At 34.3% G+C, this 72,089-nt stretch overlaps 7 protein-coding genes and 1 long non-coding RNA gene across 8 annotated transcripts; 3 read left to right on the top strand and 5 right to left on the bottom strand.

Annotated features, from left to right (window-relative positions):
- Nucleotides 1-6,773: 6,773 nt before the first annotated feature.
- LOC148771860 (uncharacterized) lies at nt 6,774-7,382 on the bottom strand. Its single transcript, XR_016030543.1, has 2 exons — nt 7,230-7,382; nt 6,774-7,134 (listed from the first exon to the last, which is right to left on the bottom strand). It is a non-coding gene; the product is annotated as an uncharacterized LOC148771860 (long non-coding RNA).
- A 4,707-nt stretch (nt 7,383-12,089) lies between these two features.
- Nucleotides 12,090-15,214, bottom strand: LOC105971299 (uncharacterized). The gene is made up of 4 exons (XM_012996146.2): nt 14,713-15,214; nt 14,264-14,459; nt 12,559-12,690; nt 12,090-12,346 (listed from the first exon to the last, which is right to left on the bottom strand). Exons 1-4 carry the CDS (start codon nt 15,027-15,029, stop codon nt 12,224-12,226), a joined length of 768 nt encoding a protein of 255 aa, XP_012851600.2. The 5' UTR covers nt 15,030-15,214; the 3' UTR covers nt 12,090-12,223.
- Nucleotides 15,215-20,812: 5,598 nt separating this feature from the next.
- Nucleotides 20,813-23,073, bottom strand: LOC105971224 (cold-regulated protein 27). Its single transcript, XM_088815565.1, has 5 exons — nt 22,745-23,073; nt 21,896-22,018; nt 21,538-21,778; nt 21,196-21,284; nt 20,813-21,073 (listed from the first exon to the last, which is right to left on the bottom strand). The coding sequence occupies exons 1-5, from the start codon at nt 22,793-22,795 to the stop codon at nt 21,017-21,019; spliced, it is 561 nt and encodes a 186-aa protein (XP_088671691.1). The 5' UTR covers nt 22,796-23,073; the 3' UTR covers nt 20,813-21,016.
- Nucleotides 23,074-31,320: 8,247 nt separating this feature from the next.
- On the bottom strand, nt 31,321-36,810 carry LOC105971323 (glutamate receptor 2.9-like). Its single transcript, XM_088815564.1, has 5 exons — nt 36,497-36,810; nt 34,102-35,384; nt 33,495-33,813; nt 32,438-32,835; nt 31,321-31,774 (listed from the first exon to the last, which is right to left on the bottom strand). The coding sequence occupies exons 1-5, from the start codon at nt 36,759-36,761 to the stop codon at nt 31,364-31,366; spliced, it is 2,676 nt and encodes an 891-aa protein (XP_088671690.1). The 5' UTR covers nt 36,762-36,810; the 3' UTR covers nt 31,321-31,363.
- Nucleotides 36,811-38,651: 1,841 nt separating this feature from the next.
- Nucleotides 38,652-40,810, top strand: LOC105971462 (protein DCL, chloroplastic). Its single transcript, XM_088815563.1, has 3 exons — nt 38,652-39,237; nt 39,835-39,949; nt 40,365-40,810. Exons 1-3 carry the CDS (start codon nt 38,876-38,878, stop codon nt 40,545-40,547), a joined length of 660 nt encoding a protein of 219 aa, XP_088671689.1. The 5' UTR covers nt 38,652-38,875; the 3' UTR covers nt 40,548-40,810.
- Nucleotides 40,811-51,015: 10,205 nt separating this feature from the next.
- LOC105971439 (ABSCISIC ACID-INSENSITIVE 5-like protein 5) lies at nt 51,016-52,931 on the top strand. Its single transcript, XM_088815562.1, has 4 exons — nt 51,016-51,962; nt 52,058-52,129; nt 52,244-52,273; nt 52,409-52,931. The coding sequence occupies exons 1-4, from the start codon at nt 51,117-51,119 to the stop codon at nt 52,481-52,483; spliced, it is 1,023 nt and encodes a 340-aa protein (XP_088671688.1). The 5' UTR covers nt 51,016-51,116; the 3' UTR covers nt 52,484-52,931.
- A 3,887-nt stretch (nt 52,932-56,818) lies between these two features.
- On the top strand, nt 56,819-60,381 carry LOC105971430 (uncharacterized). Its single transcript, XM_012996285.2, has 10 exons — nt 56,819-57,264; nt 57,360-57,411; nt 57,518-57,572; nt 57,696-57,781; nt 58,141-58,795; nt 58,878-59,103; nt 59,215-59,350; nt 59,544-59,638; nt 59,750-59,873; nt 60,022-60,381. The coding sequence occupies exons 1-10, from the start codon at nt 57,188-57,190 to the stop codon at nt 60,091-60,093; spliced, it is 1,578 nt and encodes a 525-aa protein (XP_012851739.1). The 5' UTR covers nt 56,819-57,187; the 3' UTR covers nt 60,094-60,381.
- A 5,965-nt stretch (nt 60,382-66,346) lies between these two features.
- On the bottom strand, nt 66,347-67,330 carry LOC105971227 (uncharacterized). The gene has a single exon (XM_012996077.2). The coding sequence runs from the start codon at nt 67,172-67,174 to the stop codon at nt 66,398-66,400; it is 777 nt and encodes a 258-aa protein (XP_012851531.2). The 5' UTR covers nt 67,175-67,330; the 3' UTR covers nt 66,347-66,397.
- Nucleotides 67,331-72,089: the final 4,759 nt, after the last annotated feature.

Raw genomic sequence — 72,089 nt, 5'->3', positions numbered from 1 at the left:
CTCTTAAAATATCTTATCAGACGTACGAGTTTATGAGTTGTTTAAAATAAGCTTAGCCAAACGGGCCCTTAATCTTAGAATGATAATGACATTTTTCTATATATCTCTCAAATACAGTAGAACTCAGATAAATTAATACTCAATAATTTAATAACCTCGTTTAAATAATATTTTTTTCTTGGTTTTAACTCGGTGAAAACGCATTAAATTATTAGTTCAATAACTTAATATTTCACTAAATTAGAATTTTGATAACCCAATTATATTAATTTAAAGAGATTTAACTGTAAATTGAGTTGTATATACATACTCGAAATAGACATTCACAACCAAAGTAATTCCGACTAATTTTGTCTTTCAAAATTTGTTTAGGATAAAGTTTGGCATTTTATTAGTCTCCTTATATTTTCATATATAATATATCATGCACGTAGACTACATATAAATATAATGCATACATAATCAATGTATACATAGCGGATAAACGGTTTGTTTGATACTATATCCGGTGAAATATATCGGATGACTATTAATCGTTGATCAGCATACAATCACACACATCCATATGTATGTACACTTAGTGGAAAGTTATAATTCCACATCGACGGTTAATAATTATCCTATATATTTCACCTTATATAACATCTCAAAGATCGCATATAAACATAGTGACTTGTTCAATTTCAAAGATAAGTTTTTTTTTTTTTTGGTTTCATTATTAATTTGTGATTGTTTTGCATTGTAACTTTTGTTTTTGCGTCTTAAAATAAAGTTTTGCAAGTTACAATTCTCAAAGCATCTCTCGAGTAGGGGTTTTTTTGCTTGACTTCGTTGGACATTTATGTGCTTACTATATAGGGTAAATTACACCAACACCCCTGAGGTATGCTTAAATAATTTAAGGTCCCTATGGTATCGATAATTACACTCACCCCATGAAACGTAGTTAAAAACTCTAACGGGATAATGCTTTGGATACATTATTCCGATAGGGTTCTAATGGACTATTACTTTTAGCTAGTGGTGGAGATAACAAAGAGTTATGGGGAGTTATGAGGTGACATGGCTCCCCCAATATTTCTTAAATCACCCATAGCTCTTTGTTGTCTCCACCAATTCCTGAAACCGATATTCCGTTAGAACTCTGTCGTGATATCGTATCCAATGCATTATCCAATTAGATATTATAACTACATTTAAAGGGGGTGAGTGTAATTATCGATACCACAGAGACCTTAAAGTTATTTAAGCATACCTCAGGGGTGTGGGTGTAATTTACCCTACTATTCATATCTAAATTACAATTATTATCCAAACCATATGGTTCAAATTGTTTCATTATATTCAATACAATTGGAAATTTATATTTCAAATTGCAAATATAATGTGAAGGGCCAAATTACGAATTAAGGAAAAAGAAATTGAAAACATTAATTAGCACTCAAAATTTATTTGAACAAAATTTAAACAATCAAACATAACAATTAAATCTCATTTGATTTTTGAAAACACAAAAAAAAAGGGGTAAATTACAAACACCCCAATGGGGTATGGCCAATTTACGAAAAAATCCCTCTTGTTTGGATAATTACATCTACCCCTCAACTATGATTTTTTCTTACACATCCACCCTTATACCGTCAAAATCAACATAATCATCTAGATTTCGTGGAATGTGCTCTAGTTTGTACTCGTTTTGTGTAAAAATACAGTTTCTGATGCACCACAATCCGATATATACAAGCCAAAAAACACATATTATGATCATCTTGCTTCAAAATGTAGAGTTCCAATGGGATAAAACGGGTACAAAAGTGATAATATTCCATATAATCTCAAAGATTCCACTAAATTTGAGGAGTTGAGGGGGTGTTTGTAATTATCTAAACAAGAGTGGAGTTTTCGTAATTTGACCATACCTTAAGGAGGTGGTTTTAATTTACCCAAATAAATAAATAAATAAATAACAAAAAAGAAATAGAATCCTTCACTAACAAGTAACAACCACAAGAGATGGTTTTGTTGAGTTGTTCTCATGGGCCATTGTACGGAATACTGTGCCATATATCCGTGGAAACTCTCTAGAGTCTCGATCGTGGGCCGGCTTGATTTTTTATTTTAATATCGCTATGCATATATTATTTCCACAATTATATATACATTTATAATTTAACACTATTTTGTGTATTATACAATGCTACACTTTTTTTGGTGAAATATACTGGGTATATCGTTACTATTCATATACGCATAAACACTCGCACATTTACATTGGTGTGTGTATTTTATAGATCAACGGTAAAACTCTGTCCGGTGTAAACTTCATCAGGTATAACATAGAAAATATCGAACAGGTTTATACTATATGCTACACCGGATAGATCTTTACCATTCACACACACGCGCGCACACCAGGGGCGATGCTTGCAAGGGGTATGGGGGGGCCAATGACCCCCCAAGATTTTTTATTTTTTTTAGATATTTGGTATTTTATTTTTTGAATATTACTTTTGCGTCCCCCCACCCCACCCCCACCCCAAAAGTTTTTGTAAATATGTGTCTTAACCCATTATTTTTTTAGTTTCTTCTTCATAATCTTATATAAATTATAGATAAATATATCATATTTAATATAAAATATAAATAAGATGCTTAAAACTTTGTATTATTTTAAATAAATTTATGAATATTTCTTATTTTTGAATTTTTTTAATCAGGCTTTGAGATCGTGCCATGAATCCCCGAAATATTAAGTGCAATTCGTTATTAGAATAATTTGAATTAATTTAGAATTTTCTGTGATGGTTAAAATATGATATAATTATAATATGTATGATCTTTTAATTAAAAATTAGTAATATAAACTTATTTTTTGCAACCTTTTGTGAAGCTAATTTTTTTTCGAGGCGCTGCCCCGAACCCTAAAATTTTAGTTAGCCCCCTACATTTTGATCATGGTTCTGTCCCTGGCACACACACACATGTTTGTGTGTGGAGATCAACGGAAAAAATCCATATGATGTAACCTTCATCAGATCTAGTATAGAAAAAATCGAACGGCAGATCAGAATTGGATGCCAGTGGTATGACACCTGTCCCTATCTCACTGGTCCATCTACTTCCATTTATTTTGGCCCACGACTTTTTTCTTTATTTCCCATTTTTGTGGTAGCAAAATTCAATTTATGTACCAACTCCTTATATTCTAAAGATTTACATAGGATTTTGTGTATGTATGCATTTTTTTTAAGTCTTATTATTATTGAGTGTATATTATGAATCATAAACTTAAGAATCGAAATAATGATGATACATTTATGATGTCATAATTGATGAATATGTTTATGTAAGAATAAGTAATTCAATTTTTTTTTTCTTTCAAGATTGTGACATTAGATCATGCTCAATGCTCAATGGTAATTAACATAGTAAAAGACATTTTTTAAGAGAATCACTGAATTTATTTTTGAAATTTTGATTCATGTCCGTACTAACTGCGGTACTAATAAAAAAAAAGTAAGTGTAACTATATATTATTAATGTTCGAGTTTCGCTAAACGACATGTGATAACATATACATTATCCCAGTTGGCTCACGAGTCTCAGTGAGTCGGTTTCAAAAAAAAATATACACATAATAATAACACCACAACAAACAACAACAATAATAATACTTACAAATTAAGAATTAAATTTATTTAAGTTCAAGCGATGATGGAACATGACTCGAGCTCAAGTCAGCTCAACTCGTTTACATCCATACATAGTTGGATGATAGTTGTCATTTCACATGCATAAAAAGTTCAAATTGCTTTATACACTATAGTGCAATTCATATGCAAAATAAGTTTTGTGTTTGGAAAATATGTGTGCTCAAAATTGGAATTGTGTATGCCCCTTTCAACGCAAGCAATTATTGAGTTATAATATTTAATTTAATAATAAAATAGTCATCGTGGATGGTGCATATTCATTAGTACGTGTCGAACTATGTATGCAGTGTACAACTCACTTGTTTTTTATTTGATTGGCCGACAAATAGGAATACACACGTGGCACTAAATCCTTCCCAGATACAAGGGGTTTAGGACGTGTTTGGTGGGACGGGGTACCTAAATTTTTAAGTACGGATGTTTTTAAACTTAAACAAGTTGTAAAAAACTTATTTAAAAATTGAAGTTATTTTTTTAAGATAAATTGGTTTTAAGTGCTTATTTTTAAAGGTTTGAGGTATTTGTAAATATGTTGGAAAATCAACTTCAATTGAATAAACAGATCCATAAGTACTTTTAGAATTACATCTTATATCAACAGTTTTAAAACAGAAGCAAAAGTTAATTTTGTGAACACCTAAAAGCAGATTATGAGCAAAAAAACTCGTAGTTTATTTTTAGAAGTTTTTGCAAACACCACCATAGGATATTACAACTGCCAAACCAATTCCAAAATATTATAATCAAGAATTTTGCGTTTTTATTAGTTTAACTTATATTTATAACTATTGATCGAGTTTTAAAGTGAAATTGTTAAAAAAGCAACATTAAAAACTAGAATGAGAATATTTTTTTGTCAATTACTCATTTTGTAGCTTTTTTTTTTTTACTTCTATTATTGAAATCATTTTATTATGGTGTATTCTTAGTTGACGTTGAAAATTAAGACAAACTATTCGATATTTGATTTGAAATCGTTCATCAACAACTTATTTGTACTCGATTTGTTAAAATAACGAACCAAATATGAGATTGAGTGAAGGTCATGCATTAGTAGATCGTAAGTGAAATTAAGCCTAAAATTATCTTTCCTATTTTAAAATGCTCGTACTAATTTGTCCAAACTATCTTCTAATTCAATTCGTTTCTATTATGGCTAAATTATTGTTGGTTAAGTACAAAAAATAGCTGATAGTGAAACTCATAACAAAATGAGCCAAAAAAAAACAAAAAATCAGGAGCACCATCTCCGCTACTGCACGTGAGTATATAGGGGTTTATAACTAGATGCTACATCGCGGAAATACATTTGGTGCATTTTATCTATGTATGCATACACACATGTATTTTAAACCATCTAGCATGCATACACGTATATGGGTATGTTTAGATCAGTATATTTTATTGGTATAGCCGTATATTGGTTATGTTTGGTTCAGTTTGAAATTCCTCTCACTCATTTTCCAAAATTAAAATGTGTTTACTAAGCTTGTTAAATCATTTCATAACACGATCGACAGCTCGAATGTAAATTATATCGTCTAAGAAAACAAATAAACATTTTCATTTTCTCAAATTCTCTCTTCCCATTTTGAAATTGAAAATAAGATACTAAAATTGGGCCAAACATAGCCATAATGTTTTAGTAATCATGAGAAATTGACTGATTTGTATTTTGTATGGTTGAGATTTTATATATATATAAATAAAATCTTGTCGTTTGAATATGGATACAAGATTTTGAGGTGATTACTTCCGCCAAGACAATCATTACTACACGCATGCTGACGCGACACTCCATCGTGAAATCCTAGACCAAACCGAATCTATTACAATAATGCCTAGATATGATCTAGGGCCGAGTTGACTCAACGGTTCAATTATTTTAATTCATAAAATCGTTGATTAATTGTCTCCGTATATCGTGCTAGTTAATCTTAAGCTTGTAACCGTTTTTGAATTCAACCTTTTTTATTAGACTATTACACAAATAAATTGATGACTTAACAATGAGTTAATCATAACCGCCGCAAACCCTAGCCTCCTTAAATCGGTCTCAATTCGACATTAATTCAGTACATCCACAAGTCGGTTAAGAGTTGGATTTTTTGACCACCCAATCGACAGTGTCAAATCAACAATTAGTTAAACCGATGATTCATTAATTACAAATCAATTAAAATTGATCCGGATTCAATGGCGGCCCCGGTCCTTGCGTACGTGTACAACTGCATACCCTTGACTTAAAAAAAAAAATCTCTAATTTCTTTTTCTATTAAAAAATATGTACATATTTTTTTTTTCTTCCTAATGTAAGATCTCTTCTGATCCTCATAAATTATTGTATCGAATATGCTAAGAATCTGAGATGTAATAATAAAAGGGGTCTTTAGCAATAAACCCCTTGGATGAATAATAAATGGTGATATATCCAACCCTCAAATCTTTCTTTGTGATAACCCCCTATAAATATTAATTCCAATACTACCCTTCTAAAATTATACAATCTCCTACACAATAATTGCACGGTTCTTGTTTCCTTAAATAATGCCTAAATAATAGTGATTTTTTTCCAACACTTAATATTCGAATTCCTTAAATTCTGCCAATTAATTAAAGAAGAAAATAAAAAAAAAAATCAGCACAATATCACATCTCCTTAAAATCAGCCAACAAATTAAAAAGAATAAAAATATGCTTGATCACGTACAAATCAAAACCCACTAATTAAAAGCTTTGCAGAGTACAATTTTTATTTTTTATTTTTTATTTTTTATTTTTGTATTATTTTTTTTAATATTTTCTTACAAAAATGTTAAATAAAAAATTGAATTTTTCCCCAGACAAGTTTATTACGTTGAATATGACTATAGTTGAATATGACTATAATCTAATATGACTGTATGTGACTATATCAATTGTAGTCATATTCTTTCTTTATTTTGTCGGTTTTTGCATTTTCAACTTTAAATACCTGATTATATAGTGTATTACAGTCATGTTTACCAAATTAAAAAAACTTTAGTCTGTTTTTCGACAATTAATTCGAGAAAAAAAATATGAATTAACCATGACTGTAGTCATATTAAGTATGTATTTATTCAATAACAGTGAGTCCAATGTGACTCCAACGTGACTACAATGTGACTACAATGTGACTACAATGTGACTACACTCCTAATTGCGCTACGGGTTCCTCAAATCTCGTTGGCGTTGTTTTATTTGCATCAATTTGGTATGGGTTAGTTGTAAGGTGGCGGAGGCAAGAGTGTTTGGGGTATTTATGGGGTTGGGAGGAGGAAACGCGTAACCCTAAATGGCGGCTCTGGCCAGTGGCTTGCATCTAGAACAAATAAAATGCAATTAAGAAGAACAATGAATTACATTTGGCAATATTGTCGGGCTCTCTTGAGTACTTCACCTGAGAAACATAAACAAAGTATGAATCTTAAATCATGAGAATACATATTAAAACCAAAGGCATCAAACAAGAAATTAAAACGACGAACAACTTACAGTTAGCGCATTTGAAGAATTTTATCAAAGGTTCTCAAATTACATGCCGCTGTTGTAACTGAATCAAAGACTAACAATTCTTCCAACAATCTTCAAAGATTCAAGAGAACACATACAATTACAAAAGAATTTTAAATTACAGAGATGAATTGTGTTTATATATATATATATATATATATATATATATATATATATATATATATATATATATATATAGATAGAGAGAGAGAGAGAGAGAGAGAGAGAGAGAGAGAGAGAGAGGAAGGAGCGTGAAAAAAAAATTGTGAGAGAATAAGATGAGAGAACGAAAATTTTGTGAGAGAACGAGAGGAGAGAGATAACGAAAGAGAGAAATATGGAGATTTAAAGAGAGAATTAATGTAATCCTATAATCACGTGAGAGGTTATGGAAAATAAATATTGCAATTATTTAAAAAAAAACCTACCTATAAGGGTAGTTTCGGCTTATCACATTTGTTGAGGGGGTTTCACTAATTAAGATTGGATTTTGGGTTTGTGCAAAAGTCTTAAAAGTCAAATGGGTTTTACTCATAATATTTTCCATTTGAGGGGGGTATTGCATATTTCCCCATAATAAAAATATTTCACTCTAGCATCTAGCTTCTAGACTATAGGTTTACTTCACCCTCTAATTTTCTCATCTTAATATTATATTAAAATAGATTATTAAAGAATCACACTAACTAATTAATATGTTAAGGCCTCCTTCGATTTGGGAGATTAGTCATGATTAATTAAATAATTGAATTTTGTTTAATGTTTGGTATCTCCAATAATTTATCGGGTCGACCCGCAAATGTTATGTTATCATAGCTTATCTTTTTTTTAAGCATGTTTTTTGTTGGACTTTCCAAGGTCCAATAAAACAAGATTTCATTAAATTATTTAATTTTAGGGTAAATTACACCCACACCCCTGAGGTATGCTTAAATAACTGTAAGGTCCCTATGGTATCGATAATTACACTCACCCCCTGAAACATAGTTATAAACTCTAATGGGATAATGCATTGGATACGTTATTACGATAGAGTTCTAACAGACTATTGATTTCAGGAAGTGGTGGAGACGACAAAGAGTTATGGGTGATTTAAGTAATATTTCGGGAGCCATGTCACCTCATTACTCCCCATAACTCTATGTTATCTCCACCACTAGCTAAAAGTAATAGTCCATTAGAACCCTATCGGAATAAACTATCCAATGCATTATCCCGTTAGAGTTTCTAACTACGTTTCAGGGGGGTGATTGTAATTATCGATACCATAGGGACCTTACAGTTATTTAAGCATACCTCAGGGGTGTTGGTGTAATTTACCCTTAATTTTATCTTAGCTAATCTTATATTAGTCTAAGAAATTTAATTAATACTAAAAGATTATGAATAAATTAGCTTTGAAAACTCTTCTAGATACACACACAAATATAGAGGATAATATCCAATCTTCAATCCCAATGAAGATGCAGATTTGGTTTTTGGATATTGAATCAATCTTGATAATTTCAAAGGTTTCCAGATTTGGAATTATTATATGTATTAATAATTTATTATATTCAAAGTTGTTCGTAATTTATTAGTTTTTTTTTTAATATGTGTTGAAATCTTAGAAATTTAATTTAAAACCCATGGAGTAATATATATATATATATATATATATATATATATATATATATATATATATATATATATATATATATATATATATATATAACAAAATAGTCCTTCCATTCCCACACTAATTACAAGATGGAAAACTAGTAATTAGTTCATATTGGAATTCTAAAGTTGACGAAAAACATAATGATAGTTAATTTAAAGCGGAAGAAGTATTATTTTACGTACCAATTATTCATCAAAATTACATCAATTTTCAAAATATTATTTCAATTTTCCAAACAAATTTGGAATTATTTTGAAAATACTAATAATAATACGACAATAATAGACTCTAGTTCGATTAGAATTCTCCGAGTTTGGCTATTTATATCACATAATCACTACTATTTGTAATCATCTTATTTTTATATCATACATTCGATAGAAAGTTTGTTTTTCTTTCGATTTTTTTAGACTCGATTTATAAATGGCAACAATCGTCGGAAGTCGAACCACAACATGTAATTCCCAATTCAATGGTTGAGGTGAATGCACGCATCTCATATTGGTAAATAACAAAATTGCACCTCAATAATTTCTACTTTATCCTCTTATCAATTGTTATCTTTGCAAAAAAAAAAAAAAAAATTGATGGGAAAGATGCTTTAATGTGAAAATTATTACATTGATTTTGATTGCAATATTTATTTGTGAAAAAATATGAAAAGGATCAAAATAAAATATTTTTGTGGCAGATGGAATTTTTATGATTCAAAGATCAATTCATAAAATAAAATAAAAATTATAGTAACCAATGAAAATGTGGATTTAGATTTTAATGGTTACCCCCACACACTTTAAAAAATATGGTCAATAATTTTTTCCAGCTGGAGGGATCTTCTAAAGTGAATGAATTATTGGATAAAGTTTTGAGAGAAAATCTAAAGTTTGAATGCGATTTGGGCTGCAAAGGGTCACACTATAATTTTGAATAAATGGATCACTTACATTAATTATCTTCCTACCCATTTTTGTGGATTCTATTTAGTTTATTTTTTTTACTGAATAAATGTTTATACTATGCTACACCGGATAAAATACACTGGATATATATTTATCATTCATAAACACATAAACATATATAGATCTAGATTGATGTGTGTAGATCAACAGTAAAAATTCATTCGGTGTAACATTCAACAGGTATAGCATAAAACAAAGCTGAAAACCATGATAAAAGTTGTAATTTTTTTTTTATTTAATGAAAATTGGATGTTGCTCGTGTGAGAAAATATGCATCATTGCGGACCCTATCCTACTATTCTTTTTTTTTTAAGGAAAAATATAAATCCGATCTCACATTTAAGACTAGGAATAAGTTGGTTTCATCGCTAGTCGATTCATTATCAGTGTGCATTCACTTAACAAAACGTCTTCTTTTTTGAATAGTAAAGACGGAAAGAAGAAAAAAAAATGCCCCGTCTTGCTCAAAATATATAAAGTAAAGATAGTAACAACCCATTCCCCTTAATTGAATCGAAAAATTCGGAAGAAATTTAGGTTGGAATAATCTAAATCCCTTTCTTTTCGAAATACAAATACAGGAATCGTTGAAAGACACAATATGGTTCATATCATAGACTACATTATATTACTCCATAGGACTCCAATGGGATTCGAAATCGGTAGATTTTTATTCGAAGCAGATTTTGATTTGAAATAGTTCAAAATGCGCTGCATAAACTACCTATAAAACAATTGATACGGTTTGCTTCTTGAACTCAAGTAGTCGTACTTTAGAGTCCGCTTCCCCACACTACGAGTGAAACGGAAAATGTAAAGACTACCAATAAAGCAACCCAAGCGAGAAGAACTCATCTTATTTCTTTTTTGATTACCTTCCTCGCGTATGCATAAGACCAAATCAGTTCTCGATTTCTAAAAACAATTACTAATCCTTAACTTTTCGAGGAATAACCAGTGGTTGTGAATGAGTTATTTTCAATCTTTTCGACGTTGGTTCCGTAGGAGCAAGTCAGAAAGATTGAGATATATAACCATATGATTTAATTCATTCTTAGCATCTACATCGAGAATTTAAGTATTGTATACATCATTAGTCCGATCATTTGTAGTAGGAACTACCCGCAATAACAAACTTGCAAAATTGATATGTTTATCATAAAGAGATTCGTCGTTCCTAACCTGCTCAACCTTAATTGTTATTTGAACAAGGTAAAAATTATGTCTTGGTCCAAGTGGGGATAGCATTTCTCTTCTTCATGTCCATGAAGTTTTTGAAAAATCCAAACATCTTAGAGATAGAGAGAAATTTTCAACAACCTACTTTTAAAAAAATAGTTTTTATTTTAAATTACAATTAACACAATTAGTCTATAAATTTCATAAAACTTATGTTAAACTTAACGATTTTCTTTTTGTAAATAATACATAATATTTTGATTATCTTATTAATCAATTAGGATTTCTTTCTGTAAATAATTCGAACGAAAATAATAATTGGTCCATAATCAACCGATCCAACAAGAAGTCTCACATCTATGACAATAACTAAATAAATAAATAACAACCAGAAAAAAACACCAAATCTCATATTTAAATTGGCAATTCTAGTTCACTTTTTGTGCTCCAAGTTATATGGTAGAAATTTCACATAGTTGCGTGTGGTACATAATTCAAAGTCTTAATCTTACCACATATGTATTATCATATACCCACCCCAATAATTAAGTTATTATTTTTTCATCATACAAAAAATAAAAATGGCTTTAGTAGGCCGAGGCTTTTCGACATTACACGACGGCCCAACCGATAAATAGAGGTTAATATAAGAACACACCAACTACGAAGGCCCAACCAATATAAGCCCATGATATAAACATAATAGAGAGTAGGGACACAATTTTTTATTTTTTCTTGAGTAAATTGAGGCCATCCCGGAGGTAAGGTCAAATTACGAAAAAACCCCTTAGGTAATTACAACCACCCCACATCTATGTATTGTCTTACAAAAAAAACCCTTCTTTCAGTAGGTAAATTTTGACATCGTAAGAAAATTTGACACCGTAAGAGTAGACATGTAAGACAATACATGGTCCAGGAGGATGGTTGTAATTACCCAAAAAGGAGGGGGGTTTTCGTAATTTAACGTTACATCAGGGGTTGCCGTAATTTACCCCTTTTTTTAAGGGAATAGAGACACAATCTATCATAGGCAGCAAATAACCAGGTGCAAGTGAATAATATAACCCAGAAAAAACAGGTATTTAAATAGTATCTGGTATTTTGTCAAAAATTCAGAGTTTTGAACGACAACGTTTACGGCGACCAATGACAAATGCATATGTTGTATGCATTTATGTTCTCTGATCATAAGTATTTTCAAGAACTGGCACACCTGGCCCATATATCAGCCGACATCTGTCATTGAACGAACCCACAAGCCGAGAAACCACCTCCTTGAAGAACATATTCGCAATCTGCAATCCAAAATTATTTAACCAATTGATTTTTATTCCGACACTTTATAGTAGGTCAACGTACGAAGATCAAATGGGGCTTAGAAGCCAATCTGAGAGTCGATTCACATGTATGAATATTAGAGTATATATCCACTTGTTGCCAGGTTTTCACACATGCTATTGATTGTCAATACGAAGGATTAAATTTAAAATAAATTTAAGAAACTCACCTGTCGATAAAATTGTGATTGGAATTTGAAGTCCACCAAGAAATATAGGCTGCAGGTTCCTGGAACAGGTCCAGGGCTAAATTCCCAGACATTGATCAAATGATCGAAAAGGCTACTCTGTGTTGAAGTTGTCTGCAATAAAACATAAATAAACGATATGATAAATGTTACCACGGCTACAATCAACGAAGTGTTTGCGTGCAGTATAATATGCCGACAATTCCTTTGTGAAATAGTAATTGATCGTACTTGCTAAACCTTTTAGACAATTATTAAGAGTTGGGTTCTAACCCTCGACAGTTATTACCTCCAACATTATCAAAACAAATATATATTTTCAATCAACAAAAAATATCAGATACAAATGCATGAATGTTGTAGCATTCTCACTTTTCAGACTGCTGACCATGACTGAAAGGAGAAATTCGAAATAAACCGTATTTTCAGACAATCCCTTTCACTACACTCGCTCTACCATGGCTTTAATGTAGTTACAATTTCACTCTCTATTATGCGTGTATGAAACTTCCATTCATGTTAAGGCAAAATACATGAAAGAGAATTTAAACCACAGATTGAATGACGCAGAGCCTACATTCTGTGAAGAAGCTCAATAGCCAAAAATACACTTCATCAAGAATCAATTATCTTAAATCAAGAATCCATATTGGATCTACCAATCGAACAAAAAAAGAAACACAGTTCTACTAGTAGCAAAGCAAAGTCGCCTCTCCAGTAAAAACTCCCAATACAAATACATTACTGAATACAAAAAAAGATTATTCTTCCATTTTCCTTAAGTTCCATGAGTATAATGGGTACATGAATAGATGCATAATACATTAACTATGGAGCTGAAACTACATGTATTACTTAGTACATTAAAATACAGACACAGTTAAAAGATTTCTTCAAGTTCATGCCAAACTACATATTTAACATTTCTATGTTAACGAATACATGCATGATAACATCCCAAATCCATAAAGAAAACACACACACACACACACACACACACACACATATATATACATAGACAGAAAGAGAAGTCTATGATTCTTCCCTAATTTTTTATAGGAAATATAAGCACAGTATATTAGACACAAGTGAGTGACTTTATAAATATTGATAACAGTAACTATAATTACAAACTGTTTCTCACAATGTTTAAAAATCTATACATTAAGGCCTCGTTTGGCTGTCAAGATAAGATTAGCCAAGATAAGATTAAATAATCTAATGAAAACCCAATTATTTTATCGGACCCCATGACATCCAACAAAAGAGCTCCCTCAAAGGCAAGATAAGCCATGATAACATAATATTTGCGGGTCGCCCCGGCAAGTTATTGGGGATACCAAACATCAAAAAAATTCCAATTATTTAGTTAATCATGTCTACTCTCCCCAACCAAACGAGGCCTAAGCCAATAAACAACAATACAGCTATAGCTAAATTCATCATTGACCAGATAATAAATGTTATGTGATCAATCAGTTTCTATACCACACAACCCTGTCTAGATATCCTAAACCTCCAACCTGAAACATAGCAGCTCAATTAAGGAAAAACTTTTCGGAGAAGCAATGTTGGCATAAATAACAAAGATAGTGAAAATAAAAATGAAAGGAAGGTCACTTAATATTCAGTGAACAGAGCAAGGCACGGAAAAAAGAACTAGGCGAATAAAACTCAAATCTTTTACCTTAACGAATTTCGGTTTGCTTAGCTCCACATTAGAGATATAACTTTCAACCAAAAATTTAAAGCCAATTTCTAGCTCAGCGTCAAAAGTACCATCGGGATTGCGGCGAAGTATTTCGGATCGTTGACACCATGGAAGAAAATCTTGATACATGTCAACAGCAGCAACGACATCGAACAATTGTTCAGGCGAATACCTAATAATCAGAAGATTAATGAATGATTCCCATAAAATTGTGGCTCTTCAGACTTATCAACCAAAATTTGAAGTTCAAGACAAATATTCAAGTTTCAACAATTACTTAATTCACATGCATTACCACCAAAAATACACCAATTCTTCACGGAAAAAAAAAATTGCACAATGAATTATATTTAGGGGCAAAAAAAAAAAAAAAAAAAAAAAGCAATTTAACGATAAAATAGGTAAGTAATGGAGAAAGAAATTACCCTAAAACACGTCGTTCTTCGTAAACTTTTGATAGCATATTCCCTTCTTGGTCGTCATTGCATCCCAAAAACCCCCTTTTCTGGAAAGTAATATTGCTAATATTCCTGGGATTTTCACAGTCTCGAAAATTGTATTTCGTGTATGCTCCGCCGCTAACTGTTCTATCCGCCGCGGAAAATATTTGCGGCGCCCTCGCAATGCTAGTCGAACACCGGATCAGATCGTGATTGGAGTAATTTGATACGCGCCCCCGGAATGGATTCCGGCGGTAAACGTGACGCGCCACCGCCCTAGATACGGGATTAAATGGAGGCATTGGAGGAGGGAGATAATTGGGATTTTTTGTGTGCAATTGGAACCCTAAAAAAAATTGGGATGGAGGATTCGAACTGAATTTGGGGAAAGTTTGATTATGGCAACCCCTTTCAGACTAGAATGATTTTATAGTATACTATTGTTTACAAGGTTTACATACTTTATTATCTATCTATTGGTGGTTTAACAATCATCTAACTAATATATTATTAATATATATTAATCTAATAAAAAAATTAATAATTTGAATGATACTAAACTAGTTAATTATGTCTAAGAAAATATATATATATATATATATCAAGTCAAAATATGTTTTATAATGTTCAATTTCAAAATTTACTAAGAATACTTTCTAAAAAATATCGCCTAAGAAAATAAAGTTAAAATAATAAAGGAGAAAAAAAAAATATATTTAATGATGTGATAATTCTTTAAATTGCTTTATTAGAGCTGAAAATCAAAGCAAATTAAATTTTATAACTCAATATGAAATTGACCACTGCAAGCTTGTTTGATCTCAATTCGTTAATATAATAAAACCGATCTTGAATTTTTCGTTCACTAAGTTATGAATTTCAACTTGAGTAGAACAAGATGGTACAATATGTATAAAAAAATCAAGGTGCTCGAACTTCATCCGTGTTCGACTCGATCCAAATTGTTCGAGCGTGACTCGATTAATTATTGAACTGAAATGTTACGTGTGGTTTGCATTTAACTAATATCGTTTTGACTTATAATGAGATTTTGACCATTTTCTAGTCCGATTTTAGCAAAATACAAAATGCGAAATTGTAGCTATGTGCTAGCTTTCTAATTCAACAAGAGTTAGCTAATTTAGGTGTCGGATGACAAAGTTATGCATGAATGAGTTACATTTTGAATTTTAAATAACTCAAATTATCAAATTTGTGTAAAGTGTTCCTTGATTCATGAATACCTTTCTCATATTGATGTGTGTAATTGGACTTAGGCCCAAGGTGCCCAAATCGGTCCATCTAGAGGGAAAATTCAATTATCATTCTTAATTACATTCAACTTGTCCGACATTGGTTTTTAACAAGAAAACCACATCAAACTCCACCTATAAATATGTGTTATCATTCACATAACAAGGTACGCACTGTTTAGGCAATTAATTAATATTAGTTGTTTATATTGTGATAGTTTTCTGACTTGAGCGTCGGAGGACAATTGTCGGGCCACGCCCGGCGTGTCACCTAGTGTTTTCAACTGTTTTGTAGGTTAACGAGTGGAGCGATCCCTTCGACTACCTTGGACGCGTGGCAGTGACTCTCGTCATTCTCTACCCTTGTGGGCTCAAAGACTTTTGGGTTGCCCAATAGACATTTGAACAGCATAATTTTGACGTCGTCTGTGGGAATGCAAACTAGATCGCGTGTCACGAACGGAGGTGGTCAAGGCGATGTCAACCAGCCGCCTCGAGATAGCGGCGGAGTCCCAGAGCCGCCTCGAAGTAAAAGAACTACGGGAGCAGCTAACAAAGGTGGTCAAGGCGATTCCAACCAACCGTCTCAAGGTAGCGGTGGAGTCCCAGAGCCGTCTCGAAGGAAAAGGATTACAGGAGCGGCCCACCCAACGAGGTCTTCAGAGCCGGTCGTTCAGATGTCGGCGGAGGAGTTGCAAGACATGATGGATGAAACAGCGGCCAACGCAGCAACTTGGGCAGCACAGAGGCGGTGGCGCAGTACGTTACTACTCGAGGCGGAGCCAACTTCCAAGAGCCAATTCCGACGGAAAACGATCTTTCGAATTCCATCCATATCCAATCCATCACGCCGATCGCGGAACTTTACGACTCTGAGGAGAAAGTGACACTCAGCGACCGGAGCTTCTCCTCCGAACGAGCCCCTCGAGGATACGCTCACCGCCGATCGACTCAGCGCGACCCATCATCGGACCGCCCCCCTCGAAAGGAAGCACATCCTAGATCAACACGCCCTCTGAGGCTAAGGGCTCCTTCAAGGGAGAGAGCAGCGCATAACCGTCGAAAGAGAAGTGGTTCTTGGCCGGGCGATCCACGCCACGAGTCTCGAGACAAAAAGTACCGCAGACGTTCCTTTCACCGTGGAAACTCCCTTCGAAATGAACCTGGATATAGATATTCCCGACTTGAAGAAACGAGAAGGCGTCGCGAGGGCTTCGATGACCGTAACTCAAGAAGCCTTCGACGAGAAGTTTCGAGGTCAATGGCCGCTCGCTTTGAAGCATTCCCCACCCGAATTAGCCCATTTATTCCGGCTACTATGGAAGAAGTGTTGCCTCTCGGACTTTGGATCCCCAATCTGCCCCAATTCGATGGAACCGGGGATCCCCAAGATCACTTAAATAATTTTTACGCCAAGATTGACCTCTACGGCCTTAGTAACGCAGTTTACTGCAAGATTTTTTAGACCACGCTAACTAATCAGGCACAAATTTAGTTCAACAGATTGCCCGGAGGGTCCATAGACAATCTGGACAAACTAGCGGCGCGTTTCCTTAACCAATACTTTATAAATAAAAAATACGCCAAAACTGGATCGTATCTCTTCAAGGTCATACAACGGGACGGAGAGTCGCTGAGAGATTACTTGCAACGATTTGTCAAAGCAGTACATGAAGTGCCCCACCTTAATCACGAAATGTTAGCCGGCATACTGCAACACAATTTGAAGCATGCTCGTTTTCAAGAATCCATCGCAGGCCGACCCCCTATGACCTTAGAGGAGCTTTTGAACCGCGCTGAGAAGTACGTTCGGATTGAGGATACCGCGGGGATGAGGGTACCCCTTAAACGAAAGCGCGACGAGGGAAGCCACAATTATAATAGAGAAGAAGAGAGGAGTCTCGCCAAAAATCGCACATTCGAGAAGTTCTCACCTCTCAAGGATAAGCTTGTTATCATGATGATCATCGCAGAACAGAAGGGTATTCTACAACCCCCGAGAAGGATGAAAGAGAATCCAGAACGACAAAATTCGGATCATTACTGTGAATAACATAGAGATCGGGGTCATACTACTGAGGAGTGCTTCCAGCTTAATCGAGCACTCGGAAGACTTATCCAAAACGACACTTGAGAGAATTTCTAGAACAATTACAATCCTGAAAAAATACTTTACTTGATATATGTTATTGCCCCATATGGGCCCCGTGTAATTTCGTTTCAGCAATAAGTCGGTGGCATACCGCCCCGCACAATATTTGGGGGCATACCGCCAGCCGCATGATTCTTAATAAACTATTTTAGTCGGGGGTACAACGCCCGCCGCAATTTCTACATCAACAACTTATCTCCTCTACGCATTTTTGTTCAATGCCTCTAAAAAATCGATAGATTCAAAGAAATAGCTAAAGGGGAAGATACCAAGGATCCAAAGGGTTTGGCCAACCCGAACCTTGTTTTCTCACTCCCCAAAGCTCCAAAAATAGAGCAACTAAAGCTCAGGGTAGTCTGACACGCCATAATAAGTTCAAATAGAACACTTAGGCAAAGGGTTGACTTCCTAAAAAAAAAAATACTCCACTCAACGGGGTGCACTTCACCCCATACAGACGGAACTTCTCAATCATTCCGCACGTATAGGAACCACTCTTTCCAGCTCCCCCACTTATAATCATTTTTCTTCAAAAACTTGCATTTCGACCGGGGATGAAAATAAAAATTAGGAGCTTTGTCCCTAAGCGGCTTCACAAGAAACATGGAGTGAAACAAATTCGCCGAAATTGGAAAACCCTCAGACTCAGCGCGATGGCAAAATCCTTTGAAGTAGAGCGATTATTGCTTCGACCCTTTGACTTTATGTTCTAAGGGTAGAGGAGTTAGGACATATTGATTGCTCCGTTAGTTTTCTTTATAGTCTTCTTGAAGCTAATATTTTTGTATTTGCTGTTTTCGTGTTCTGCAGGTGAGACGATGAGCTATAATGACTTCAAACGTCGTTGCATGAATAATGGATCCTCGAAGCCTATAAAAGTAGCCCTTGGCAGTAGGCAGGCACCAACCATCCCGCAATCTTCCGCAAGATGGTGTCACCAGTACCTCGAATTTCGAGCCACATGACATCACAAATTCTCTCGTTGACGTCACGCAGTCTTTTCTACAAGCACATGGCTAACGTCACGCTACCCTAACACTTAGCTCCGCCTCGATACCTGCGCCGGATGACATCACGCTTTTCTTAGCTGACGTCACAACCCACTCAGCCCACCTTTTTTCGAGCCAAATACCAGGCCCATCCGAGGTGACCCAGAGCCGACCGGGTTGACTCGAGAAGACCCAGAGCCGAACGAGTTGACTCGGTCGGCTGCAGCTGCCCAGTCGCACGAGTGTTCCTTACCGCGTGACATCACACCGCCTCAATTTCCGAGCTGCGACCACCCACAGTATTTTCCTTTTCTTGGAATACAAGCATTAACATTCTTTTGCTTCTAACTTTCTCCAAGCAACTCCGAATTTCGCAAAATTTGCACCGGCGAATCCTAAATTTTCCACACTACAACTTGTAACTTCCAATATCGTGGAATTTCTCACGTGTTAAGACAATCTATGTATTTATTAAAATGCCACATTAACATTGAAACCCCGTAAGTTTTTCGACAAAACTTCTAAGTACTTCGAGTCGCGCGACCAAATATTGAATTTCGCAACATACTCAAGCCTCAAGACGCACCCCACAACAAATCGGTTTCCTCGAGGCACATGCCAATATCATAAGTCGCCAAACTTTTGCTCTCAACCTTGGCGCTTCTAGCCATCAAACATCTACCCTTGAAGTTTGAGCAACCAACAACAACATATCGGCCCTCGATATTCCCATCACCATTGGTACGAATCCGAACCTTGGGAATTACGACTACAACACGTCAAAAAAAAAAAATGGAAATTCCACCAACTCGCCCGAGACTTGGAAATTTCTGTCGCCCAAAACTCTAGCACGCCCCGTCAATTCAGCCCATGCGAGATCTATACAATCAACTTTTGGACTAATTTGAGACTCCAACAACAATAAAAAAATTACGTATTCGAGCAACTATTTCTTAATTACTCACAGGCAGGGCCACGAGCCCATGACCCAACGACGTGCGAGAGGGGGGCTTAATGATGTGTGTAATTGGACTTAGGCCCAAGGTGCCCAAATCGGCCCATCTAGAGGGAAAATCCAATTATCATTCTTAATTACATTCAACTTGTCCCACATTGGTTTTTAACAAGAAAACCACATCAAACTCCACCTATAAATATGTGTTATCATTCACACAACAAGGTAGGCACTATTTAGGCAATTAATTAATATTAATTGTTTATATTGTGATAGTTTTCTAACTTGAGCGTCGGAGGACAATCGTCGGGCCACCCCCGGCGTGTCACCTAGTGTTTTCAACTGTTTTGTAGGTTAACGAGTGGAGCGATCCCTTCGACTACCTTGGACGCGTGGCAGTGACTCTCGGCATTCTCTACCCTTGTGGGTTTAAAGACTTTTGGGTTGCCCAATAGATATTTGAGCAGCATCACATACGATATCCAATCTTAGTGATTCAAGTTGGATTAGAAATCTAACTCGAACAACTACAAATTTTGTGTTTTGAGTTTTGCCTATTTCAGACTAAAAAATGGTTAAAATTACGTTACAAGTTGAAATGGTATTATTAAAACTGAAACGAACGATATACAATTCATTCACACATAAAAACACGCACACGGATATTGGTGTGTACATGAACGATAAATAAATACTACATGACCTCTGAATCAATGTGTTTGATTGGCAAGATAAGTAATAACTAATCAAATAATTAAATTTTATTGAATATTTGGGATTTTCCTGGAAATTTGGAGATACAAATTTATTTTTTCCCTCAAAATGTACAGTACAAGTACAGTTAGAACTTAGAACCAAAAAACAAAAATCTCTGCCAAAATAATTACAAGAAATAAACAAGGATCCTAGTCTTTAGTTAAGAGGTACATGAACATGGTCTTCACTTTTCAATGACATCATCAACTCGAACTCGAACAATATCGTTAGAAGGGACAACCTGAATCGAACAATGTAGAAATACAATCCCGTTAGACGAGTATAATTTATTACGAGATTAATTCAAAATGTTCTATAAAGAACATATATGCTAAAAAAAAAATTTAAAAAAAATCGAATTACTTGATCGTTGCTCGAAACTACATCGGTAGTTGTTTTCGTTCTTTTCGTATCGGAATTCCCTTCTTCATTGAAGTTTTGATCTGTCGCTTCTGATTTTAAAATAAACGACACAATAGCAAAGGAAACAAAATTATCAGACAGTGATGCTAATTTGTACAAAATCTACTTTAAGGCCTTGTTTGGTTGGCAAGACAAGCCATGATTAACTAAATAATCTGATCATATTTGATTATTGGAGAATGGTGTATTAATCTTCTCCTATCTTGAGTTATCTTATTTTGCAAACCAAACGAGGCCTTAAAAAAAAAAAAAAAAAAAAACGGATCGGAGTAGTGACGGTACCTGTAGTGCTGCCTATAGAAGAATCTTGGCGCCATAATTGAAAGTTACGCGTTCGATTCTGAGTATTTGCTAACGGAGATTTCGCACTCGAAGATTGAAATTTTCTGATTGGCTGTAGATTCGAACCCCGATAATGTTTAATCCAGGGGTTTCTTAATGGAACTTTCGACACGTCATCTCGAACAGATTTATCTCTTTTCAAGTCGATTGTAGACCAACGGCCATCGCGAAGAACCTTAAGCTATATAATTAAAAGGGTTTTAATTATTTAATGTGAAATGGTATTTTGTAATTAAGAGATAATAATAATAATAATAATAATTGAATTATTAGACGAAAAAAGAACATAGGTTGAAACCTGGCCCGAAGCAGCAGATGCTTTACGAGATTTGTACAGCTGGTCGACGAATGTAGATTCCATTGATTTGAGAAACGAATAATGTTTCTCGTCTGTCCACTCCACGGGGTTCGATTCTGCTGCCTGATAATGCACAAATGAATTTCTTTTAAACTCGAAAAGAAGGATTTCTTGATTCAAGAAGATAAAAAAAAAAAAATCGTAGTATAGTGTCGATCGAGAACGAATTAGAGCAAGGATGCCGAAGGAATAGGTCGATTCACTTTCAAATATTGCCTTCTTTATCGATTATTCGAGATTTCAAGATCGAGCAACTTAATGCTAATTTGTTCTTTCGCCAGTTTTAACAACCTCAACACACACAAATACAAATACAAATACATACACACACACACACATATATATATATATATATATATATATATATATATATATATATATATATATATATATACAGTATACATCACCATCTTAATACTCGATAATACGTAAATCTCACAAATACGAAAAACCGAGAATTAAACTTGTAGTCTCAAACATTAACAAATGAAACAAGATCAAAGAACCCTTCTGGTCACTAGTCACATAGTTTAATTTTTTCACACCCAATCACATACTGACGGTTGATATACATATGGATGTGTGTAAAATATATATATACGAATGCATACGCGTTTACAATATAATATAACCCGATGAAATTCATCTGAGTATATAGCATAAAACAAACATAAACAAATCTAGATTCCCCCTAATCTAAGCAAATTCAGACATAATTAAAAAAAAAAAAAAAAAAAAAAGAACAATATAAATAAATATAAGAGATGAATTTTGTTATAGAAATTTTACCAACAAAGTAGATGTTTCTTCTTGCTCCATAGAATTTCTAGAACCTTCCATCAACACTTTCTTTACTGAAAATTCAAACGCCCAAACCAGCAAAAAAAAAAATCAAAAATGAAATAAATCTTTAGTAAGAAAATATCAAGACAACGTTGGGGTTTTTGTAATATCAAGAAAATAAAAAAAAAATTAAAGTTCGGGCCGTTGGGAAATAGGAAAAAAAAGGGAGGAGGTGGCCACGTGTCGCCGCTTTTTAAGATGTGTCAGCAGCTAAAAGTCAAAAATGTGAGTGAAGGAAAGTTGTCAGGATATTTTCGGATGCCCGAAAAATATCCAAAGCCCCATTGGATTCAACACAAATATCTATCACACGCGTCCTTGTTGATCCAATCTTCACACATTCTCCCGAAGCTTCGTTTGCTTAGGATAAATTATTAAATAATCCTTGAACTTAGGCTAAATTACAAAAAATACCCCACCTATTCGTAATTATCAAAATCCCACAAACTTTGTCTCCATCTTACATTGACCCTTTATGGTTTGATTTTTCCCGAAAAAATGTCGATTTTATTCCTGTAGATGTAGCATTTCTTTATGCAACATTTTAAAGATAAAAATTAACCTTAGGGGAGCATTTACACAAAATCTTTATTCTTCTTATATAATAACACTTTTAAGTATTACCATTACCCTTCTAAGGTTTATTTTTATCTTAAAAAAGTAACATTAAGCAGAGATAGAATTAACAATTTTCACGAAATATTCATCGGAATCAAAAAGTTTGTGAGAAAAATCACACTGTAAGGAGGTCGGTGTAAGACGGAAACCAACGTCGGGGTTTTTTTATAATTACAGATGGGTGGGGGTGTTTTTCATAATTTAGCTTAAGTTAGGGGGTTTTCGTAATTTATCCTTTTAATTAATGTTTTTGAAAAAATAAATTGAAATTTATTGGGTATGTGTCTATATCTTGAACTATTTCAGTGAAAATTTTAATTTACTTTTTGATTTATAAGTCCACATGCTCGTATGGTCTATAATACTATATTAAAGATAATGGTTAATTTACTTGGACACTTCTTTAAATAGAAATTGCATACCTTCTTAAATGTAAAATTATTCAAATCTCTTTTTGTAGATAGTTTGGTTTACATTAATCTATATGCGGTCATTATCAATAAACCCTCGTATAGATAATAAATGGTGATATGTTCACCCCTTAAATCTTTCTTTGTGATAAACTCCTAAAAATTGTATTCCCAATTCTATCCTTATGTCAATTTGCATAATTAATCTCAATTATTCCTTTTTTTTCTCTTTCCATAACAATAATCTAATTCCTAAAAATCTGCTTCCAAATTCCTAAAAATTTGCTACCAAATCAAAAAAAAATTGATTTTTTTATTTTTTATTATTTTCGGATTATTTATCCATTAATTATTTATTTTTTATTTTTTACTATTTTTTTAATAAAAATAGTTTTTTTTTTATTTTTTTAATATTTTTTAAACAAAAAAATGATATTTTTTCTTGACAGGTTTACAACTCCGAATATGACTATAGTTGAATATGACTATATGTGACTATGTATTGTAGACATATTCTTTCAATTATATTACAATTTTTTACATTTTCAACTTAAAATTCCGATTATATAGTGTGGTATAGTCATGTTTACCAAATTATATAAAACAACAAAGATTCCCTATTGTTTACGAAAACAATCCAATCAAAATCCACACAAAAAAATAACAATTTTGAATCTAGTTTAGAAGTCAACTTGAAAACGAGAAAATAGAACATATTCAACAATAGTCATATTCCAATATGACTACAATCATATTCGAAAAATACATAAATATGACTATAGTCATACTCAAATATGATTATAGTCATGTTACTGCTGCTATTCAGATCTGGAAAAAAAATCGAAAAATACATAAATAAAGATAGAAAAATGACAAAAGAGAGGCATGGTGAGTCGACGACAACGGCGGTGGTGGCGGTAGTGAAGGAAAGAGAGTGAGAGAGGCGGCGACGGTGGTGGTGGACAGGAAAAAAAAAAAACTGAGAAATCGAGAAAGATAATGAAAAGGAGAGAAAGAGCCTTACGTGGAAACGAACGGCAACGAGCGGCGACGGTAATGGTGGTGTACAAATCTATGTGGAGACGATGGTGGTATAAAGAGAGAGAAAAAGAGAGAGAAATCGAGAGAGACAACGAACACGAGAAAATAATAAATCACTAATCGAGGGAATCAACAATAGTCATATTCGAACCAGAGTAGTCACGTTGATGCTGCTGTTTCAGATCTGGAGAGAAAAAAAAAAGAAAAAAATCGAAAATAACGAGAGGAAGGGAGGGGGAGGCGATGACAACGACGGTGAATGAAAAAGAGAGTGGGGACGTGGCTACGGTGGCGGTGGTGAACAAATCTGGAAAAAAAATAAACAATAAAATTGAGAAATCGAGAGAGAACGAAAAAGGAAAATCTCCATGTAACGCATCCGACGAAAGGCGGCGACGAGGTGGGGGAGGCACCGCCGCCACCACTTGTACGGAGGAGGGCCTCCTGCGTTAGGTTTCGGCCGACCGGCGGTTGAAAGGTATTGTTGGCTCCTGCGGTGACGAGTGCACGAACAACGGTGTCTATGGCGAGCGAACTACGGTGGTGGTGTTAAAAAGATAAAGGAGTGCGCCGACGGGTGTACAGATTTGCAGAAAAAAGAAGAATACAAAAAAAAAAAACGAGAAATTGAGAACGAGAGAGAAGAGAGAGAGAGAGAGAGGAAGTGAGAGAGAGAGGGAGTGAAAGAGAGAAATAAAATTGTATCACGTTAAAAACCTAACCACATAAGGGCACTTTAGTCTTATCATATCTGGTCAGGGGGTCTCACTAATTATGAATGAAATTTGGGTGTAGGCAAAAGTCTCTAAAAGTTCAATTGAGTTTTGAGGGGGGTATTGCATATTTCCCCAATCTATGAACCCTATTTTTTGTTAAAGTAAAGAGAAAATTAGAAGGTCCTCATCTAGGAAATGTAGTTAAGGAAAACCCCCCTCCACAAAATAATTAGAGAAAACTCATTTTGTTGTTAGTTTGGATAATTAATAAAGGTAACTACCAATTATATCCCTAATCTTAACCCTAAATTTTGGCATCTGCTCTTTTAACGTTATTTCTTCCTTTTCCTTTTCTCAATCTACATGCACTATGCTCTCCTCTCTCCCTCCTCCGTCGTTTTTTTTTCTCGATCTGCTTCTTTTCTCACTCTTATCTTCTTCTATCTCTTATCTCTCCCTCTTTACAAGATTAGATCGAAGGTTGAGATGTATAATGAGTTGACGGCTAGGGTTACCCACAATTTCTCGATTTTGCGAAGATTTGTTCTTCGTCGCCGCAGGTTATGGATTTTTAATTTGATTTGCTGCCTCTTTTTGGATATGGCGGTGTTCATGAAGAAAATTGGGTTTGGGTGGCTTTGTTTTGGTGGTTTTGATGGTGGTGATTTTGTTTAGGCTGGTGGTGCGGGTTGTAATTTACTTTATTTGTCATTAAAAACCGTCAGAATATGGAAGTGTGGTGGTGTGGCGGCGGTGTGGTGACGACGAGGAGCAGATCTACCGTTTTTTGGTAGATCAGGCGGAGGACGGCGCGGGTAGAGAAATTCGCGCATGATGGACCCTTAATCGACTATGTGTTTTTTCGGTAGTCGATTAAAGTGTTAATCGAATGTTTTGGTAGTCGATTAAGGTTACTTGATTTCATTTTTTTAATTCATTTTTGGATTTTATTTGTATAACTCAATTGCAATTTATGTATATTATTTGTTATGTAAAAATAGTTGTGATTTTTTTATTTTATAGTAGTCAGTTTCTTAATCGACTATGCTTATATCTCATAGTCGATTAAAACACCTGATAGAAAATAAAAAAGTTAAAAAAATTAAAAAAAGTAAAAAAATTAAAAAATAAATAAAAGGCTGATGAGGTTGCAGGACATAATTGGTTATACTGTTGATGAGGTGGAAGGGACATAATTGGAAAAATGGGTGGATGAAATTAGGAAGGGACTTTTCTCAAATGGTGCAAAATAGTTAAGGTATCACCCTATTAAAAGAAGTATTGAGTGAGTTATATCAAAGAGTCCCTAAAGAAAATACGTTATTATTTTCTAAGGATGCTTGGATGGTAATTGTTGACGTCATAAAAAAAATTAAGTGAACTACCTATTTTAGAGTTGGACATGGGTTGGGTCGGACAATTATCGTCAATTACCTATCCGACTCGACTAATCGGTTTTGCTGAATATTGAAAATCATTACAGGCCCGATCATTATGGATCGAATAATAATTGGCAACCGACTTTGTTGGTTGGTATTATTATTATTTTTAATTTTTTTTTTAATTTTACAATAATAAGATGTTTTTAAAAGTTTTTTCAGAAGATATTCGAATTTTTGGAAAAACTTATACTGCAAAAATCTTAACTATAAAATTAAGAGTTTTTTTTTATTAAACTTCTACGATAAGTAAACATATAATGAAGAATATGAAATAATAATTATAAAACAAAAAAATATATTTGTGTTTTCGGATTTTGAGTTTTAACTTCTTTTAAAAATTATTTTAACAATACGAAATAAAGAATTACACTTAAATATTTATAATAAATATTTATTATTAAAAAAAGTCGGTTGGTCTACCGACCGATCCATTTGTATATGGGTCGGTTAAAATTACCGGTCCTGCTATATGGGTCGATTAAGTACCGGTTGTCGATCAAGAAAAGTGCATCGATTGGCCAATAAAACCAACATATGCCAAATTCTAACCTAGTTACCATTGTAACCAATGTTGAACACTTTGACAATATTGATGGATTGTTAACCTTGATTTTGTGATGTTAAACTATGAGCATAAATTTCATCTATTCCATTTGGGCTTATAAACGGAACTATGTAAAAAATGAAAGTTTGAATAATATTTTATCTTAAAGGTGATTTAGGTGAAATTAAATTTAATTGTGTTCTAAAGCGTGTGATTAACACCGTAAGTCCATAGTTTCCGATCTTAACAAAATTATATTAAAAACTCTAAGCATTAACTTATTCAATTATAATTGTGTTCAACTAGTATCAAAAATCAATATTATGTTGCTGAGAATAATCATAACAATCTTTTTGTAAATATCCAGAAATAAGTAGTACTAGGATACCGACATATATAGAGACAAGAATTCAATGTTTGAATCTATAGAAATTTAAAAGGAAATTATTAAGACCTATTTAAAAATAAAGACTATTTAAAAATTGAAATGCTAAATCACACACGAAAATTACCGAATCACGCACATAAAAAAAAAAAAAAAAAAAAAAAAACCTACTCGTCTTCTATCACAAAATCAGACACAAAATATTGCAAGTTGAATTTGAGAAAAATCTTCACAAATTTATGCTACATTTAAGATAATGTTCTATCATTTGCTACTAATTTCATGGTTGGAACGAATTCCTAACAATTTAGCCTTTTTTTAATGGTTTTTCCGAAAACAAAAAATAAAATAAAATAAATTGCATGTGAGAAGCAACCAGCACCGGAGGTGGTAATGCTGCCATAGAGATGCAGAAGGAGGGTGGGTGGGGGAATACGATGCTACACCCGGTGATTTTCACCGGGTGGCTTTTTTCTTGACATGTGTTCTTTTTTATTTATTTTATAATTATATTTCTAAAATCCATTGGGCCATAACTGAACCCGTAGTGGGAATTTTATTAATTAGGGTGCCCTGTTATATTCACCAGGTGTAGCATAGAATTTCCCGGTGGGTGGGGTGCTGGGCAGTGGGGATGGCGTTAGGGGTTAGATTTTTCTTTTTTCAATTATTTTTTAATTGGTTGATTATCTCATTAAATATTTAATTTTGTTAATTAGATATTTAGCTAAAGTTATTGACATGTTAAAACAATAATTAAAATACTTATTAAATATTCAATAATTGTTTTTAATAATTTATATATAAATAAATTAATAATTATTTAAAAATGTTTTATATGATTATTTAATTTATAAGTTATAACTAGGACCAGAAATTGAGCAGGGCTAATCAAAGTCCGATGACGCGGCCCGATTATATTTGATCCGAACCTAATTTTTAGTGTGAAGGAAGAGTTTGAGCCATTTTATTAAAGCCGGTTCATTTATAAGCTGAATTTGAGCCTATTATGCCTCAAACCGAATAAGGTCAATAATTATGTTAATAATTAAATATATAATATCGTTATTATTTTAATGATACGGCTCAACATACAAGTTACAACCGTATTAGATCATTTTATTTTTTTATAGTAAAAAACAAAAGTAATTAATTGGACTATGATGCGTTTTTTGTTATATAATTACTTTTTTGGATTAAACATTTGCAACATGAAAATTCATTTGTTTCAAGGAACAGACTATGGTTTCTATCTTATTTTACTTTTATGAACATTCTAAATTTTGTTCTTAGGTTTCGAAGATTCTTTTTCTTTTTTGAATGCGTCCGGCTGCAAATTATGTAATTTATATACTGCTCGTTATAAATCCGATAGAAATCCAAGCCCGAAAAAATATATAATCCGAATTTGAGTCTATAGTAATGAGGTCCGATGATATGTGAGCTTAGGTTTATAATAATGATGACCGACGATATGTGATCTTAAGCCAACACAAACTCGCCTCACATGACCCGATTACCAGCCATACTTATAACCATGACGTTGTCTCGTGCAAATGTGTAGTATTTGTATTATTGAAGCCTTTCATCTCTAATAAATTCTTCAAAATGAATTTATGTTGGTTTTTTTACCAGAAGATCTTTTTTCTTTCTCTTCTTCAAATAATATTATTTTACTTTTAAGATTCTATATATAGAAAAACACATTTTGACATGATTTAACTTCTATAATATTATATATTTTTATAATATAAACAAATATTATTTTCTAGAAATTGGATATGCTCGGGAGGAAGATCAATAATATCTTTTCCTCACAAAGTTTGAGATTTTCTTCTTATGCTCAAACTCCCATCTTTAAAAATCTAATAAGATAATCTAAAATAATTGCTTAAAAAAAGACAAAAAAATATATGCAGAGATCTTGATATTTTGAGATGTGCAATGTATACTATTAATCAATCATTATAATAATAAGCTAAAAATAAATACAATTAATTGCATATAGAAAACAAAAATCAATTTATCATATACGATGACCTAGTTGACGGACCAAGAGAGGCCAGGTGACTCACTGAGTCAAATAATTTGAGGTGAAATTCATTTTGCCAACGTATTTTATGTGACAAAACTTGTCAGGCACAGTTGATACATACATGTTTTACACATATAGTTTACAAATTATTATACATAAATGAAAATTTAGTACGCCTATATAGTTGTTTGCAATTCTTTTGTTATTATTATAAAACTTATTTAACATAAATAAATGTACTCATATTTAATTTATATATATATATATATATATATATATATATATATATATATATATATATATATATATATATATATATATATATATATATATATATATTATGGATACTTGGTTAATATTACGATCACGAGCATAGACCACAGCCACCCGTTACGCGGGACCCAGCAAAGTCTTCACAAAGTATTGTCAATTTTTTTTATTTTTTTTTTGAAGAATAAAGTATTTACAATTTATACATGGGTGGAATTGGAAATAAATTTCTAATTTCCATTGATTTAAGCCCAAATTATTTGTCACTTTAGAGTTCCAATAAGATATTAATATCATTTTTATCAATTTTGCCCCTTATCAATCTTATTAGTTAATTAAAAAATAATTAATGACAAGGGTATTTTAATATTTACTATGTTATTTTTGGTATAATCTGTGCATATTTATTGACTATCTTAATCTACGAGTAATCACTCAAAACGTCATATAAAATGGGACGGAAGGAGTAATTATGATCAGATTCATCCGATTTAGGGTCCGTTTGGCTAAGTTTGTTTTAAACATCTGATAAGCTTTTACGTCTCATAAATTATTTTAAGAGCAGATAAACTGTTACGTCTTATTTTAGGAATTAATTATTAAAATGTTTGGATGATGAGCTTGTAAACTATTTTTACTCATTATAAGATCTTAAATAAAAATGTATGGTCGAAAAAATTATTTGCTCTCTAACAACTTCTAATTTTTGAATTTTTAAGATCTTTTTTTTCAAAAAAGGAAGATATTTTTAAAATAAATTACCAAACACACTTTGAAAGAGCTTACAAGCACTTAAACAACTTATAAGTTCTTAATACCAGCTTATAAGCTTAGCCTAACACCTTTCACTTGTCATTGTCCCTTGTGTACTCTTATCTTCTTCTATCTAAACATTTGGATGAAGGCATTATCTGAAAATACAGTTGCATTGCATCAATAATTAAACAAGGGACTGGTTTAATTAATTACATCTTAAAAACTAGAATTATATGTACAAAGTAGATATGAAACATATATATATATATATATATATATATATATATATATATATATATATATATATATATATATATATATATATATATATATATATATAGATATCATTTAAACTACCACCATGTTTGGCTCTAACATTTCTCCATTACCCAAATTCATCCGATCTTCAACAATCTCCTGTCCGAAAAATGTTGATCCAAACATCGTCCACAATTCAATCAATGCCAAAAATGCCCCCGCAAAAATTCTCTTCATCGTCAGCGATTCTCGAACCAAACGTGCCCCGGCGAAGACGAATGCAATGACCATGGTCCCACCTAAAACCACGAACATCCCGGAGAAAGGCCCCGAGTCTAATCGGATATCATCTAATTCACTAGTGATGCTAGTTGATGGTGTAGAAGTGCAGTTGCAAAGTTGAAGCATGTTTTGCTCTAACTTATTCACATATCCACTTTGTGTTACTCTCAAAATTGCTTCAGAAATATCAGTCTCTAGTTGGGATCCCTTTGGAAAAACCTAATTGAGATGCAAAAATATAAGAGATAGAGAGAGAAAATTTGGTTAGGACAACTGAAAAAAGAACAACAATGTTACACATTATGGTGTGAAGTTTATTGCATTAGTACTCGTGTGTTATACTAAATTACTAAAAAACTTCTCGTGTTATAAATATTAGCAAAAAACTACATGTTTTATATGGTGTCTTTTTAGCGGTAATTTGCTAATAAAATTGGATCATGGGAGAGGATTCTGCTACTATCTATAACACGAGGAGTTTTTTGGGGGAGTTAGATGCTACACCTGGTTATTTACATTTGATGGATTTGAACTGTAGATTTGAACACCTGGTTATTTACACTTGATGGATTTGAACCGTAGATTTGATTCAGTAACTACCCACTAAGTACACATAAACATGAATGTGTGTGATTGTATGTAGATCTACGATTCAAATCCACCTAGCGTAAATAATCAGGTGTAGCATCCAACTCCCCGTTATTTTACCAATTAAAGTAATCAAACACATGGGTATTAAATGCAATAAACCCTTATAATGGATCTTTAAAACTTATTCACAGTTATATTCTCCAGTTTGTACCCTTTGTATTTTCAATTTAGTTTGTTTTTGTTTTGTAATGCAAAATAATTGACAAGAAAGATGAGAATTTCGTAACTTACGAATCCGAAGCCGCCTAGTTTGATACTAGGCCCCGATATGGTGTAGCCTCTGCAGTACTCTGCGAGGAAAATTTTGGCATGTGGGGCCACAAAGAAGGCCGCTTTGATCTCGCCGCTTTCGAAAGCTTTTGGGTATTGGTCGATTGAGTCGATTTTTCTAACGTTCTCTCGCTTGAAATGTAGTACGTCTATCAGGTACCGTACAATGAACGAGTTCCCATTGCATCCAACGGCCGCGTTTGTATTGCGTAGATAATCTATCTCTTGGAATGACGGTTGGATCCTCGGAACAGTCATCATCGTACTCAAGACAGCTGTAAAACTCGCCCCCACGACGAAAACCACACATATCCAAGCTGCGAGGACAAGCTGAGATGCACCATTCTTGATATTTTGTCCTGCGAAAATGACGAAATAACCTTACAAACTAGAAAATGGATTTTCAACATCCATGTTTTCATTAGTGGGTCAACTATATATATACGAAAACTTCTCCAACGGTACTAAACTATTCGGGATTTTTTTTATTTTTTTATATTAAATAGGGTAAATTACACGTATCTTCCTAATGTTAGGTTACAGTTAGACCCCATCTAGTTTGGAAAATTACGCAGACATTTCTCGAAGTTTGATATTAGCTAATACTTGACTCATTATTATTTATTTTTTTAAATGATTTTTACCGTTTGAGTATATCACATTATCCTTCCCTGAAGTTAGGTCTAATTATATATAGACCCCTAATACTACAAATTTATTGGGTCTAACTGCAGATATCTCAAATTTAATTGTAACGATTTTTTTTTATTTTTTTAACTCATTAAATAATTTTGTTTATCCTGTTAAGCCTCTATAAATTGATACAGTCGGGACTAGCAAAATTCTATTAATTTAGGGAAATATTAATTTATTGAACTAATAATTAGTACAACCGAGTCGGGACCGAGGTTATTAATTTATCGAGGTTCTACTGTACTTGGTTTTCGAGAAGTGGTGGGAGTCATGGCCCTATGCTGAAACTTATTGGGTGAAAATGACATATAAAAAAAATACTTACTCTGTGAAAATGACATAATAGTGACTGAAAACCATAGAATGGAGCCAATGATTCCAACGAACGAGTCATTGGTGAATTGGTCGTTGCCCGTTGAGTATTCGCTTAGCCAGATGATGGCCCCCGTGGACATGCTCATAGCTGCAAGCATGAGCCACATGTTCATGGTGAAGGGTCTTAGGGGTAAGGTTTTCGAGTCCTTTAGGCCCGGTTTTACGGTCACCACCATTTGTAGCCCGGACTCGATATAAGGCTGCGTAAACGAAGCGTACGCGTAACGCTCCGCCATTATTTCCGTATCTCCCACCGCTCCATCCAAGCTCTGTTATTGAAACAATGAAAATATTAGAAATATGATTTTATTTATGTAGTTCGGGTTTATTGCATTTAGGACTCATATTTTTACTCTAATTGTCAAAGAACTCCCCCAAGTTATAAATATTAGCAAAATCTCCCCTACATAAGGTTGTGTGCTAAAAAAATGTATTATAGGGAGTTACGTTTTGTTTGCTAATATTTATAACACGAGAAGTTTTTTAATAATTCAGTATAATACAAAGGTACTAAATGCAATAAATTCTTATGTATTCAAATATAAATGTCATCATACCTTGTTGTGAACCTCGGCCACCATTTCATCGTACGAACCGTAATAGGGGACCAATACGTAGTGGAAATCGTAGGGTAGTAGCTTCACTGCAGCTTTAAAAACATCGATCGAAAATCCAAAAATTCGAGTTTGATTCCGGCCATTTTCATCCGTGGTAACAATCACATGCACAAACTGCTTGAATGCACCATTTGCAGGCACACCTATCCTCATAGGGTTCTCTTCGCTCCCCATACTCCGGCCCGTCGGGACGGTTTTCTTACCACCCGGCCAGAAAATCGAACTCAATTCCTCCGAGAAACCAAAATCCGGCGACCAAGTGGCCATTTCTCTATAGCCTCTACCAATCACATTGAAGATCCGAAAAACGGGCTTACGCGAAAGAAAACCGTTCTCGAAGCTTATTCCACCGCTAAGGCCTTGAAAATCGCTCGACGAAATTTTATCCGATAATTCTATCGGATCGTAGATCTTTCCTTCTGGAAACTTCCGGAAGGCCTCAAAGAGTGTATGCATTGCATCGTATGCACGAAGAGAATATAACACCGGGTTCGACTTCTCTTCTTCGGGTGGATATTCTAATCCGTACTTTCGTCTAAATTTCGATTTGAATTCTTTAAAGTACCCGTTGGTGTCATCGTAATCCGTCTTCAAACCTATAACACCTTGCATGTTGAGCAAAACCGATGAATCGAGAGAATCAAGAAGATTCGCAATCTCATCCGATACAATCCACACGTAGCCTATCTCCATCATCCCTAACAACTTCGCCTTTTCGAATAAGATCACCGCAAACTCCAAAGAAGACTCCCCCAACACAAGAATCTTCACATTCTTGCTCTTGACCCTTTTGAGCTCTCGTTCGACGAACGAGTTCGGATCCAACATAGACGAGAGGCGAGGGAAGGGGAAGTGGTGGTCAATGGCGGAGTCAACGGCCCGTAGCGAGTCCGAGAGGCGGCTGAAGATTCCAGAACCTTCCGAGAAGGCGGTGCTTCGGCCTTGCTCGTGTATGAGTATCACTTTTTTCCATCGGAAATGGGAGATGATCGAAGCAATGCATTGCGTACGGTACGAGTTTGGGGGGCTGATTTGGAAGAAAAACGGGGTTTTTTTCGGTGATGTTTGTTGTTGTGGGGGTACTATTGAGGTTGATGGTGGTGAAAGGGAAATGATTGGGATGTTTTTTGTGGATGCTTTGAATTGTGAGAGGAATGCTGCTTCTTCGAGTGTTATTGAACCAACTATGACGTCTAGTTTAGTTTGGCTGGCTACATCAAATGCTGAAACATCATACACATAAATGGATTAATTAAATAAATTAAAAAAATTAAAATTAGTTTGCAAACATTTTTTTTTAAAGTGGTTATATTTCTACTTCCAAAGTATCTTAATTCATCATTGTTCCTTATACTCACTTAATGTTGTAAGTTTTTTTTTTCAGTGAAATATTTATTACAAGATATTTAAATTTTTATATCAGATGAGCTTGTAGATTATGTAACTTTCTTTTTATATAGGAAATGAAATTAAATTAAATCAAACTGGCCAATTCTGGAATTCTGAAGAAAGTTCATGACCTTCCATATACAAGCACCCCTAATTTATTTCTTAAAAAACATGAATTCCTATTTTTTTTATTTTTTACATTCGGAGATGTTTTTCTCTAATGATATTGTTCACTTAAAGCTGGAGAGGGTGTGATTTTGTGGTAAATATTCTAGTAAAAAATGGAGAGTGTGTGATTTTGTGGTAAATATTCTAGTTAAAAATGGTTGAGTCTTTTTTATAAATAAGTTAATTACTTTAGTGGTGGAGGGTTTATAAATTTGTACATAATATAAGTGACAAAAGAAGAAATGGATAAAATAGAAAATATATTTAATTTAGTTGTGAAATAAGATATTTTGAGAGTGGAAATAACCCATCTCTTTTTTAATTAGATTATTAAAGCCGTGGGGAATACGATGCTACACCGGGTGATTTTCACCGGGTAACTCTTTTATTGACATGTGTTCTTTTTAATTTATTTTATAATTATTTTTCTAAAACCCAATGGGCCATAACTGAACTCGTAGTGAGAATCTTATCAATTAGGGTGCCTGATGAAAATTACCGGGTGTAGCATCGATATTGCCAATTTTTATGATGCCAATTTTCAACACCTAGTTAAAATAAATTTGATCGTAGTACAACAAGTAACCAATCAATAAGGGAGAACACATGCACTGGACCACTACCAAAACTTCAATTTTGTCAACAAAAAATAAAATAAAAAAATATAAGTTTGCTTGTACACTAAATTCTTTACTTAGAAGATGAAGCTAGATACTAATATCCATTTTAAATGAAAAAAAAAAAAAATTAATCAGCAAAGAAAACAAATATATCTTACCGGCAGAAGCAGCGTTTCCGTGTGAATCTTCGATGTGCAGAACCAGGTTCGGACGACAACGGTCACTAAAATCTCGGACAGCCAATTCAATGGCTACCTTTTGCTCTTTTCCGACTCGAGAACTCTGATCGATAACTACTCCCACGCTTACATTCGATCGAGTAGTACATGCTTCGTTTACGGAGAATAAGAACAAGCAATCGAACAAGAACCAAAAGTTGAGAAGAGTAATAATATTATTCATGTTTCTAATTTGTTTTTCCATTTGATTAATTATTCTTTTTTATTAGGGAATTAATATTGCAAATTGATTGAACATATACAGAGGCAACTAACCTACTACCAAGTAATTTACTTGCATTGACTATGATTGTATTATTCTAAAATTCAAATGTCGTCACGACTTATTCAAGCCGATTTTTTTTTATCGAGAAAAGGAAAAATAATCAACTATATATCTATTATTGGCTTGACAAATTAAATTATTTACGTCGTTTTCATATCTAATGTCAGTTCTTGAATCAGATATTTTATTGGGAGTTATATATAAAATAATAGCTTAGAAAAATAATATTATTTCCAATACTTATGATCTACATATAAGCACTGCAGATGTGATTTATTTATTTGGAATGTAGTTTTCATGCTTTAGGTAATTATTTTTTATTTAGACTGATGGGAGTCAATGGTCCTTAATTTCTCTCTGGTTGAGTAGAAATATATTTTTGTAGGGGTATTTACTCGGCTGGTAAATTGACCGAAAAAATTTGGTACGTGCCAGATGTTGAATTGAAAATTTGGTTCGGTATTCGGTAAAGAATTTTTTGGGATTCCGGCCAGTATTCAATACGGTATACAGTATTGATGTCCGATATACTGTACCATACCAAATAACGAAATATTTAATAAATATTTTTCTATTCTTTTGTTTTAGATTATTTACGGTTATAACAAATTATAAAATACTTTTAGGTTGATCATTTTTCGATTATTTACAAATTAGCATATATTGATAATCACCTTTTTATTTTTTGGTCCGATTATTAAGATTTGAATGTCAAATTTAAGAATTAATTAATTAATTTAAATATATTTTTTATATATTTTATAAAATATTATATATTTTCAGTTTTACCGTTACCAAACTAAAAAAAAACCAAATTAGTTTAGTGCACACACACACACACACACACACACATATATATATATATATATATATATATATATATATATATATATATATATATATATATATATATATATATATATATATATATATATATATATATATATGTAATTTGACTTACGAAATTAATTTTTATTTTTTTTGAAAAAATCGGTTCAAACTTCTAACCGTCGGTTCTCGGTTCCGAAAATGAGGAACAGGAACCGAATCGATTTTTTCGGTTCCGATTTCGGTCAAACCGGTTCCGGTTCTAACCAGGGTCGGTTCTGAGAGGAGGCGAAGTAGGCGGTCGCCTAGGGCCCCCGGATTTTTGTAAAAATTTAGGACCCCCAAATTTTTTATATACTCTTTATATATTAGTTTATATTCAAAAAAAAATTATATTATGTATGTAATAATTGAGAACCCTAATTCATAAATAGATATTGATCAACCATTTTTACTTGTTTCTATAATTTCTCTAATCATTGGGCCCCCATTTATTTATATTGTATTAGCTATTTATTTTTATATATTTACACTTATTTTAGTGCTATAAATGAAAATTATCCTTTAAAGAAACCGGGGGCGCTGCCCCCGAACCTCCAGAAACTATAGTATCACTATCTCAAAAATTTATTGGCTTGCCTCTCTGCCTATATACCTTACAAAAATGAGTTAATATAGAGTTTATCCTCTTTTTAGAAAAAAAATACCTTACATAACATTACGAGTTAACAAAAAGTTCATCATCTTTTTAGAAAAAAATGAGTTTTAACCTAGATTGTAGAAGGGCCCCATTTTTCAACATCTTCAAATCTCGCCTGGAGCCCCCAAAATTTCAGGAACGACCCTGGTTCTAACCGAACATGTGGTCATGCCTAGGCTAGGTACCAACTCTCCTAATGAACATAGGATTGATATTTTATTTTTGGTAAATATAAAAAATAAAAATGAAAAACAATAAATTCGCAAAGTACAACATATAGTAAATTACGACAATCGGGCCGGGTTTCTTTTCCAAGCCCAATTGTTACAAAAATCCAGCCCGCAAAGCAAAATTACTATTTGCTGACTCTTGTTTATCTTCTGATCTTCAACCTCTAGTCTAAACCTCACTACTCAAACTCAAGTAGATTTGCTGGAACCCCCATTCCAAAATGATTATTTGTTCGTGAATTCGGAGTTCAATTGCGTCGCAGTGTTCGATTACAATGGCTGCTTCAATTGCTTCTCTCAATTCAACTACTTTCCGTTCCTTGCGCAGAGAACCCACCCCCCAAAACCTAATTTTATCCCCAATTTCAGTATCTCTCCCGTTCCGTACAATCCGATTTCGCGCCATTACCACCAGGTCTGACGGCGGCTCGGCGGGGGTAACGGGGTATGGGCCGGAGTTGTTACGGAAGCCGGTGGCGCTACCGCCGGCCGCTGACGATTACGAGGATCCGATTGAGGAATATTCCGGCGATGAGAAGGGTGGAGATGGTAACACGTGGCAGGATTGGGAGGACCGGATTTTAGAGGACACTGTCCCCCTTGTGGGCTTTGTTAGAATGATTCTTCACTCTGGAAAGTGAGCTCCATTAATTTCTATTTTCTATTTTTTTTTTTTTTTTTTTTTTTTGTGTTTGATTGGGTATTGCTTGTAATAAAAATTCAATCTTGACTGAAATTCGAAACGACTAAAATGAGTAGTTTTAGTGGTTATTCGATTTCTATTTTTCGGAGCAGAAATTTATAACCAATAATAAAGTTATTTCCAAATGCAATGAACAAACAAAGAATAAGCTTGACTTGATGTCGAAAATTGATTCTTGAGCATGTGCGTATCCTCGACTTTTACTAAATTTTTATACGTGCTTGCGTCGTTATCCCAGTTGGTTTCATCCGAGAGTGTCGATTTCATTTGAGGAACCGAACTTGTTTTATGGAAGCATTGACTTTGTATAATGTCGTTTCTGTTTAATTTCATGATCGTGTTACGTGACAGTAACTTGTGCAAGAATGCTACAGCCCGATTCTTGTGTTTTTCGTGTATATATATATATATATATATATATATATATATATATATATATATATATATATATATATATATATATATATATATATATATATATATATATATATATATATATATATAACAAATGACTCCATTTCATGCCTGCAGGTATGAAAGTGGTGATAGGTTGAGTCCCGAACATGAAAAAACAATTCTAGAAAGACTGCTCGTGTATCATCCAGAATGTGAAGAAAAGATCGGTAGTGGAGTTGATTACGTCACGGTATTTCCCTGCCTCGTGTCGTTCGATCGACATGATAGTTATTTGCTCTTTTATTTACGTCTAAATTTTCGCCCTCTTTTTCACATTTTCACTTTACCGTACATTAGAAATAGAGAATTTGAAATATCTCTAAAATGTGAAATGTTCAATCGATGAAGTCTTTCTGCTTTCGAATCCCAAAAGAAACAAAGAGAGAGCAAGGAATGTCACATGTCGTAATAAGATCCGAGTCGATTATTTGTTAGTTGATTCGTAATTTCAAATTAGTCGAGTGTGATAAGAATTCAGTTTTACTGACAAACAATAAACTTGTCTGTAGAGTGTAGACATAATTCGAGTACACGAGTATATATGTGTATGTTAATATGAAGCTTCGGTAATTAATTATTCGATGTTTGTTGTTTGTGGTTGGCAGATCGGATACCATCCAAACTTTGAATGCTCGAGATGTTTATTCATAGTTCATAAAGACGGAGAATTGGTCGACTTCTCGTACTGGAAATGCATAAAGGGTTTCATTAGAAAACACTATCCTCTCTACGCGGATAACTTCATTCTCAGACATTTTAGAAGACATAGAATTAGTTACTGGAAGTAAAAATTTTGAACTCGTATATTCAAGATTCTTTTTCTTTCTTTATACGATGGCTTATTAGTGTTAGCCACCTCAGCTGTTCCAAAGCTTTTTCGGAATTAGTCGGGGGCGACCGATTGTCATGTATTTATCTTGGAAAAAAATAGAGGAAAGTATGTTTTTCTGTGAACTTGTGAATAGGGGTGTGAACGAGCAGAGTTCGGCTGGCAAGACTCCAGCTCCAGCTCGAGTTCATTTGGAATAAGTTTTTACCTTCATTTTTTTTTTCTCGAAAGTGTTAGTTCCGATATGATTCGTTCATGTTATTATGAGAAAAATAGAGTTTTCGTCCCTCAAGTTTGCATCGATTTCATATTTGGTCCTCTGTGTTCACAAAGAACACATTTAATCACTTATGTTTCAAAAATTCTACATTTTTTGTTATTTTTGTCCGTTAAAACTAACGGGAATCAAGCTCGTTCCATGATTGCCTTAACCAACGGACTAACAGTAAATTGACGGAAAAGACAAAAGTGCTAAATTATTGAAACATGAGGGATCAAATATGTTTTTTGTAAACATGGAGACCAAATGTGAAATCTATGCAAACTTGAGTGGTGAAAACTATAATTCCCCCCTACATATTACTACTAACATTTGCTTTGGTCAAGTGCTTAACTTTTTCCCCTCAATATTTTCAGTTTTCTTATTATTATTATTTTTGACCAAATCGATTGGAATTGATAGGTCGAACAGCCATTTCACAATTATCACATGATCATGTCCCAAAAAAATAAAAAATTGTGAACCAATGTTAGACCTTTGGCCTTAATTGGTACGTTTATAATTACACTAACATATCCATTAACTGATAATTTTGCTTAAATAATAACTTCTCTCGATCCCAATACGTTAATATCGTGTTAAATTATTGACTCGATTCTTTTTTATAGCGCTAAATTAATAGAATTTTGCTAGTGACAACTGTATTAATTTATAGCCGTCTGCATTCTGGTCGATTCATTATTGACCCAATTACAGTCTCTCCCCCAATATGTGGCTACGTTTACTCGTAAATCGGCATCTTGATGCACGGATTTAACTAGAAATTTCAATAATAATTCTTGATGTTGATTGCTCAATTCAATTGTTTTTTTGCCTCCAAGATATACAAACCAACCTTTTGTATTGTAGCTCTTTTAAGATTTTCATTCAAACATCATCTTAGCCTGAATTATTGTTGAGTGTTGACAAAGAAATCAACGGTAATAACGACGGTTTTTTTGTCTTTTGCCAATTGCATGCCACGTGTTGCTTATGTAGTAAGAGCGTTTGTAGCAAGGGTGTAACACACTACACTCGATCTCCAACAATGTTTGTGATTATTACATATATATATATGAAAGGCACTCATGGGATCAATCATACCTTTCACCCAAATATGGGGTTATGTGGTTGTCGTCTAAATTTGATGTGTATACTTTTGAACTACGTTTTATTTACTCGAATAATATTATTTATGTGGTGTTCGCAAAATCTTTTAAAAATAGATTAGGAATTTTTTTCTGCATATAATTTTTAAAAAGTGTTTGCAAAACAAATTTTTGTTTTTGCTTTTCTTAAAATAAGTTGATTTAATTTAAGTTATAATTTAAAAGTACTAATATACATGTTTTTTCTATTTTAGTTGATTTTCTAGCTAATTAATTTGCAAACACCGCTAACTTTTAGAAATAAACACTTAATTCCAGCTTAATTCACAATCACTAACTTCTACTTTTAAATAAGTTTTTGCAAACACCACATTAGTGTACATATATATATATATATATATATATATATATATATTCCTAGGGTGTGCAACTGCACACCCTTGATTTTGAAAAAAAAATATTCCCTATATATTTATATATTATATAACTGTAAATGAATAATTTGCAAGCCTTTTATTTGTGAAACGCCGTCATCTCTTCCCTAACTTCCAATCAACATCGTTCGTTCTTTTCTTTTCCATTTTATTTTTCAATTTAGATCTTCGCTTGACCTGCTTCTTATATATATAGATTGACAAGATAAGATGAATAGGATGAGCGAGATGATAAAATCATAGACTAATCGAATATATCCTAATCAAAAAACTAATTAGAGTGACAAAAATAATTTAACTATCAAATAGATATCAAATAGAGAAAAAAGAAAAATATAATCCATCTGTTCCACAATAAATGTGGCGTTTGCAATTTTTTTTTTTTTTTTTTTTATATTATCTACCACTTAAAATTTTCGGTATTGCATTAAATGGATATTTTCATGTTTTTATATTGTTAATACAACTCTATTTATTAACTCTCTCTATTGGGATTTTGGCCCAAATGTTATCTCTTCATCTGTGGCCCAATACCAGCATGCAACCAGCCCATCTTGGAGCAAGCCCATACTTGAAAAGCCCACGTGGAGAATTGGTCTTGACCCAATTAAGAGGTCAAAACATGAAAACAGATTTATTTTTCTCCACCGAAAAACCTGATCTCGCCCCTCTGTTTTCATCCTCTTTTCTGGTCCGATTTCTCCGCCAGAAATCTGTGACACCATATCTCGATTCCTCGGTTTCCGCTGAAATCGGTTCTTGGGGACTAGAAAATTCAACCTATTTTACACCTTGTTCCAAAATCTTTTCTTCGTGATTGATTCGACTCTTTGTGAGTCTCGACTCTTTGTGAGTGTTTGGGTGTTGGGTTGAGTGCTGTGTGTGTTTGATTTATTCGAACTCTTGGTCCTTTGTGTGTTGGGGTTTTTCGGGTTTTTCGGATCAGAAATCTGAGAGGGATTTGGGCTATTGGGCTTGTTCCGGTGGGTGCGTGGCTGCGGCTGGTGAGTCTTGGACGAGGACGGAGGGGGATTGAGACTGAGCCGTGAACCTCAATCGTCGGCAGAGATTCATCCTCCCACGAATCTATGTGATTCGCCGTGGTTTCGTTTTTCCTCCTTTATTACTTTAATTTTATATTATTTATTTGTTTCTTACCTTTTTTGCAATTATTCTGTTGCTGATAGTTGATTACGCTAATGTGGTGTCAATTGTTGTCATTAATTTAATAATTAATTAATTGTGTGTTGATTAATTATATTATATTATATTTTAATTGTTTCTAATAAAATATGAGTATTTTGATTTTGTGTGGTTTGTCTTCTCCGAGCGGATACCCAACAGTGGTATCAGAGCATTGTTAAGGGTTCGTCCGGAGCGGCGTACGAAACCCTGGTCCAGGGGTTTCGCTCAGGTATAAATCTCTACTCTTGGTGAGTTGATTATTCTTTGTGATAATTATACCTGTTATTGGTGAATCTTGGTGATTCTTTTATTTATTGCTTCCGCTAATATTTTGTGTGAATCTGTGTGATTCTTTATCTTTGTGATATTTGAAAAAAAATTGGAATCTTTGTGATCCGTTTTTGCTCTGAAATTGTGAATCTTTGTGATTCTATAATTGTGTGATTTTTTAAAAATTGTGAATCTTTGTGATTCGATTTTGCTAAAGTTTATTGAATCTTAGTGATTCGATTTTGCTAAAGTTTATTGAATCTTTGTGATTCTCTTGTGTGTTGATCCTGCTGATATTTAATCTTGGTGATTTTGCTATCTTTGTGATACTTGAATATGGGATCTATGTCTATGTTATCTTTAGCTCCTTTCGATGGAAAGGGTGATTTTTCTATTTGGCAACAGAAAATGAAAGGTATTTTAATTCATCAAAAATGTTTTAAAGCGATTTCTTTAAGTGAGGAAGTTTTTATAACTGTTGCTAAACGTGAAGAACTTGATGAACTTGCTTATTCTGCTATTATCTTGAATCTAAGTGACTCTGTGATTAGAAAAGTAGGAAAGCATGATTCTGCTAGAAGTTTATGGAATAAATTGGAAGAGCTTTATGTTGAAAATTCTTTGCCCAATAAAATGTTTTTGCTTGAAAAGTTTTTTGAATTTAAATTGGACTCTCGCAAAAATACTGATGCTAATATTGATGTTTTTACCAAGTTAGTTCAAGATATTAAATTAACTGGTGATAAGAATATTGATGATTATACCCCTATTGTGCTCTTGAATGCTATTCCTGATATTTATAATGATGTTAAGTCTGCTATTAAGTATGGTAGAGATAAGATTACTTTAGATACTGTGATCAATGCTTTAAAAAGCAAAGAGCTTGAATTGGGAATTAATAGGGATAAATCATTTAGTGAAGTTAATTTTGCTAAAGGAAGTCAGTCTAATCGTTTTCAAAACAACAAGGCTTCTTCTAGTCAAATTGATCAAACTAAGAAAAAGGGTGGAGATTGGAGTAAGTCAAAGGCTAATCCTAATAATAGAAGGTGCTTTAATTGCGGTGACCATAGTCATTTTATTAGTGATTGTCCCAAGCCTAAGAAAAATCAACATAGTGATCAAGCCAATATGATATCTGATGGTGGTGATGTATTCTAATGTGTTAGAATATTTTTTGCATTACTTTGTGTTTTGCTTGTTTTTTGCATTACTTTGTGTTTTTGCTTGTTTTTTGCATTACTTTGTGTTTTGTTTTTTAGACTTGTACTAACTTTGTGTTTTGAGTGCAGGTAGTGTCATACGGCAATGATGATCTCGTTTTTTCCCCTTAAATGTCCCGATGACTCATTTGGGCCAGGTGGAGATTATTGGGATTTTGGCCCAAATGTTATCTCTTCATCTGTGGCCCAATACCAGCATGCAACCAGCCCATCTTGGAGCAAGCCCATACTTGAAAAGCCCACGTGGAGAATTGGTCTTGACCCAATTAAGAGGTCAAAACATGAAAACAGATTTATTTTTCTCCACCGAAAAACCTGATCTCGCCCCTCTGTTTTCATCCTCTTTTCTGGTCCGATTTCTCCGCCAGAAATGTGACACCATATCTCGATTCCTCGGTTTCCGCTGAAATCGGTTCTTGGGGACTAGAAAATTCAACCTATTTTACACCTTGTTCCAAAATCTTTTCTTCGTGATTGATTCGACTCTTTGTGAGTCTCGACTCTTTGTGAGTGTTTGGGTGTTGGGTTGAGTGCTGTGTGTGTTTGATTTATTCGAACTCTTGGTCCTTTGTGTGTTGGGGTTTTTCGGGTTTTTCGGATCAGAAATCTGAGAGGGATTTGGGTAGTAACTCCATTGGTATGAGGCCTTTTGGGGAAACCCAAGAGCAAAACCAGTTGGGCCCGGCCCAGTCTGGACAATATCATACCAATGTGGAGTTCGTGCTATCCCGGCGGGGGCCCAACAGTGGTATCAAAGCCATGGCCCAGACCTAACCATGTGGTGGAAATTGCCGGAATCTGTGTGAAATTCCCGAATCCTCGGTGGCGAACAAAAATGGTGAGCTCCCGGTGCGCAAATGGAGGCGGCTCAACGAGCTCCAGGTGGGAGGCTCGGGGATCCTTTGTGTGGTCCGACCTATATGGTCCTTTGTTCGAGGCTTGGTGCGCGGAACAAAGATGGTGTTGAGCCCCAGGCGCAAATTGAGGGGAGGCTCGGTGGTCCTCTGTGGTCCGACCTATGTGGTACTTTGTTCGAGGGGAGGATTGTTGAGGTGCAAACAATGTCCCACATCGGTTAAATATGGGAAAGATCTATCCTTTATAAGGAGGGGATAGTAACTCCATTGGTATGAGGCCTTTTGGGGAAACCCAAGAGCAAAACCAGTTGGGCCCGGCCCAATCTGGACAATATCATACCAATGTGGAGTTCGTGCTATCCCGACGGGGGCCCAACAGTGGTATCAGAGCCATGGCCCAGACCTAACCATGTGGTGGAAATTGCCGGAATCTGTGTGAAATTCCCGAATCCTCGGTGCCGAACAAAAAATGGTGAGCTCTCGGTGCGCAAAAATGGAGGCGGCTCAACGAGCTCCAGGTGGGAGGCTCGGGGATCCTTTGTGTGGTCCGACCTATGTGGTCCTTTGTTCGAGGCTTGGTGCGCGGAACAAGATGGTGTTGAGCCCAGGGCGCAACTTAAGGGGAGGCTCGGTGGTCCTTTGTGGTCCGACCTATGTGGTACTTTGTTCGAGGGGAGGATTGTTGAGGTGCAAACAATGTCCCACATCGGTTTAATATGGGAAAGATCTATGGTTTATATAGAGGGGATAGTAACTCCATTGGTATGAGGCCTTTTGGGGAAACCCAAGAGCAAAACCAATTGGGCCCGGCCCAATCTGGACAATATCATACCAATGTGGAGTTTGTGCTATCCCGGCGGGGGCCCAACACTCTCTTATAAGTTACTTATTAAATAATAATAGTTATCTTAGTCATTTTTCACCTGATTTGACTAAAATCAAATGACATTTATTGAGTTTTTTCTTGTGTAAATATAAAAATATATAATTATTTGGAGCTTGTGCGGATCGTATCAGTTGGTAACCAGAGCCAACATCCAAAACAGGTTTCGCCTATCCTTTATCTTGATTGTTGAGTCAGTCCTTTTTTTCGTGTCTTCGTTTTGTTTTTCGTGTCGTATCAGTTGGTAACCAGAGCCAACATCCAAAACAGGTTTCACCTATCTTTATTTTTTTTGTTGTGTCTTCTAGTTTATCTCACCTATTCTTGAGTTGTGTCGTCTAGAGTCGTCGTCCAAAAAAAAAAATAATTCGAATTTTTGCTTTTATTTCAAGTTCTTTTGAGCCCCAAGATAGGGTTTGGTTTGTCCGTGTCAAAATAAAAAAAAAAAAAATATCGAAATTTATCTTTTATTTGTAGTTTTTAGAGCCCAAGTTAGGTTTTGTTAGTGTCGTTAAAAATAAAAAAAGAAAAAAAATTGCTTTGATCATGTCCGAGAAGGCCGGTTATAAAGGAGAAAGAATTCAGCAGCGTAGGATGTCGCCAATGGATAAACGCTTCCAGGAACTCCAAGATCGGATGGAAGGAATTGTTACCCAACTACAAGAACTACGCAAAGATCAACATGTTCGAGGGCCATACGTACGACGTGATGTTCACCAACCAGTTATACCTTATCCTGATAAAGAGGTAGCTCGTGATGAAAATTTTGGTGTGAACGCTACAAAATCAAGGAGGGAGAGTATGGGACGAGGGTCTGGATTGGATAGATCGAGCCGAGGATATTTTGGTCGAGAAAGAGATGGAGTCTATCAAAACCGTAGCTCAATGAAATTGACTATACCATCTTTTCAAGGTAAGAGTGATCCCGAGGCGTATATTCAATGGGAAAGAAAGGTTGAGCAAGTATTCGATTCTGATTACTATTCCGAAAAGAAGAAAGTGAAGCTCGCCGTCGAAGCGTTCATTGACTATGCAATTACTTGGTGGGATCAATTTGTCTTAACTAGGCGCCGCTGTGGCGAATCACCAATTGAAGATTGGGAGTCCATGAAGGCAATCATGAGAAGGAGGTTCGTCCCTTCACAATATTATAGGGACTTACAATTGCAAAGGTTGAGGCAAGCTACTAAGTTAGAAGATAGGAGATCGCCGAGTCGAAAATCACGGTGGAGCTGTTCATCAAACCGAGATAGTGAATCAATACCAAGAGAGGCCACGTTCGATCCGCCATATGTGAATAAAGAAAGAACTGATTTGGAAAGTGATAATGCGCTAGTTGAGGAAAAAGTAACTAAGATTGTTGAGTTGCAGCCCGTGGAGGAACAAAAGTGCAAAACCGCCCCACCACTCGAAGAAGAAATTGAAGATTCGGATTCGAGGACGAATCCGTTTGAAGAGGTGGAGAATGATACGATCCAGCCATGCATCGAAGTTAAGGATGATGATACAATCCAGCCATGTGACCAACTTAATGTCGAGCTAACTGAAGCACAAACTTCCGTTATTGAAGTTGATGAAGACGGTTATTCAATACATGAAGACGAAGGCAGTTATAGTAATGTAGTTAGCAATAATTCGGTGGAAAACTTGATTTTATCTACGTTGGAGTATTCTAGACCATATGAGCTACAATTGTTTGAAGATGATCGTGAGAGATGGCTTCTATATGCTCCTTTTTATATTTGTCCAGATTCGAGGACGAATCCTTTTAAAGAGGGGGAGTATAATACGATCCTCTCGAGATCGAAGACTAAGAATTGGAATATTTGTCCGGATTCGAGGACGAATCCATTTAAAGAGGGGGAGAATGATACGATCCGCACAAGCTCCAAGACAAAGAATTGGAAGAAGAGAAAGCGAATGAGATTAATGGAGCCGTTCGTGTTGGAGTTGAAGATTAAAGGCTTAAATCAGGCCTTTGAGGAGTCCGTGGTTTGGAATTGGAAGAAAAGAAAGAGAAGAAGTCGTTGGACAAGTCGAATTCCATGCATCCGAGATTCTCGCCTATTCTGGCAGAGTTTACCATTCGGGTTATAACTCTCGCATCCGAAGTCCAATTGAGCTGATACAAAATGATTCGGAAAGCTAACTGAAAGATCTACAACTTTCATGTTTTGAGCGAAGAGATATTCGAAGTGGAACAGTGTCGAAATTGAGCTTTAATTGCTTGCACGTGCACAGCCCAATGTCGCGAGATTAGAAGGGTGATCGAGAAGCCGACTTGAAGATCAAGTTATTTAGTTTACTTATTCACGTTTTTAATTTAGGTTTTTTTATGTTTTTATTATTTTAGAGTCTTTTATGGTTAGGATTTGCTTATTTATTTATTTCCTTATTATAGTTTAGGTAGGAGTCCTTTTCCTTGTGAAAAAGGAGTCTTTTTAGACCTTATAAATAGGTTGCCAATTTGGCTTATTTTAGAAGACGAATTTTAATGCATATTTGAGTATTTTGAGAGTTAATTCTCCTTCGCTGTTCTACAGCATTCTTCGGGATTTTACAAGTGGATTCTTGTAACTTTCTTAGCGACATAATATTGGTTTCTGGTTCTTTATAATCACGGGGTCAATATTCCACCTTGATAATAATGGTTTCTAGCTCTTTATAGCTATGGGGTCATTGTTCCTTGCTTCCGCCAAACTTGAATCTTTGTTTTTGGGTGTTTTCGATCTTGCTTCCGCGTAGGGTATTGGGTCTCGTAACAAGTTCTACGGGGTTCGTATCAGTTGGGACATTTATTGAGTTTTTTCTTGTGTAAATATAAAAATATATAATTATTTAGAAACAAATGGAGCAGTAAACAAAGTTAGCCAAATTCTATACTTTGCTCAAGACATTGTTATATTCGATTTACAAGGTGGTCATAATTATTCAACATTAAGAGACAAACATATGAACTTTTGCGCACATGATTAAGGTGGTGTTTGCAAATGATTATTTAAAAGTAGAAGTTAGTGATTGTGATTTAAGTTAGTTTTAAGTGCTTATTTCTAAAAGTTGGGGGTGTTTGCAAATATTTCGGAAAATGAACTAAAATTGAAAAAGCAGGGTTATGAGTGCTTTTAAAAAAATAGCTTAAAGCAGATTATTTTAAGAGAAGCAAAAGCAAAAGTTGATTTTGCAAACACCTAAAAACAGATTATGAGCAAAAAAAAACCGTAATCACTTTCAAAAAGCATTTGCAAACACCACCTAAATCTAATTGAATAATTTCGTTCAAGATTCAAACAATGTTATCTTTTAATTAGTGGGGGGCGCCACGTCACGATCAATCAAAGCTCCATCAAGATCCAACCGTCGATTCAACCTGTACGTGGGCGGTCCAGATCATCCCACGTACCTTTCAGCTATTGGCCCGACGTCACACTAGAAATCTCCCCACTCCACCATCCTGATTGGTACACGTTCCACTAAAGTGGGACCCACACAACAGTATTTTATTATCCATTGTTCCTAAATTGAAAATTCCACAGCAGGACACCTGTCGAAATCCCAAAACAATATTATAATAAAAAAATAATATTTCGCCGTATTTAAATATATTTTTGGTCCAAGATATTTTGTTGCGCTTGCTTCTGTTCTTGTCTATTCATTTTATTACAGCTGCTTAGCTCAACTGTTATCAAAATCAGGTTTTGGACAATCAGTCAATTTGTGCGAGATATTCTGGTTAGTTTCTTGAAAATTTTCAGCCTTTATTTAATTAATTAATTTATTATTATTATTTTTTCTTGCCGGAATATGCTTTTTCTTTTTTTTATCAGAGCCGGAATATGCTTTAACTTTGGTGATTTTGAAGAAATTTCATGTGGGTTCAGTTTAAATTTGATTTCTAACCCTTATTTTTGTTTCAAAATTGAATCTTTGGTGGGTATCTTTGAATTCACTCATTTATATTTCCTTGTTTTTTTTTCCAATTTAAATTTTGGAAAATCACTAATTTAAATTAATTTTTTTTCCCATTTAAATTCTTGGTTTAAATTAATGCATGCTGATTGTGATATAATAAGTTGTATTTTTCAGTTAAATTAAATTCAAAAAAAAAATTGGTTGAATTGTTCCCTAATTTTTCTGATTTGTCTCTGTTTTCTGCTCAATTTTTGTTGTAGATACAAATCTGCTGACATACATACATACATACATACATACACACAGTATAAATAAGGTTGCATTTCATATGTGGAGTGAGTAAAGAAGGACAAAGAAGGGGGATTAATTATATTTAATTAGCATCTACACACACAGAAAATGGGGAGCAATAATCTAAATTTCAAGAATTTCGATAGTTTCTACTCGTTGACTTTCGACGAGCTCCAGAACACGGTGGGTAACGAAAGTGGGAAAGATTTCGGGTCGATGAACATGGACGAGCTTCTCCGAAGTATATGGAGTGCTGAGGAGAATCAGCTGAATGTGGGGTCCACTAGCGGCGGTGGTGGCGGTGGTGGTGGTGCCGCCCCCGCCTCCAATGGTCAATTAGAAGGCCTCGGCAATTTGCACAGACAGGGTTCGCTGATTCTTCCTCGTACGCTCAGCCACAAAACGGTGGACGAGGTTTTGCGCGATATCTCCAAGGAGATCGATGGTGGGCCCCACAGGCAACCGACTTTGGGTGAAATTACGCTCGAGGAGTTCTTGGTTCGAGCCGGTGTCGTGAGGGAGGACACTCAATTAGCCCCCACTAATAATAATAATATTAATGTTAATAATATTAATAATAATGATAATAATGTCGGGTCGTTTGGTGATTTGTGGCACCCGGTGAATCGTGTACCGGTGAATGTAAGTGGTGGCCGATCTTCTACGCAACAGGTGGAGAATCAACAACAGCAACAGCAGCATTTGCAGATTCTTCCTAAACAGGCGGCTTCGGGTTATGGAACGAGCAATGCTATGGTGGTGCAGGGTGTAGGAGCTAATGGTGTGGCTGCGCCTGCGCCTACACCTTCGGTTTCGGTTACGCCGGTGCCGTATGTATTTAATGGTGGATTAAGGGGTAGGAGAAGTGCTGCTGTGGAGAAGGTGGTTGAGAGGAGGCAGAAAAGGATGATTAAGAATCGAGAGTCCGCTGCTAGATCACGAGCTCGTAAGCAGGTAATTATAAAAAAATTACAAAAAAAAAATTATATTAGAATAAGTGCTTCCTTAATTAGATTTATTATTTTTTATTTATTTTCGTATTTTTCCAGGCATACACTACGGAGTTGGAAGAAGAAGTTGCCAAATTAAAGGAGGAGCAAGAAGAATTGCAAAAGAAACAGGTACATATATAAATCATCTCTCTCTCTCTCTCTCTCTCTCTCTCTCTCTCGATAGAAATAGCAGTTAGCTTAAAAGAGAATTATAACTTATTAGCCGTTCGTTGTACAATGCAGGCAGAAATATTGGAAATGCAGAAGAATCAGGTATGATAATTCGCTTCTCTTTTTTTAACACCGTGCCCGTGAAAATGTTATTACCAAACAAATCGGAAGCGTTCTTTATGTTTGTTTATCGGGCCAATAATAATAATAATATTAATATATGTATTATGTGGACAGTTTCTAGAGATGATGAAGCAGCAGGATGGGGCAAAGAGACAATGCTTGAGGCGGACACAAACAGGTTCATGGTGAACGTTGCTCCCGTGTTTTAATGACCGAATATAATATATTATATATATTATATTCCGTCAATAGAAATAATATTAATTCATGGTGTAGATCATCATATAGAAATTAGAGGAGTAGTGCTGCTTTTCGTTCGTAGAATGTTCCAGACACTTCGTTACGAACGAAAGTATAATCTTGCACTCCCACTTTCTTAGCGCGCTATAGGTCGATTGTATTGCCTGAATTTTACTGAGGCTGTGTCTTCTTCTTTTTTTTTTTTTTTTTAAATAGTGGTTTGATGCTGTTGAGGGTCTATTATTTATTTCAGTTCAAATCATTGTAATAATATTATTTTCCAGCATGTTGGAACAAATTGTTATGAATTGCTGTTTTGTGGTTTTGTATATCTCTGATATTTTTGTTGAGTGTACACTCCAAATTCTCACTTGTAAAATTAAAATACTTTTGTTGACCAACTTTTTTTGTAAATATAAATATCCATAATTCCGGTTGAGCAATAATGAGTTGAAACTCGGTTTATGAGTATGTCAAGTTTAATAGAACTTCAAACTCGACCTGACTCATAATTAATTAGATTGGAATCAAATGTAAGTTGGGCCATTAGGCGCCGAGTAGCCGTGATTCAATTAATATGTAACATAATATATTGTTTTTTCAAATTTACAGTTCACGGAACATTGGAGTGAAGAAGAAGTGTTATGCGTTTCTTTAAGTTATTCAGCGTTTTTCAATTATAAAAGAGGAGGGAAGGAGGTAGAACGACAACGTTCCAGCAGTTGCACGGGGAGGGTCACAAACACGTGATTATGAATCTTTCGCCCGTTGCGAAGCTGTATAAAAACATGGTTTCTGCCACTGTACTTGCAAGCATTTTTATATATAATTTGTAGTTTAGCTAAGTTAGATTAAAGTAGCTTAACTTTATTCTTCTTGGAGCTCAAGTTGTTTGTTCTTATTCCAGAAAATTCTACCTAACTTTTAAAATATTAACCGAATATCCAGTTTGTGTCACAAAGATCTTCTCCTGCAGCCAAGGTTGTGAAAAGCGGTAATCGGGTCGGAGGCGGTCAGGGACCGACTCACAATTATTCGGTGCGGCGGTGATTAATCGGTGATAAATCGGAAATAAATCGGTTTTTAAAATTTAATATAATATATTTGTAGCTATTATTTATAAATACTCAAAACATAAATAAAAAAATGTTTAAACATAGTTATATCTCATGTATATATCTTAATAACATAAGAAAAGTTTAATAATAATAAGATGATAATACATAAATATCCTTATAAAATATAAATAAAAAGACATTTTTTTTGAATTTACATACATTCCTGGCATACATCATTAGTTCTTTAATAATAATAGTTAACATAAACAAAATAAAGCATAAACTCATATTTTTTTTATTAAAATCCCAACTTTTGAATTACTAAAAAAAAAAAAAAAAAAAAACGATTTTTGAGCGATTTTTCGCCGATTTTTGTCACCGAAGTTTGACCCGCCTTAAAGGTTTGACCGCCTCGGATCGCCTCGCACCGCCTCAGACCGCCTCGGACCGCCTCAGACCGCCTCAAACCGCCTCACAGACAAAAAACCGATTTTTCAAACCTTTACACTAAAATCGTAAAGGTTTTGGACCGCCTCCGCTTCGGAGACCGATTAATCGGCCGCCTCGGCCGATTTTTAAAACATTGTGCAGCTCAAGATGGAGGTAATATCCTTAACTTCTTTTGACATAAGGAACAAAATGATGGCCAAACCCCTAGAGTGGATGAAAAGATAACATAGGTATTTTGCTCTTAACCCTATGAGTGAAGCTGAAAAGATTCCACATGCTACCACGTATTTGGATGAGAAGGTTGATGATTGGTTCTCTAATTATATTGAGGGAAATAAGCTTCTTAGATGGGAAATCTTTTCCAATATGGTGATGGAGAGATTTCTAAAGGAAAAGGGAATAAGTTTATTGGCTGAATTTAACAGGCTCAAACATGAGTCCACTAGAGGAGTACATGCTCAAGTTTGAACAACATAAGGTTTTCTTGGTTAATAAACACATAAACTTGCTTCACGCTTATTACATAGAGTGTTTTGTGGAGGGACCACAAGGAGATGTAAAAAATATGGTGAAGATGATGAGACCACAAACACTGGCCAATGCTATACAGATGACTAAGATTTAAGAATCTCACGTTGACCATATGAAATCAGAGATAAAAAATGTTGTTAGGAGTGTGTTCACAACTCACAAAACTCCTAGAATTACCTATCCGGGGTTACACTATCAAGGGACAACCTCAAGAAAGGAAAGCTCCAATCACAAAGAGATTGACCATACTAGAGATGGAAGAGAGGAGGAAGCAAGGCTTGTGATGATAAATTTACACCTGGTCACAAGTGTACGGGCTTGTATCAAATTGAGTGTGTTCTTGTTTTCGTTGAGGAAATTGAAGACATTGATAAGGAGGAGGAATCTGGAACCGAGACAAGAGAGATATGCAATATTTCCTACTCAACTGATGCGATCTCTCGAGTATCATAAATATTTCCTACGAAACGTAAGATCTATTCTTTAATATTTTTCTCTTCATAATAAAACCCTAGCACAAGACGACTATTTAAAGAGAATAAAACCCTAGAATCCTAATCTAACTAGGAAAGGTAATGACCTAACTAATAAAATACTTAATAATATCCTAACCACTGCTAACTCACGGTAATATTTATTATAAATATACTAATCTAATTAATTAATAATAAACTATTAACTAAACTAATAATTAAACGATATATTAAATAATATATCGTATCAAACCACCCCTCTTGAAATGAACCTTGTCCTCAAGGTTCGAGTCAATTTGGTCTCTCTCCTTTGCGTTTCCACCTATGTTTGACTTCATCGACTTGCTTCCCGATTGACTCCGAAAAACACGATGAACGACCGAGCTTTTTACCACATTGTTCATGCTGATCCAATGAAATAACAAAGGCTACTTTAGCGAAAATATTCAATCTTTTTCCCGACAAATCAACCTTCTCAATTGCCTTTTCAAATTTCATCTCCTTCACAATCAATATCATGCTTTTATTTTTCTCGGTCGTCTTAACAGATCCGGGCTCATTCACAGTCACCAAATCTTGTTCGTCTCCTTTCTTTTGAATATCGTGGGACTCTTCTAATATCCACTGTAGTTCTTCGTTCTCTTCCTTAGTTAATTCCTCACCTTCGTCCCAAATTACCTCAAGTGAATCCGATAATTCATCTTTTGGCGAACTCACAAAAAATTGGGGTTCTTCGAAACAATCATCGTCGTCCTCTTCCTCTTCTTCCGGCAATAGGCTCGGCAACGGCGGCGGCGGTGGTAGTGGCGGTGACTCTTCGAAAAAGTCATCGTCGTCTTCTTCCTCTTCCTCCGGGAATAGGCTCGGCAGCGGTAGCGGCGGTGGCGGTGACGGGCGGCGGTCCCTTCGGCTTTTGTGATGGCGTTGACGTCGTCCTTGACTTTGTTCGAGCAATTTCTGAAAATTAATCCGTAATTTCTCTACGGATTTTTCCAATCGCTCCAACCGTCTTGTTTCTGACATCATGATTTTCACAAAGTTTTGATGTGATCTCAACTTTGCTCCAGCGTAGCTTTGATGTAATCGCTGCCTTGCTAACGAAGCGTTGGTGTTAATCGCAACTTCGCTCTGATACCAATTGATACGATCTCTTGTGTATCATAAATATTTCCTACGAAACGTAAGATCTATTCTTTAATATTTCTCTCTGCATAATAAAACCCTAGCACAAGACGACTATTTAAAGAGAATAAAACCCTAGAATCCTAATCTAACTAGGAAAGGTAATGACCTAACTAATAAAATACTTAATAATATCCTAACCACTGCTAACTCACGGTAATATTTATTATAAATATACTAATCTAATTAATTAATAATAAACTATTAACTAAACTAATAATTAAACGATATATTAAATAATATATCGTATCATCAACCTCCAAAAACACTGAAGGTTTTTGGCAAATACAAAAACAATTATCTCACAATCTTGCTAGACTCACGAAGCTCGCACAACTTCTTGGATCCCGCGGATAGCTAGTAAGCTTGGAAGTGAAGTGGTAGTGACCAAAACGATGAGAGTTACTGTGACCCAAAATATACTATTAGACTGTCTAGTATATGAAACTAGTCAAAAAAATTTACGAGCTTAAACCCTTAATTGAACACCAGTAGAACCTCCTAGATTGACCAGGTATCGGTCACAAAAAGTCATATTTTCAGAATAAAACAATATGAATAATACAAAATGTCAAAAAAAAAAAAAAAATAATAATAGAAATCAGATTCTGCACAAAATCTAATTCATGAAATCCACAATTTATTGATAGCAATTTCTCAAATCTGGAAAAAATGATTGCTGAAATAAGGCAAAAACCACCTCGTTAAGGAAGGGGGGCGCCCCTTCGGTTCCCACCACCTCGAATTTCATCTACATTCAAAATCGTTGACTTTTAGTTTGACCTCTTTTCTCTCAAAACTTTTGCTTTTTCCTTTTTCTTTCTTTATTTCTCTTTTGTCGCTTTTACTAGATTTCCAGTGTTAAAAGAGGGAAACCCCCAAAACCCTCCATAAATTTTTCACACCCAATTCTCCAATTAATTTTCAGATATCCGCTTCAAAAAAATTGAAGCATCGCCATGGATTTCTCGGCGGACGAATCGCCGTCTGCCAGAGCTCTTGGCCCGCTGTTTAAACTCACAGAAGTTCACTTATGGTTAGCAATCAATCTACTCTGTGTTTATGTGTGTGCGCGTTCTAATGTGTGTGTGAATGAATTGGATTTTTGTTTTTTGGCTTCTCACTTGACAGGGACGATTGCACAACTGAAATGCAAGAATCACTTTGCATTCATGAAACGATTGTGAGTTAATTTTTTTGCTTTTAATAATCTATGGCTTTTTGGATTGATTCGGAAAAGAAAAATCTAGTCTTGGTTTAATCTGCTTTTTTATGTGTATGAAATGCAGAAACTTAATTACGGCGATAAGGATTACGGAAAAAGCGAATGCGATAGGATTAATGGCAAGTTTTTGAATTTCTTTCGTTGAATGTACTTTATGAAATTATTTCCTTTTCGTGTATTATCGATATTCGGTTTAATGTTATTGCGATTGTCTGGAATTCTCGTGAATTGAATTATCTCAGTATTCGGTTCGTCGGCAGAAGATGTAGAACTAGCCAAACAGCTGAATGATTTGGGACTTCCGCTTTCTTTTCGTACGAATAAGAAGGTTTGCATAATCAATTTATCTTCTTCTTATTATTATTATTACTATTTTTTGGGATTTTTGAAATTGGAATTTATTGAATGTTGTAAACTTGAATATTTGATTCGAAGCAACCAAATTTACTTGCAGCATTGCATCGATTGTTAAGGTGGAATGAGGTTTTAGTTCTCAATTGACAACAGAAAATAGATACTTCACTTCTAATTAAAATGTTAGGTTGTGTTTGGATGAAAGGATTTAGAGCTAAGGATTTCAAATCCATAATGAAAATTTTGTTTTTATTTTTAAAACTTAGTTTTGCTGTAGTCTCCCTCAGGTAATTGTCTCTGTCTTATTTAACGGACGTGATGTTATTTTTGCAGACTAGGCAAGGAGTGAACAACGGTAAAAAAAAAGGCACAAGAAAGAAAAGTCAACAAATCCCAATTGAATTCGATGACTACATGCTAGATTCAACAAAAACGAGCGACAATAGTTTTCTTAATACCTCCAAAACGTCTGATCAAAATGAAATTTCAGACAACGGAATCACAATAGACATAGACGGTTTATCCAACCTCTCTCTCGAGCGGGGCGACTCAGTGGGGTCCACCACCGCGTGCACGACTAGTACCCTAAGGAATGAAGACGGTACCTTACTTCTCACCTCCTCGACACTCGGCAGTAACATGTCGGACGAAGCGGAGTCTATAAACAAGGCTGTCGATTTCGATAAAATTGAAAAAAAATCAACTATCCAACAACACCATCAAATAGGTGAATCTGGTGCGTGGAAAGCATATTATGATGATTTCTACATGAGAACGTATTTCTACAATATCGAAACCGAGGAATCTACGTGGGAGATTCCTTCTGGAATGGAGCACTTTGTGAACTGGCCGACGGGCAGTGAACAGGTGGATATGATGACTATATCGGGAAATTGGATTTCTACTGATAATGTCATGACAACTGTCACGAGGCAAAAGAAAGCCAGGAGAACTAAATCTACTGGGAAATTGCCCGTTTCAAGTGAAGGTCTATTTATTTATTTTATTTTATACTTTTAATTGGGATGTGATATACAATATTGATCTCATTCGATTAATTGTCTGTTTAGAAATGCAAGGAGTTTTGCAAGAAGTGTGTCCGAGTATAAGCAAATACTGGTGCCAAAGGTACTTGTTGTTCTCGAGATTCGATTCTGGAATTAAAATGGATGAAGAAGGATGGTTCTCTGTTACACCAGAGACTCTAGCAAAGCATCATGCGGTTCGTTGTGGTAGTGGTGTAATTGTCGATGTTTTCACTGGAGTTGGTGGCAATGCTATTCAATTCGCACAACGGTTTTTTTTTTTTTTCCTTTTTTATTCTTTTATATTATGATAATTATAATTTATTTTTTATTTCTGATCAATTTGTTGAAGTGTATTGTTTTCTTTTTTTTTTTTGGTCAGGAGTAAACATGTGATTGCAATCGATATTGATCCGAATAAAATTGACTATGCACGGCATAATGCAGCCATATATGGTGTTGACGACAACATAGACTTCATAACGGGCGACTCTTTTTCTTTGGCACCTAAATTAAAGGTAAGAGAAAATGACTTCTAGACCCATATAATGAAATCTTGCTATGTCAATTTATTACATATTATTTGTGACCGTAATTTTGAAGAATATTTTTTTGGAATTCTTTTGAAATTGAGTGTGAAATGGATTCTCGGTTTATTTTGAAGGTTCTTATTTGTCCCTTGAGGAATTAATTTGAAATATTATTTTGCAGGCAAACACTGTATTTATGTCTCCACCATGGGGTGGTCCTGCTTATTCCAAAGTCAAGAAATTCGATATCAACACTATGCTTAAGCCACACGACGGGTAATTTATTTTGTTAATTTCGCAATAATTTGAGTCTCTTTGCTTTTAATTATTCTTTATAATTTTCGATGCTCTAATAAATTAATAATACGCTTCTCTTGTTTACGTTAGCCAATTTCTCTTCGATGCTGGAAAGAAAATTGCTCGCAAAATCGTCATGTTTCTCCCTAGAAACGTCGATATTGATCAGTTGGCTGAGTTGTCTTTATCTGCTACCCCTCCTTGGTCTTTAGAGGTATCGTTTAAGATTCTCTCTCTCTCTCGATTTTGTTTTTCTTTATTCTATTTTTTCATATTACTGTACTTTTTTTTTCCACGAGCGTGTCTATCACCCCTTTTCATCTTTGATTTTTTTTTTTATTATCGTTAATTAATAATTTCAGGTAGAAAGGAACTACTTAAATGGCAGATTGAAGGCTGTGACAGCATATTTTCTAGAACCCACCATGTCTTAACATCGATTTGGCCTATGTACAAGTTTGGTCGGAATTTATCGGGGGTTGTCTATAGATCTGTCCTAAAGAAAGGTGTTGTATTGTATGGAGAAAATGTAAATATTAGGTATGTATCTATGGGGGTTGTAGATGTAAATATTGAAATAATAGCTTGGATTGTTGTCACAAGAACCTATTGAATGCATAATAATATATGAATAAGCATGTGTAATAAACTAATAAGCCTTTGTATAGACAAGTATTTGTCCCAATAATTATTGGAAAATTAATTTCGCAGGTTTTTTTTTTCTTTCTTTTTTCGGTAATCTGGATTTTGAGTTTTGTGTTGGGATGTATTCGGTTTGAACCGACAAAATAATAGAGACTGGACTAACACCGGGGTTGACACTCCGACTGCCAAGTCAGACTCCAGTTTAACAATGTTAAGAGTCGCCATATTCATCGACGATGAGACATGACAATGAGAATAACGACTACAACTTTCTTCATTTCAACATGGCACAATTGAGCAAATAGAAATTATTGTCAATCCGAGTTTTTTCATATGAGCCATGAAAATTATCGATTGAAAAAATAAAATATACAATAACGAGGTGAAGAGGTGATAGGCCGGGTGGCGTAAAATCTACCCGGATAGTAATCCGTGGGATTCGATCCGTTGAAAATCCTTTACTAGAACGATTATTGAGGTTTTGAAAATTGTCGGAGCTTATATATCGGGAAACCTCTCCCGTTGTTGTACGTACGACGGTGAATCGAGAATCCGGCAGAAGCTAAAGACGGATTCAAGCAAGACTAGGCTGACATCACCATCCCGGTGCACGTACGAAACTTGATGATTATCTATCCTTTTGTTTTTATTCTAAGTTGCATACTATATCTATCCAAGGCACGAAGTAAAATTAATTTAAATATGCATTAGAAAATATACTTTGCATACTTGGCCCATAACATAGTAAACACATGCATGTATATACTCATTTTAAATGTTTACTTTAAATCATATTTATAATGTCGGCTTATAAATAACAATAATCCTTTTGGACTGGTGGATAAATAAATCATGATACATAGTAGGATTCAATGCACTTATAAGTTATGAACTTATGATATATATATATATATATATATATATATATATATATATATATATATATATATATATATATATATATATATATAAGGATAAATTACAACCACCCCTGATGTATGGTCAAATTATGAAAACTCCCGTCGTGTTTGGATAATTAAAATTACCCCTATATGAATCTTCTTACACGTCCATCCTTATGGTGTCATATTCAACATAATCTTTTAGATTCCGTGAAATGTTCTCTAATTTGTACTCGTTTTGCAGTTTCTGATGCACTACAATCTGATATATACAAGCCAAAAAACACATTTTGTGATCATCTTCCTTCAAAATGTTGAGCTCGAATGGGATAAAACGGGTACAAAATTGAGAATATTCCATATAATCTAGAAGATTTCACTAAATTTGTCATCGCAAGAGTGGGCGTGTAAAAAGATTTATAGTTAAGAGGGGTGGTTGTAATTACTCAAACATAAGAGATTTTTTCGTAATTTGATCATACCTGAGCTAGCGGTTGTAATTTACCCTATAAACAATGGTGGGGCTTCTGGATATCTCACATGCATGGTTATCCCTTGGAAATGTTTGACCACTTTTGACATATTATTTTATGCTTAATATAATATATTTATGTTTTTGGTTCAAATGAATGTTGCTAGATTTGATTTGATTAGGTTGGAATGAGATTTGGATTTGGATGAGGGCATAAATGGCATTTAGTGAAATATGATACTTGAAACACAAACACTACCATCTCTTCATTCTGACTTGGGAAACAACTTCCTACCCCTTTTGTCATAACTATTCAATTACAATAATTCTTGTCCTTTTGCGCCTAACAAATTAAATTCCACACTCTATGATTGGATAATTTATTTTAAAGAGTATTACTTTTCTAATTAAATTGATGTATAACATGACAAAGAACAAGATAATTGGTTGCTTCAATATAATGTATTACGAAATGTTATTATTTGAGTTTTTGTTGATTTATATGCCTACAGAAATCTTTTAGCTCATTTTATCTGTCATAATATGAATTTGTATGTCTCTGACAGTTTTATGTTTGTACAATAGAGTAAATGACAAATAATATTTAATGTGGCTCGGATACAAATGTAATATCCATAAGGATCTGCAAACAAAATTTACTAATTTAGATTTGTGTGTATAATAATGGGATTTAATTAAAACACAAAAGCCTTTTTTTTTTTTTTTTTTTAATTTATTTATTTATCTAAACCACTGTTATTGCACATCACTCAAACACTTGTCTTCAACACGGCATGTTCTTCAATCCATACTCCTGGATTCCATCAAATGTTGAACTATTTTAAGTACTTCTCCTGAAATGCCGATCTTCTTTAATGTTCATAGAAGGAATTAAACCTGTAAATGGCACGAACAAACCATTGCAACGACACATAAACAAACGATCATGTTGATACAGAAGAAACGTTGACGCATAATTGCTTTGAGATGCTTTTTACCGAAATGTATTTTTCGCAAACAATAAAAGCATAATTTATGAATGCACAAGTTTCTTATATATATTACTTACTTTATCGGTTAGTGTTTCTTCTCAAAGTTGAAATTGCTTAAATTGACCTTTGATTATTATGTTCCAAGAAAAATAAATAAACAAATTAATCGACGAGCTAGCTAGTTATTTTATCGATTGAGGAAAATATTGAAATGAATCTTGATTTTCCGAATTCTTGAATATATGTATATCTTTATACTTTCTCCATTGATTGTATTGTTTGATTCTTAAGATTTTTAGCATTAAATTAAATTAAATTTTATAATTTTGTTTGGCATTATATACAAGAATAAAAGAGCTAGACTTGTTTGTTTTTCAGGTCCTGGACCTCTTTGACCTCGGAACACCTTGTTGATATTATTTTAACTACTAAACTAACCCAGTAACCCATTTTCTTCAGTGCTCTTGTAGTTGGTTTTCTTGCAGATCATAGGCTGAGGAGTGGAAGCTTGGAATGTCTATAAATACCAAGTTCAAGACTCAAGAAAGTTAAGGATTCTAAGAAATAAAAACCGAGAGCTGAAAAGAATACATGAGATTTTTAGTGTGTTTTTATAATCTGTTTTACGTACTCCTCATGAGTACATACTTTACGTACTCCTCACGAGTACATTCTTTGAAATCTAGAATTTTCATTATTTATCTTTTTGTTTCTAGATTTGATTGTAAGAATGATCAAGCTAGTGATTCATTCATAAGGAAGAAGTTTTGTACTTCTTCTCTTTGTATTCTTGTAATACTGTTTTTAATACAAGTTTTTACGTCCTTTAAAGGGCAAGTTCACAAGTTTTTACTTGTGAACATTTTTAATCTGAGTATTGTTTTTATATTTCCGCTGCATGTTTATACAAGTGTCATAACACTTAATATAACACCTCTGTATTAAACGAATTCGGGACCATAAATTCTTTCAAACCGCAACCTTCCAAAATAGCTCTTAAATTCTCTGAAATTCGTCTAATAATATATAGTTTGCTTGAACGTCACAGGGGGTTTCCACCGAATCATGTCCGTAATTAAATTTCTTTTATGACACATATATAGTAACCCATTTTAGAAGTTGGAGCGCTCCAAAACTTAAGCAAAGTCGCTTGAACAAAACAAATTCAACGTGCAAATAAGTTGCGAGAAATGAAGTGAAAGTCACTCACCACATCATATAATACAATTAGGACTTGATCAGGCACAACCAGTTCTCCTAAAATCAATTGATTTTGGGACAACTGCTATTGGTTTTATTCGACTTTCGGGTTATTAATTGGTTTAATTAGGACAACTGGTAGCGTCTGATGTCCTACATATTATACTATTGCATTGGCGGAACTTACAAGGGGAAATGGAGGCTGTTACCCCCAAGATTTTTTTTATAGAGAATTTGGCATTGTATTTTTTGAATATTACTTTTAGCCCCCTATAGTTTTTGTAAATATGTATCTTAACTCTTAATCCTTTATTTTTTTGTTTCTTCTCCATATATATATATATATATATATATATATATATATATATATATATATATATATATATATATATATATATATATATATATATATATATATCATATTTGAAATAAAATTTATAAATACTTACTTATTTATGAATTTTTTTTTATCAATGACACTAAAAAATAATATGAGACGAAACCATGAATCCCTAAAATATTAAGTACGATACATTATTAGAATAATTTGAATTAATTTAGATTTTTTATCAGTATGATAAAATTATAATATATATGCCATTTTAAATAAAACTTATCAATATACACTTATTTTTGCAATGTTTTCTGAACCTAAATATTTTGATCCCGGTTCTGCCCCTGTAATATTGGATACATATATAGTACTTTGTCCACGGACGGATGGAATGAAGTAGTGTTGGAGGATCCTTCAGCAAAAAAAAAAAATATCCAAATTATCGATCTTTAATTTCCTAGTTGGTGTCATGTTTGATGAAATGGTGTTGTACATGTATATATTTGTAAGTATTGGACCTACAAGTTAGTGGTTTAAGGGGCATGTTTTGCTGCTTCTTCATCTTTCATGACATGTTAAACACCCAACCAATATACATATTGGTCCCACTTTTAATCCCTATTTGTACATTTCCCATCGTACTTTCTTTTGTCTTCTAGATATTTTTCTTACATTGTTCTAGAACCATCTTAATTAATTGGGTAAATATGGTTATCTTATAGATAAGGTCAAATTACGAAAACACTCTTTATGTTTAGAGAATTACAGTCACTCCATCAACTATGAATCTTCTTACACATTCATTCTTATGGAGTCGAATTCAACATAATCTTTTAGATCCCGTGAAATGTTCTCTGGTTTGTACTCGTTTTGTGTAAAAATGTAGTTTTTGACGCACCACGATTTGATATTTACAACCAAGAGACACATCTTATGACCATCTTGTTCAAAAAATATGAAACTCGAATGGGGTAAAATAGGTGCAAGGCTGCAAGTGTAAGAAGATTTAGAATTGAGCGGTGGTTGTAATAATCAAAACATGAGGGTTTTTTCTTTTCTTTTTTTTTTTTTTTTTTTTAATTTGACTTTATTTCAGGATAACTGTAATTTACCATAACTGATTTGCATTATAGTTATTTAATTTATTGGCTCTAAATCATCAAAGAAATTGAAAATATAGATAAAATAACTAATATCGACGGTATAATTATTTTCTTTTTATTTGTATTTTGTAGTACGGTTTGCGCGAGTTACTGCACGAGAACGGATTATATTCGATGCAATTCGACTGGCTGCAGGTTATCTCGTAAAATTTTCTATATTGGTGTGTGTGTGTGAGAGACAATTCATATATATATATATATATATATATATATATATATATATATATATATATATATATATATATATATATATATATATATATATTGAATCAAACTAGGGATGGCAATTTGACCCGCCCCGCCCCGCCCCGAAATTTTCGGGTATTACCCGCCCCGAAAAAAAATGGGGCGGGTATGGGGATTGAAATTTTTTTTTGACCGGGTACGGGTACGGGGATGGGTTTGCCTATACCCGCCCCGTAGACCCGCCCCGTACCCGTCCCCGTACCCGTTCCGCATTATTTATATATATAATATATATTTTTTAATTATTATATTAAATATAAATAATTAAATAGTAGGAATATATTAAATATTAGTTAAAATGGGGATTTTTAGGTTTGCATTATATAATTAAATATTAGTATTATAATTAAATATTGATTTATTTGTTGAAATAAATCATTAAATTGCATATTTATCTATTAAAAAAAAAGAAAAAAAAAATAGATGGGGATTTTTACCCGCCCCGATACCCGTGGGGATTTTATGGGGCGGGTATGGGGATTCTTTTAATACCCGTGGGGATTTTTTACGGGGACGGGGATGGGGATTTTCATAGCGGGGCGGGGATGGGGATTGCAAAACCCGCCCCATACCCGCCCCATTGCCATCCCTAAATCAAACGTTAAGATTCACAAGAATATATGCCAAGATTGTATTATTAATTACCAAGCATGCATGACATAATTTGGCAATGATAACTAAGTACAGAGTACAGACAATGTCTCTTCTTTACAGAACCTTAATTAACCCCCACATTAATTTAATTAATTAGCAATAATTTAATTAATCTCTTATTAATTAACAATTAATCATCTGCTAAATGGTGAACATTGTAATTATTAGGCGACGAATACTGATGATGATGATGATATCCTCTCCCCGCCGCTACAGGATACCCGCCGCCGCTGTAGCTCCCACTGGACATCGGCACCGGAAACCCAATCCCCATCCCCCCCGCCGCCGCCGCCGCCGGCGGCCGGCTCGCCGCCACGCTCTCGAGAGACTGGACCTGGTTCTTCAAGAACTTGACGTAGTGAATAGCCTCGTCGAGCATGGAAGCAGTGTCCATCTTGGTCCCGCCGGGGACGAGCCTCTGGAGAATCCTGATCCGCTCGCTTATCCTCTCGCGGCGGTGGCGCGCCGCCACGCTCTGTGGGTCGGTGGATATCTTGACGTTCTTCCTCTTCGGCGGCTTCACCGCCTCCGGGTCGATCTGGACCGGCTGCATCGCCGCAATTCTGAATATCATTTCCCTCATCGCAGCCATATTATTATTATTCGAGCTGTTCCGCTTCCCATTCCCGCCGTCGGATTTCCATCTGCCCCCGCCGCCGCCGCCGCCTGAACCCGGGTGGTGGAGATACTGCGCCGCCGCCGCCGGAGGGTCGTGGTGGGCCCCGCCGGCGGACGACATGCTGGAAGGATGCTGGTGATTGGCATAGAAATCAAGATTGTCGAAAATGGCGGCGGCATCTTCATCATCATAGGCATCGCCGGAAAAATCGGGGAGCTTGCCCATCTCCATAAGCATCATTTCCATGTTATCTTCTGCAGCAGAAAGCTTCATAAAGTCGATATCCATGGCTGCTGCTTCTGATAATATAGGAAATTAGAAACGTGTTCAAGCTGCTTGCAGCACAGTATATATATATATATATATATGTATATATAATAGCGTGTGTGTGTGTGTTTGTGTGTGTGTGTGTGTGTGTGGGAGGAGAGATGAATGGAGGTAGGAAGAATGAAGCTATGGGGGGGAAGGTATATATAACAAGTGGCCGGCAACCCAATTATAGTATTTGTCCCAAATTAGAATTCTTGATGCAAAATACTATTAGATATTTATGTAATTATAATTTTATATTAAGCTGTGTGAAAAATATTTGTCCCTTTAATTTAGATTAGTGAACACCTAAAGTAATCATCTATATCAACTTTAGAGTTCGGTTGTTTTGGCAGGCTTGAGTTCGCGAGGTCGGGTCCATTTTGTCGAACACGTTTTCCCAAGTTCATCGAATATCTTTTTTTGGCTTGAGCTGGAGCTGGAGCCAATTTTGACAAACTCAAGCTCGAGCTCGAGCTCGAATTTGATTTTTTATTTATTTATATTATAACAAGAAAAATTACAAAATACCTAATGAACTGTAACTTTATTTTTTCTTATAAATTTTTATATGTTCTTTATATATTATTATATATTATTTAAATAAAAAATAATACATAAAAAATAAAAAAAAAAACTAAAACCAAGGCATGCGAGACGGCTCGTGAGTTCACCAACAACTGAGAAAAAGCTCGAGTTTGACTCATTAAAAGTTCAAAAAACTCGAGTTTGAGTTTGATCTTTTTTCGAATCGGTTCAACTCGTTTACCGCTCCTAATATCAACTGAGGTGTGTGTGTATATATATATATATATATATATATATATATATATATATATATATATATATATATATATATATATATATATATATATATATATATATATATATATATATATATGTGTGTGTGTGTGTGAGAGAGATAATTTGAGAAACAAAAATAACAGAGGGAGAGTGAGAGGGGAGGTAAAGATTTGATGTTGCATAATGAGAAGAATTTGGCCGGGCCCACTGTACCAATGGCAGAGATCTAATCCAACCAACTGTTCCAGGGTTGCTGTAATAAGTGCCTTCTGGTGGACCCCATTTTTATATATATTATTATTTTTTTTTTATTTTTTCTTAAGTTGGAATATATGTCCATTTGATGATCAGTAGAAACTTTTGATAACTGTAATTTTTGATAAAATAATTATTATTATTATAACTATTATTAAAGAACCCTAGCTAAAACCCCACTCACATGAAACGCGTCAGAGTACTGTTAAATTACGAGCCACTCTCTCAGCTCAGCTCAGCTCAGCTGTCCACCGCCGTCAATCCTCCGTCAGAATCCCGCCGTGCACCGCCGGCTGGATTCTTTAACTGCTTTCTTTTCATAGGTGATTCTATCCAATTAGAACTCTCTATTTCGTTTTGTCACATTCAATTGGATTATGGATATATCATTAGGTTAAATTACAATCACCCCTGATGTATGGTCAAATTACAAAACCCCACTCTTGTTTTAGATAATTACAACAACCCCCTCAACTCCTCAAATTTAGTAGAATCTTCGAGATTACGCCTCACCACTCCCCTTCCCTTTCTCACGGAAAGCAATCAAAAATGAAAACTCACGATGAGAAAGGCCTCCCGCGTAAACGAAATCTTGCCTTATTCACTGTCGAGTCCTCTTACGCCAAAACAAATGCATTCAAGCCAAGCCCAGGAAGCAGTTTCCCTTCTTTTTTTCCCAAGCGAATGAAAAAGAAGCGATCTAAAGATCAGTCCAATTGAAACCTTCCTCTTGCTATTGCAAAGAGAATTTTCGACCTTCACAGCACCGGGTAATCATCTGCAGTATGTAATATTATCACTTTTGTACCCGTTTTATCTTATTCAAACTTTACATTTTGAAGCAAGACGATCATTATATGTGTTTTTTGGTTTGTATATATATATATCAGATTGTGGTGCATCAGAAACTTTATTTTTAAACAAAACGAGTACAAACTAGAGCATATTCCACGAAATCTAGATGATTATGTTGAATTTAACACCATAAGGGTGGAGGTGTAAGAAAAAATCATAATTGAGGGGTAGATGTAATTATCCAAACAAGAGGGTTTTTTTTGTAAATTAATCATACCTCAGGGGTGTTTGTAATTTACCCTAATTATTATGATAATTAACAATATTATATATATATATATATGTGTCTGAATTTTTATTTAGTTTGTATGCTATTACAAATACTAAAATAGCTTACTTATATATTACACCCGATGAATTAACAAGTACTTAAATAATTGAAGTGTAAAAAATAATGAATACTTGGAATTTGTTAAACTAAATATCATACCACTCAACCACAGGATTTATAGCGCTACTTAAAATGAATTTTATGATTATTGTATCTTAATTAGTTAAATTTGTTGGGATCAAATAACAATCTGTGAACCGATTAAGAATTGCACTTACCTTGGATATAGAATTTCATTGAAAATACAAGAAATGACAAATCGACTGAGGGCATAAGACAATATTTTCGGACCGTCTACGGTGCACTCTCTTGATTGATAGTCTCTCGAGATACAACATTCGGATACTTCGATATTTGCATAAATTCGAAGCCCACGACGAACTCGAAACATAGGAACAAATTATGACATTCTAATTAAACGTCCTGTTAAATCTTATGCAAAACTAATCGGTATTTAAGAGTCTTTTCGTGAATCGATAAATTTTTTTTAAAGATTATTTCATAAATAAACATGTTATTTCTGAAGAAACGTCCATTCATTCCAAACATGCACCTATTTGAAATGCCCTAATAATTTCATATTTCCATTGACTCAAAAATTCCAACGAATTTTATATATGGTAAAAAATACTTCAATTAGAAAGTTAATTAGATTAAAAACATGGACCAATACCAACTAGTGTTGGAAGGTCCCCCACGGCCCACCCCACCCTACCCCCACCCCCACCCAAGAAGAGAGCCTCAAATATAGGTTAACTATATATATAAAAAAAAAAATGGGGGTGGCACACAATTCGAAGTGGATTAGGTTATGATGAGTAATACTGCAAAAAAACTGTTTCATGTGATGCTTTGTATGTATAGATTTACCAGCGGTGAACTAACTCTTTTCCCACCTTTCTATTTACTTCTCAACTGGCTTCTCCATACCTCTTCCTACATATTATTTTTCCTTTATTTATACAAATCATGATTAACATTTAAAATATATATCCTTGATTTTATTAATTAGTTTTCGTTACTATTTGAATACAGTTCTTGTTAAATTTTTTAGATTAAATTATGAACGGATCAGCCGATATTTAATATAAATCGGAGTCCACTAATTTTTTGACATGTGACACTTTTAAGTCTTAACTCTTAATAAATCATGCTGATTATAATTAGGGTAGTGGGGTTATAGGTTCTGCTGGAGTTTTCTTTTTTCTTTTTATTTTTTATTTTCCAATTATTAGAATCCTAAATATATTTTCATTTAAAGTATCCACGTATCAATCATTCTATGGCATCCGATTTTCCTATTGAAACAGATTATCCGGTCTAAATTTGCACCCTAAATTTTTTGCTTGTGTGTGCGTATAATATAGAGTATTTGTATTTTCTACTACCAATTAGAGGTTGTTTGGTTAAGCTTATAAAATGTTAAAAAGAGTTTATAAGTTTTACAAAGTGTTTGGTAATTTTTATTTCAAATATTTTATTTTTTCATAAAATAAATAAACTGTTGGTGAACAAATAATTTTTTTTTTTAAACGTACTTCTACCCCACTTTTTTTTATTGAAGATCTTATAATGAGCAAAAATTAAAAATAAGTTCATCATCCAAATACTTTAGAAATTAATTTTACAAATAAGACAGTAACAACTAGCTTACCAACTCTTAAAACATATTATTAAATGCGTAAGAACTTATCAACTATTTAAAATAATGTTAGTTAGTCAAAAGGGCCCTTAGTTTTATTTGAATGGTAATACATGAATAAACATGATGACACATTGAGGTTATACAAAGGACAAAACTTTAATACTAAGCTCATAGGATAATCAACATTAGAAAATAAAACATGATGAAATAGTTTACTTGAGAGAGAGAGAGAGAGAGAGAGAGAGAGAGAGAGAGAGAGAGAGAGAGAGAGAGAGAGAGAGAGAGAGAGAGAGAGAGATTCACTAAATTCCAAGATGGAAGAAAATAAATAGAAAAGAGATGAAAGGCATTGACATGGACATGTGAAGGGTATATAGTTAATAGTCCATTTGAGAAAGACGAACGACCCTTTGGTATGCGACAAAGTTTTATCATGGTAAAATAACACATCTTACTATTTATTGCACCAATACATACATACATTTAATGTCCAACTATTTAAACTAGGGTTTATGTATACAATTTACCGTCGTATATATAATATTAATATGCAACAACACAAATATAATATAAGGTTACTAAATTATTTGATGTATTTTATATAATTTTTTTGTGTATGAAATTAAATGTGTATTTGCTAGTAATAAACTATTTCCTGCTATTGAAAAAAAATGCACGTCTGATGTGGTTTGCGAGTTTTTACGAGGATAGAGGTTTATCCGCTACACACGGGAGTTTCTTCATTACCAAAAAAGAAAAAAGAAATAACCGATATTCAAATGTGCTAAAATATTGGCTTAGTAATAAGTGTTGTGATCAAGTGAAGAAATTATTAAACCACAAACAAAATATATTATTTTTGAAATATTCGAAATATTTGATCAATAGTAAAGGATAATTTGGTTATTTTTAAGATTACCTGGTATAGGGTAAGATAATAAGAATACTCTAAAATCTTAATATTATAGCTCATTGAAATTTAAAATGTTTATTGTAGTACAATT

The sequence above is a fragment of the Erythranthe guttata genome, chromosome 3, assembly GCF_056151865.1.
Source record: "Erythranthe guttata isolate IM_541 chromosome 3, IM_541, whole genome shotgun sequence".
Classification (NCBI taxonomy): Eukaryota; Viridiplantae; Streptophyta; class Magnoliopsida; order Lamiales; family Phrymaceae; genus Erythranthe; species Erythranthe guttata.
Note: the sequence above shows the minus strand (reverse complement) of the source record. Positions and strands in the feature narration are given on the sequence as shown.

Bases quoted from the DNA above. Each gene is read 5' to 3' on its own strand.
- LOC105971299 (XM_012996146.2), bottom strand. From the start codon at position 15,029: ATGCCTCCATTTAATCCCGTATCTAGGGCGGTGGCGCGTCACGTTTAC. The intron at 14,460-14,712 runs GTAATTTCTTTC...TCTGATTATTAG, and splicing joins GAAGAACGACGTGTTTTAGG to GTATTCGCCTGAACAATTGT. The intron at 12,691-14,263 runs GTAAAAGATTTG...GTTTTATTGCAG, and splicing joins GCAAACCGAAATTCGTTAAG to ACAACTTCAACACAGAGTAG.
- LOC105971224 (XM_088815565.1), bottom strand. From the start codon at position 22,795: ATGGAAGGTTCTAGAAATTCTATGGAGCAAGAAGAAACATCTACTTTG. The intron at 21,779-21,895 runs GTTTCAACCTAT...TTAATTATATAG, and splicing joins CATCTGCTGCTTCGGGCCAG to CTTAAGGTTCTTCGCGATGG. The intron at 21,074-21,195 runs GTAATTCGATTT...TGTTCGATTCAG, and splicing joins TAGTTTCGAGCAACGATCAA to GTTGTCCCTTCTAACGATAT.
- LOC105971323 (XM_088815564.1), bottom strand. From the start codon at position 36,761: ATGGAAAAACAAATTAGAAACATGAATAATATTATTACTCTTCTCAAC. The intron at 33,814-34,101 runs GTATGATGACAT...TTTCAATAACAG, and splicing joins TGGCCGAGGTTCACAACAAG to AGCTTGGATGGAGCGGTGGG. The intron at 32,836-33,494 runs GTAAGTATTTTT...TCATTTTCGCAG, and splicing joins TATTATGTCATTTTCACAGA to GACAAAATATCAAGAATGGT.
- LOC105971462 (XM_088815563.1), top strand. From the start codon at position 38,876: ATGGCTGCTTCAATTGCTTCTCTCAATTCAACTACTTTCCGTTCCTTG. The intron at 39,238-39,834 runs GTGAGCTCCATT...TCATGCCTGCAG, and splicing joins ATGATTCTTCACTCTGGAAA to GTATGAAAGTGGTGATAGGT. The intron at 39,950-40,364 runs GTATTTCCCTGC...TGTGGTTGGCAG, and splicing joins GTGGAGTTGATTACGTCACG to ATCGGATACCATCCAAACTT.
- LOC105971439 (XM_088815562.1), top strand. From the start codon at position 51,117: ATGGGGAGCAATAATCTAAATTTCAAGAATTTCGATAGTTTCTACTCG. The intron at 51,963-52,057 runs GTAATTATAAAA...GTATTTTTCCAG, and splicing joins GATCACGAGCTCGTAAGCAG to GCATACACTACGGAGTTGGA. The intron at 52,130-52,243 runs GTACATATATAA...TGTACAATGCAG, and splicing joins AAGAATTGCAAAAGAAACAG to GCAGAAATATTGGAAATGCA.
- LOC105971430 (XM_012996285.2), top strand. From the start codon at position 57,188: ATGGATTTCTCGGCGGACGAATCGCCGTCTGCCAGAGCTCTTGGCCCG. The intron at 59,104-59,214 runs GTTTTTTTTTTT...TTTTTTGGTCAG, and splicing joins GCTATTCAATTCGCACAACG to GAGTAAACATGTGATTGCAA. The intron at 59,874-60,021 runs GTATCGTTTAAG...TAATAATTTCAG, and splicing joins CCCCTCCTTGGTCTTTAGAG to GTAGAAAGGAACTACTTAAA.
- LOC105971227 (XM_012996077.2), bottom strand. From the start codon at position 67,174: ATGGATATCGACTTTATGAAGCTTTCTGCTGCAGAAGATAACATGGAA.